The 72,089-nt window shown below is 35.3% G+C and overlaps 2 protein-coding genes across 3 annotated transcripts; one reads left to right on the plus strand and one right to left on the minus strand.

Moving 5' to 3' along the window:
• Positions 1-30,193: 30,193 nt before the first annotated feature.
• Positions 30,194-38,468, plus strand: LOC113722799 (uncharacterized). 2 transcript variants are annotated; one of them, XM_072066967.1, is made up of 10 exons: positions 30,194-31,006; positions 31,492-31,622; positions 31,754-31,816; positions 31,935-32,024; positions 32,156-32,321; positions 32,855-33,044; positions 35,509-36,347; positions 36,896-37,510; positions 37,594-37,659; positions 38,077-38,468. In XM_072066967.1, exons 1-10 carry the CDS (start codon positions 30,398-30,400, stop codon positions 38,182-38,184), a joined length of 2,877 nt encoding a protein of 958 aa, XP_071923068.1. In that variant the 5' UTR covers positions 30,194-30,397; the 3' UTR covers positions 38,185-38,468. The 2 variants fall into 2 exon arrangements, with proteins under 2 accessions (XP_071923068.1, XP_071923093.1); XM_072066992.1 differs by having other exon boundaries at positions 30,798-30,936.
• A 2,133-nt stretch (positions 38,469-40,601) lies between these two features.
• LOC113722926 (RNA-binding protein Y14-like) lies at positions 40,602-45,249 on the minus strand. The gene is made up of 4 exons (XM_027246195.2): positions 44,879-45,249; positions 42,359-42,495; positions 41,701-41,846; positions 40,602-41,013 (listed from the first exon to the last, which is right to left on the minus strand). Exons 1-4 carry the CDS (start codon positions 45,144-45,146, stop codon positions 40,968-40,970), a joined length of 597 nt encoding a protein of 198 aa, XP_027101996.1. The 5' UTR covers positions 45,147-45,249; the 3' UTR covers positions 40,602-40,967.
• Between the last annotated feature and the right edge of the window lie 26,840 nt (positions 45,250-72,089).

Raw genomic sequence — 72,089 nt, forward strand, 5'->3', positions numbered from 1 at the left:
GAAGCCTAATAAGGATCTGAAGGAGTAAGAAGTTCTTGATGCCTTCCATAAGGTGGAATTGAACATCCTATTGCTTGAGGCAATTAAGCAAGTCCTAAAGTATGCAAGGTTCCTTAAGGAGTTGCATACTACAAAGAGAGGGCTCAAGGATGATGGAAAGGTGACTGTTAACAAGAATGTCTCTGAACTAATTCAAAAGAAGTTACCTTCGAAGTAAAAGGACACAAGTATATTCACTATTTCTTGTGCTATTGATAAAGCTCGGATAAAACAAGTTATTCTAGATTTAAGAGCATCTATCAATATTATGCCTTTATCGATGTACTCTTCTTTGAATTTAGATCCTTTAGAAGGAACTGGAGTCATTATTCAACTGGTAGATGGGTCTAATGTTTACCCTGAAGGGGTATTAGAAGATGTTCTTGTGTAGATTGATGGATTAATTTTTTCAGTTGACTTTTATGTTCTGAATACGGAGGATGATAAGTTGCCAAATGTAGCACCTATTTTGCTTGGAAGATCCTTCTTGAAGACTGCTAAGACTAGCATTGATATGTCTAATGGTATATTAATCATGAAGTTTGATGGCGAGATCGTTAAATTTACTATTTTTTATGCTATGAAGTATCCAGTTGATGTCTATTCTATTTCTTCTATTGGTGTAGTTGATAATGCATCTCAAGAAATTATTGACTTTATGGATAAGAATACATTTGATAAGGTTGATGATTTGTCTCAACAAATTTTTAACTTTTATTAGAATAATAAATTTAATATGATTGTTGGTGTTAGTTTGAAGGGAATAGATAAATCTTTACAACTCGATGATAAGGCACCAATGCTAGAGTTTGAACATTTACCAAATTATCGCCAATATATTTTTTGGGCAATAAGGAAACGAAATTTGGATATTGAGCAAGCTGGTGAAGATTGAAAATTTCATGTTGCACCCAAGAATAATGACTGCATTTATGAAGGATATTAAGAACATATTCTGGAACTAGTGAAACGAGTTAAAATATTTTATCCTCCTTGAACATATTTGGCTGCATTGAGCCAACAACATTAACCAAAGGCGCTTGTTGGGAGGCAACCTAACACTTTCATATTTTAATTACTTTATTTTATACTTAGTTTTAAATTTGTGCTTAGTAGTTTTTCTTAGATTTTTGGTAGGTAATAATGAAAGTAGTGGTGCAGGTAAATGCGCAGAACATGTTGGGCTCTATGTTTGGCTCTTTGAATGGCACCGGACATAATCGTTGAAAGAAGAAATCTTGCATGGATAAGATATATCTGGTTGTGTGCCTGGCTTCACACTTAACACCAGACATGGGCATGAAAAAGAAGAGAAGGATGAATTTTAGATTTCTTTTACTTGCGTTTCATCTTTTCTTTTCTTGGTTTCTATGTTGCCTAGTACTTTCACTCAGACCCTTTCTAAGTCTTCATTTGCTCTCCACACTTTGCATTATTACTTTCTCTAATTCTTTCCTAGTTTCAAACCCCACTCTCATGACTTTTATGTTATCATATATTTCTTTTGTCTTTCTTTTATTTTGTTTTGAGTAAAAAACTTGGGGAGCCATTAAACTATTGTCATTGTCAATTTTTGGCACCTCGTCTAAAATTTGTTTCCGATTGGCCCTTAAACAATTAAAAATGCATACCTTGAGGACTTCTAATGACTTTAAGTACAAATCTAACTTGATTTAAAGGGCATTTTTGTTCGTTCATGTTTGAACCTTGGGGACCAGCAACTAAAACCCTAAGAAGAGATTAAAAGATACAACTCTTCAATTTTAAGCAAACCAAACTCGAATCTTCGAAAATCCTTTCCAAAAATCGAGTTTGACCCATAACAAAAACCCATTTCTTGTTGAAATTTCATCTAAAGTATAAGAATGGCTAGATAATCATTCAATTACAGCTATTGAAGGTTGCATGGGAAAAATTCTGCATTGAAAGCTACGAATCGACAGAGAAATGGATTGGATAATCAGAAGAAGGGATGCATATTTTGATCCATATCTCGTATACAGTAATGTCCATCTCGATTTGTGAGCTTATATCATCGAGGTTTGCGTGTGTAATTGTTGTGTTATTATTGAAAGATTTAGAGGCTGTTAAAGAAATAGATGATGGTTGATAGGGGTTTAGATATAGTGGAACTTAATTAAATTAATTGGATGGAAACAAGATCTGAGAGTTTTGTCCTATTGGTAGGTTGCATGGAGTCCTACTATATTTGTGGTCCATTTTTAGTGAACTGAAAATAGTAAATTAATGAAATTGCTGGTATAGAGTTTGACAAAAAATAGTTGATGTTGCATGTGCAATTGTTTATTTAGCAATTTTGCTGCTTATTTTTACTACTCTATGAATACAATGAATTTATTTTTAATTTGATACATGATTGTGCAAAATATAGGAGTGAATATTTTACTATTAGATTGCACTATGGGCGTAGGTTTAGTTGTTCAGATTACAGATTTTATACTGGTGGTGAAGTTAATCATGTAGATTTGTGTAATGGTGATAGAATGTCAGTACTTGAGATTAATGAAATGTTAAAAAAATGGGGTATCGGGAAGAGGAAGCTGTGTTGTGCTATTGCCTTGAGCCGACAAGTGTTCTACCTGATGGATTGAGGCAATTGCAAATTGGTCAAGATGTTACTAGTTCTATAGTTGGGTAGAGGAATATAAGATGATGGAAGTTTATTGTGATCATTAGACCATTGAAGAGGTATTGAAAATACAACTCAATGAGCTTGTAGAGACATATGCTGCACCACAAAATCTGGTGTTTTGATAGAAGAAATAGATGATGAGGGCAGAGTTATAGAGGAGCCTTGTACTAATATGGTATTAACAAAAAAGCCTTTGAATGCTAGAACTCAAAACCAAAAAAAAAAAAAAAATGGTGCAAGTGCAAGTAAAAATTTAACAGAAAAACTGGTCTAGAAAGACATGCTTAAACAATGATGATGCTTATGACACGAGTAGCAGCTTAGATGATGAGCAGTTCAGTGCTGATGATAATTTCTATATAAATGACTTGATGTTTGGGGATGCAGGTAGTATAGATGAAATAGAAAATGGCTAGCAATTTGTGGGAAGCCAGCAACAAGAGCCTGAAGTGAAAAATACGACTGAAATTTCTAACATTCCTATCCAACAGTCACAAAAAGAAAGGTAGAAAAAATAGAGTAAGATAGCCTGCAACTTTTGGTTTAGAAACTATAGATGTTGGAGCTGCATTTGCTGGGGATAAAATAGATGATAAGCTAGATAGTGGTGAAGAGTCATCTGAGGAATGGGGAGGACATACCCCCAATTTCATTGACTTTATGCCAGAGAGGGACATGAAGAATCCAAGGTTCTTTAAAAGGCAAAGATTTGCTGATAGCAGGGAGTTCAAAGAAGCTTTGAAAAACTATGCAATTGTTAATGGTAAACCTATAAAGCCTTGCAAAAATGAGAGAAAAAGAGTTAAAGCAAAATGTAAGCCCCCCTGTAGGTGATTTGTTTTTACCTCAATAGTAAACTGTCTAGGCACAAACGACTTAGTGGTGAAGTCAATCTATGATAAGCATGAAAATTGTGGCCATGCTTGGAAAAATAGAGCTATTACCTCAAAGTGGTTGGCAAATAGGTTTGAAGAAATGATAGGTTGCAATTTTACCATTTATTTTATTATTAATTTCCCCTATTACCTGACTTGATGTGGATTAATTGCTGGATTCTACTCATTTTTCTTAATTTGCATTTATTTCAAGGAGTATATCAAAAACACCACAATTAATGCCACTTTGACAGTCATCGGGAAAGAAATTAAATAGAAGGCTTGCAAGGGCATTTTTGGAAAAAAGGGACACAAACCCTTTTCGGTCATTTTAGCCGAAGGGTTCATTTCTCTTGGTTGGCCGCACAGAGCTTGAAAAGAGGAGAAGGGGACTTTGATAGGGGGGGCAGAAGGAATATAGCATGAGCTTCTGAGCCGTAGTTGTTGACTTTTCTTCTTAGCTCTTTTAGTTAGCTTTTCCTGCGCATGGAGGATTGCGGAGGAGCTTAGCTTTTGCCTTTGATTTTTCCTATGTAACTTTTTGGTCTCCTGCTCCTTTCTTCGCCCGTGAATCTGATGAGCAAATTGAAAAGGCTTTTGACTTTAATTCCTTTCAATTCTTAGTCATTTTCCCTTCTTCGGATGTCGAACAAAAACAAACACACTCAGTTGACTCCTATAGCTTGTTTTTCCGATTGAATAGAACGAATTAATTTTACCCAATTTTCCAATCGATGGCCGCAGCTCCTGCTTCAATTTCTTGGGGATTTTGTTCATCAAATATGAACTAATTTCCTCACTCTAGTCAAGAGACAACGGATGCTTTGGGTTGCTTAAAATTATGAGATCGATCTAATTTTATCTTTTGCTCTTATTTATTGGTATTCGCATATTCCCTGGTTACAGTGCTTATGATTGTTTAATTAATTGATTATTTTGGATCCGGATAATTAGTTAATTTGATAATCTATTGTCAATTAGGGCATCAAATCCGTAATTGTTTAATTGTCTTAAATTAGTGACAACTGACATGATTAGGTTTGTGTCAGGGGGATACGCGGGCTAACCTGAAATAACCCTGGTAGTGCGTTATTTGGTTAGAATAGGGCTCCTCTAATACGTAAGGCAATTGGGGAATTAAATCTTATGGGCGTACTTAAGATTATTTTCTAATTAGAGCAGTGATTAACGGGCGTACCTTAATCACCGACACAGTAAAGAGGAGTTGACTGCCATCACTTATTTGGTAGTTATAACCTATTTATTGATAGATAATTGGAATTGCCTTTGTTTCGATGATCAATTAAGTGAACCATTGCTGAAGTTATTCCTTGGCTAGATCTTTAATTAATAATACCTTGATTTTAGTGAATTGTCTTTTGACTTTTAGTTGCCTACTTTATTTTACTTCTAATTGTTTCCTTGTTTAAATTGATTTACGCCTTTAATTATCGTTAGTCTAAGTTCAGTGAATCGTGGTTTAATTACTAGTTAGTTATTTATTTTTATTTTCTTATTTGAATTTATTTAATTGTCGTCGTTCCTACAAAATCACCCCATGTGTTACTTTGGATTTCTTAAGAAACAAATATACCCAGTCCCTGTGGATACGACCCTACTTGCCCTGTCTACAAATTCATAATTATTTGTGAAAAGAAATAACCATTCCATTCGGGTATATCGGATCAAGCAAACTCTTCGGAAACAGGGTGAATCAAGTAACCCATTGCACACCTAGAGTCCCTACTCCAGTACTTGGAATTGGGTTCTGGTCATTTTAACTGGCAATTAGGTTTGATTTTATTATTGTACAGGCTTCGACACCCTGTCAAGAGAGGTACAGATCTACCCTACAACTGCTTATGAAAGAGCTTATACAAATGGTTGATGAAGAATATAGGTCCAAAATCACTAGAGCAGTGGCATATAAAGCAAAAGCATTAGCTATTGAGACTGTGAAGGGTTCAGTTGAAGTTCAGTACAAACTTCTGGTTAGGTACTTTGAGGAGGTTAAAAAGACTTATTTAGGTACAACGACTGAAATTATGTTCAGTCCATCCAGAAAACCTGGTGGTAATCCAATATTCATGCAATTTTATTGCTATTTGGGGCCACTTAAGCAGGGATTTTCAGTGGCTACAGGCCACTAATAGGTCTTGATGCCTATCACATTAAAGGAACTCATTGTGGTCAATTACTAATAGCCATGGGTGCTGACCTTAACAATGGATGGTGGCCTATTGCATGGGTAGTTGTTGAAAAAGAAGTTGGAGAGCAATGGAAATGGTTCCTTCAACTCCTTGTTGATGATCTAGATATTGAGAATCAACATCATTACACCTTCATTTATGATCAACAAAAGGTAAGAATATCAATATAGTTTGAGTGTTAACAATTGTTCCAATAGAAATGATATTTTTCGTGTTTATCAGTTTGAGTGTGTGTTGACTCATGTTTTTTACCTTTGTAAAGGGACTGGACAGAGTTATGTCTAAAATAATTCTTGGGAGTGAGCATAGATATTGTGTACAACATATGTACAGAAATTTGAAAAAGAAACATCCGGGCAAAACTTTAAAGGCCAAGATGTGGAGTATAGCCACTAGCACAACTATGGAAGAGTTCAACAAAGCCATGGAAGACATGAAAGATTTTGACTGTGAGGCCTTTAAATGGGTGGAAAAAACACCTCATGCCAGGCACTGGTGCAAGGCATTTTTTCCATCCATACGAAATGTGATATGCTGGTAAACAATATTTGTGAATCATTCAATGCCTTTATTCTTGAAACTAGAGACAAACCAATAATATCAATGTTTGAACAAATAAGAGAGAAATTGATGCAGAGGATCCAACAAAGAAGGGGAAGGGGTGTCTAAATGGATTGAGCCAATAGGGCCCCTAATCAACGAATTGATTGAGGATAGAATTAAGTAGGCCTGCCTTTGGAAGCCAATCTGGAATGGTTTGTATGGCTACCAAGTCAAAGGTCGTCGAACAGTACAATATGCAGTAGATTCCAAGAAAAACACATGCACGTGCCAACTTTGGGAGATAAGTTGGATTCCATGTATTCATGCCATTTCTACAATGCTGGTGTCTAGTGGAAATCCAATGTAGTTCACAGCCCTGTCCTACTTAAGAGAGTTGTTTGCTAAAATTTATGAGAATGTCTTGGAGCCAATTAGTGGGGTCTCACTTTGGCCTAATTCTGAGGATTTGGAAATGGATCCTCCAATCACTTGTGTACAACTTGGAGACCAAAAAAGGCTAGAAGAAGGGATATAAGAAAGGAAAGGGGAAATGGTACCAAGCTACGCAAGATAGTTGTGATGCACTAGAGACTGGCCACAATGTTGCAACTTGTTCAAAAGATAGAAGGGCTGAGCAGCAACAGCAAAGCCAAAATTTAGAAAAGCAATAGTCCAAACGAGTATGAAATTTGAATTTTCACTAACATTCTTTGTACATTAATCCATGTATTGATCTGGCTGAATTTACACTTTCAGGGAAGGAGAGGAAATTCCAGTGCAAAGCAGGGTGTACCTGAATCTTCTCATGCAAATAGAGAGCAGGGACAGTAATCTAGACAGCTCACCGAATAATAGAATGAATCACAGAACATCCAACAACAGCAGCCATCTCAGGCTGGACAACAACACCAGCCACCACCCTCCAATCAGTCAACACAACAGCAGAGGCAGTGGCAATCACCCAAGAATCAAGCCTCCGGGACAAAGAAAAACAATACATTGACTGATGCTGAAAAGGGTTGGATAAACTCCAACTATACTTATCTTGGAAAGCAGCCATCTTTTATTGTAGGAAGATGGAAAGGAAGACGGGGCAAAGGTAGAGCCACAAGAAATAGTACTCAGAATCAAAGTGAGAGTGCTGGTGGAAGAGGAAGAGAAAGTGGGAATCGAAATCAAGATGAAGTTGCTGACACAGGAGGAAGAAGAAATGTCAATCAAACTCAAAGTGAGGGTGTTGGTGCAAGAGGAAAAGGAAGAGGTAGAGGACATGTGCCTTCATATTCAACTAACTAATAAATTTGTAGACTAGTCAATGGTATTGAATGCCCTTTTGCTTTTGCTTTCACTTTTGCTCCTAATTGGATGAGTAGAACATGACTTGTCTCTTGTTATGTCGAGCATGAAAATGACTTGTCTTTTTGGTTTATTCTTCAATGTCATGCAGTAGGACCACCTTTTGTTTGTTAGTTAAGTGGCTTGGCTCTTCGTACTAATGATGTAATTATACGTTGGCAGTTGATATTTAATCAAAAAGTGTGAGGACTCATGTTTTTATTTTTAAAATAGTCATTTTTATAATTATTTACCCTAGAGTAGTTAATTATATTATCGTTGCATGAATTGCTCTTAAATTTCGCTTTGTCGCGCGCGCGTCAAAAGTTTCTCGAAAATCATGCTGCGCGACTAATTGGAGAATTTTAGGAATTTATATTAGACTCGTAAGAGTGAGTAATTATAGTATTAAAGGAATTACATTGGAGGATTAGTGCACTAGTGCAACAAACAAGAGAGAAAAGTGGTGGTACGAAACACTATTCATCTACTATTCAAAGTTGACTTTGGCTAGCTTTTTGTTTCCTTTTTCCCTCCAATCTTCCAAGGTAAGCTTCACACAACCAAACACTCTCTATCTCCTGTCCTTGCTCGGTTGAACCTCAAGAGAAAAGAAGGGAAGAAAGCCCTCTTCATCTTGCACCAAATCTTGTTCCATTTCACTTGAAAATCTTCACCCAACTCACAAAACCTTTGGAGATTAGTTGTAGCTTGGAGAAAGACAACATCTTGTGGAATTTCTTGGAGAATTTGTGGTGGAAAAATCTGATTTTTCATCTAGGGTTAGAGGTAAACCTTTAACTCTTCTAGTCTTTCCATTTTCTTCAAGAATCATGGTTAGTTTTGCATGGGTTTGAAACCCTAAGCAAAAAATAGGCTAGGAGACTTGAGGAATTTCATTTCTCACTTTAATTTTTAGGCTAGCGGTCTTGACATGGATTATAGGTAGCTACCTTGAGGATTAAAATGCTTGATTGTTGTGTTTATGTGTTATATGAGAGGATTGCGGTTAGAAAAATGAGAGAAAGTTGGAAAATTTTGGTTAGTGTGCTGGCCGAAAAATCTATCCATTGTTGCTCAATTTTAATTCAAAATTTTGATGCTTGTTTGGCTGTGAAATTGATGGTTATATGTTATATACTGTGTGTAGAATGTGTCTTGCAATAATCGTTTGGTTGCTCAAAACTAAGGTTTTCGAAAAAGAAAGAAATCTGGAATAGGTGATCTGTGTGGCCAAATAGTAGTTATTTGTCTGAATATATCTCTTTGTACAAAAGTAAAAATTGAGTGCCGTTTACGGCATTTGAAACTAGATATTTATAGCTTTCTAACGGTATAAAAATCACTTACTAGTTCGAACTGAATGAACTGTAGTGATTCAGCAAAATTGACTGTCTTGTTGTGACTGTCTATCCGAAAGGAATGGAGAAGCTGCATCTTGTGGCTTAATTTTCTCTCACTTGTCAACTGATTTTGGGAATGACTCTTTCTAATGAAGCATTTTGAACCTAGTTTACAACACCGTAAACCATTCTTAATTTGAACTTATATTGAGTGAGATGTGGTCTAATTTTGAAAGTGCAACAAAGCTGGAAACTGGAAAGTTTTTCCCTTCTTGCTAGCCGAATGGTCAAGTTTGTTTTGGAATGATTTGTTTCGAAAGTTTTGATGCCAATTACCTATCAAATGCTTATTAAATGTTTCTAGAACCTTGGTTTCAAAAGTGGATCGATTTGGGGCTGATTTCATTGTACCAAACTTTTGGAAAGAAAGGAAGAGTGGGTTGGCAGATTTGCTTTGAAAATTTCATGAATTTTAGTCGTTGTGTTAACTGCCTTCCCACGTGATTTTTTGCCTATAATTTGATAGAGAGATAGTCCACATATGGAAGCTTAAGTGTACCAAATTTGGTATAATTTCAAGACCGTTTTAATACTCGAATAGTACACCAAAGATTGCTCTTCAAATCTGGAATTTCACTGTTTAAGTAGTGAAAATCAACCGACTTTAAACTGTTATATGTTGATGCTCAAAACTCCGAATTTGGTTCTGTTTGTCGTGTTTGAAATCTTGTTTGGAACTCTTATTGTGTTCCGAATTTCAAGAGCTGATTCACTTTCTGTGAATTACGCCGAATTTCCAAAGATTGCTGGAAAACCAAGACTGGTTCAAATCCGTCTTCATGGAATTGAAATTTTGAGCTGAAAAATGAGTGCTTTCCGTTTAGAGTCTTGGAAAAGTGTCTTTAGGAACTTTTAATACTCTGAACCTAGATTCCAATGGTATAAAGTTTTCCATTTTTAGACATGTTAAACTCAAGATTTGATTTTTTCAATTTTGTCGCTTAAACCTGAAATTTCCCGATTTCTCATGAAACGAGTTTTTAATAACTTGTCACTTTCTTTTGATATCGATAGGCCGTTTTAAACTCGATTTCATGAAAGAGGCAAGTCTCTCTTGGGACTTTAACTGCTCACTTTTCAAAAAATTAAGGTTCTCTTTTAAGACTTTGACTTAATCTAAACAACTGTACATTCTTTCTTGGTTAATGCATGGTTGTGAGTGAAAATTACTCGTTATTTGCTCAAGCGCTCAAGGGGATCCTCAAGAGAATCTCGGAACAGACGCCTAAAAGCTTACTTGCTCACTTACTTACCTTTTGACTTGGTAAGTGTCAAGTGCATGATTTGTTATTAAATACGTGAATTGCTTCTTGTGAATTATGTAAATTTGAATTGCCGAGACGAGTGCGTACTTTATCGCACTCATTCTCTTTTACATGAAATTATGATCGAAATTCGCTATGTGAATTGATATTCGACTCTTGTGAAGTGATGTGGTTGTAAATCATATTTGTGATCGTAGATTAGAGCGTTGTCTCATCAACTTATATTCGTATTCGGGGGACGCCCAAACTCATAGGCTAACCTTGTGACTCGAGCCGGTATGGGCTTGGTCGAGAAGCTTGGTGAACCATGAGATATTCGTAAAGCTTGATCTATTTGAGAGATCTCGTTCGGCATACTCAAGTAGTATCGCCTTCTAAATGATGAGTGGGCCCGGAACAGGGGGTGTAACGGTGAACGGCATTCGTGAAGTAAAGCAGTGTTCTACAGACTAAATATACCTATTCGATTGACGAAGTGTCATTACGTGGAGGTATATAATCGAGACTCGGCAAAGCAAGTGGATACTAGTTCATGAGAGCTCCTGTATCCTTATTGAATGTGTTTTATTTCAAATTGTGAATTACTTGAATGTTAAAACTTTATTTCTCGTATAAGTGCTATTGCTATTTGAACTATGTGGTTGCATGTTTTTCTTGACCTCACTGAGCATTAACTGATTCCATTAGCTTTGTTTTCCTTAACAGGAGCTGAAATGGAAAGAATTATGGAGAAGCCAACTTGATGAACTTTTGTTTAGGGTTTTGAATGTAAAATTTTAGACGACTTGTGGAGATTGTATATTTTGGGGAATGCTGATGTACTTTTGGTAGCTTGTGATGTAAGACTTGTATATTTTTAAGGAAGCGACCCTTTCTTTATATTTTCGACTTTTAGTATCGATTGATTATCCATAATTTGAATTCATCTCGTAGTGAGTCCTAGCGAGAGTTGGGCAGGCGTCCCGCTGATACCCTTTGGTTCGCCTTAGGGAGAAGTGGGGGCGTCACAAAAAGGTCTTTGGTTTCCCTGTGCTCTATCATTTTTATTTCCAATTTTACACTATTCTAGTTTTACATAAGAACACGTTAAACATGCCTTTCCACCAACTGTACATTGCTCACAAAAATAGAATAAACCAATATAATGCGACTATTAAATCTAACCAACAACACAATACGTTCTGTGTCCAATTAAAGCAAAATATGCTTTTCCATTCACTCCCGAACTATATTTGTACATTACATTCCAGTTCCACTTTCTTCATTCCTTTGCTTATAATACATCCTTCTAGGATAATTGCAATAGATCACTATTCCCTAAATTTCCAACCACCCAGGCTGCAAATCCTGCTAACACAAAGCTGTAGGTGATTGCAAGAGCTACAACAAACTTTCTTTCCCTTGATGCATGTCGTTGCACCATAATTTCCAACCTTTGAACCTTTGTCTGCAATTTTGCTGCTTTGCACTCCCACTTTTGTGCAAACTCTTTAGCATTTTTGAGCTGTTTCTCCATTTGATTGATTCGCCGAAGCAACTCAGGTATAATCTCCACTAAACACAGACACATTTCTTCATCTATCCATTTCCAATACTTGCATCCCTAACCCAATTTCATAACAAATAGCAATTATTGACAGCAATTACTAACAACTTCAATAAATTACTCCTATCCATTACTTGAGCAAGCAGGCATTCCGCATATCTTCGACCTGGATTCTGTAGAGTCCATGACGTTTTCACAATGGTGCTCAATCCGCAGCCACACATTGGAGGTATTGGATTTGATCTTGGCATCTTTCACCTCGTTGTTTCCAATGTTATACGTGTAACAAAACCTAATTTTTCTTTCTTTTACAGAAGAAGAAGATGCAGTTGGTGATAAAAGGATGCTCATATTGTTTTAGTTGCTGGTCCCGAGGATTCAAACATGAACGGACAAAAATGCCCTTTAAATCCAGTTAGATTTGTGCTTAAAGTCATCGGAAGTCCTCAAAGTATGTATTTTTAATTGTTTAAGGGCCAATCGGAAACAAATTTTAGATGAGTGGCCAAAAGTTCACAACGGCAATAGTTTAAGGGCTCACCAGGTTTTCACTCTTTTGTTTTTGGGATTTTTGGGGGTGTAGTTTTCTAACATCTGATTTGGTAGCTTATGATGTTATTTTGTTTTATTTTTTTTGGTTTTCCAGTTTGCATGTTCACATCGATGTTCACCATACCTATTTACGGTTTCTCAGGAGAGTTTTCTCATTCGTTAATTCCTTTACATCATTGAGGACAATGCTAAATTTAGGTATGGTGGGATGTTTGGTGATAGTTGTTACCTCATTTACTTTTTTGTCTGTAATATCAAAATTATGTAACAATCATTTCTAATGTCTTGTACACTGTTACCTTGATATTTGGCAATTTTGTATTAATTGATGCAATCGATGTTTCTAGTATGGAGTTGGCCTAATGTGAGAAATGATACCTTTGTGAGGTTTTTGGGCCTGAAGATTGAATTTCTTTGTCAATCTCTTCTTTCTTGTAGTGTGACCTCGTTTATAAATTTGTTATTTGAGAACTTGCTTAGCATCTTCCCAAAGTTGTCTTGGAACATGCATACATGAAGGTAAATAAGGCCATCTTTGTGTAGCCATTTGAATAAAACTTCTTATGAACTTTATTTGGTAAAAGTCAATTGTTGGTTATTTTAAAGTATTTGATTGCAAATGTTCTATTTTAAACATCAATGAATATCTTGGCAAATTTGATAAGAAAACAGATAAAAGTATTTCTTTTAGATTATTCTAGTGATAAAAGCATTTATAAAATTTGCAATAGAAGAACTCTTGTGATTGAAGAAACTATCCATGTTACATTTGATGAATCTAATGACGTTGTCACAAAGAATGTTTGTAAAGATGATAATGTAAATTTGCAATATGATCTTGAGAAGTTGACCATCCAAGATGAAGAAAATCCATTAAAAGGAAGCACTTCTCAAAGTGTGGAAGAATGAGAAGAGAAGAAAGATGATGAGGCCCCAAGGAACTTCCAAAACCTTGAAAATTTGTACAAAATCATCCAAAAGAGGTTATAATAGGTGATCCATTTGAGAGAGTAAAAACTTGTTCTACTACTAGAACTTTACTCGATAATTTAGTTTTGATTTCTTCATTTGAATCTAAAAATATGAATGAGATTTTAAAGGATAAAAATTGAATTCTAACCATGCAAGACAAATTGAACTAAATTTGAAAGAAATAATATTTGAATTTTAGTAGAAAGGCCTTTAGATCATCTGGTAATTGGAACTAAATAGATTTTTAGAAATAAATTGGATGATAAGAGTGAGATTGTGAGAAATAAGGCTAGATTAGTTGTTAAAGGGTATGCTTAAGAAAAAGGAATTGATTTTGATGAAACATTTGCTTCCACAACTAGATTGGAATTCATTAGAATATTTCTTACTTATACTTGCTTTAAAGGTCTTAACTTGTTTCAAATGAATGTTCAAAGTGCTTTTTAAATGGCTTTATTGATCAAAAAGTTTTTATTTAACAACTCCCCGATTTTGAAAATGAAAAATTTTCAAATCACGTTTTTAAACTTTCAAAGTTTTCATTTGGCTTGAAGCAAGCGTATAGAAGATTAAATGATTTTTTTCATTGAAAATGGTTTTAAAAGAGGAGATGTAGACACACTCTTTTTACAAAATTTTTCATGAATGATCTTCAAATTATTCAATTTTATCTGGATGATATTATCTTTGGTGCCACTAATGAGTATTTATACAAGGAGTTTTCTAACAATATGCAAAAGGAGTTTGAGATGAGCATGATAGAGGAGATGAACTTCTTCCTTGAGTTGCAAATTCACCAAACTCAAGAAAGGACTTTCATCAACCAAGCGAAGTACACAGAGGAACTTCTCAAGAGGTTTGGCATGGAAAACTCAAAGCAAGTAAGGATTCCAATGTGCACTTCAACCAAACTTGACAAGAATGGAAAAGGTACCAAAATAGATGAAAACTCCTATAGAGATATAATTGATAATTTACTTTATTTAATCACAAATAGACCGAATATTATGTTTGTAATTTACTTGTGTGTTAGATTTCAATCACACCCTAAAGAGTCTCAATTATGACTTGTGGTATTCTAAATTTAAGAATTTCAATTTGATTGATTTTTTAGTTCCTGACTTTGCCTGATATAGAATAGATAGAAAAAGTATTAGTAGAACATGTCATTTTCTTGGTGATTGTTTGATTTTTTGATTTAGTAAAAGTAAGGTGCTATTTTTTTTGTTTACAGTGGAAGTCAAATATATTGCCGCTGGTATATGTTGTGCTAGATTGTTATGGATCGAAACATACTTTGCTTGATTTTCATTTAAAATTTGAATATGTTCCCATATTTTGTGATAATACTAGGCCTGATGATGAGTTGAGCCGCTCGCAAATAGTTCTCAAACGACTCAGTCAAACACTCGGTTCGGATTTCGGTTGTCTGAGTTCGAACTCGAACTCAAGTTACTAGACAAAAAAAAATTAGTTCGAGCATTGTTTTGTGCTCGTCGAATAGCTTGAGTATTTATTATTATTTATATAATATATTAATTATAATTATGAAATGACCAATAAGGGTTTATAATTTAGATAATTTACACAATGTCTTGTATGCTTTGTAAAATTCTTAAATGGCAAAAAGGTATATTGTAATTATATAAGAATTACTTTGAAATGTATATTACTGTAAAAACTAAAAAAGTAATGTGCCAAAATTTAGTAAAAAAATCACAAAGAATCTCTTTCGTTTCCTTCCCTCACTGCTAGCGTCCATCTCCGGCTTCCACAATGACCTCTTCATCTCTGGCCACATTACTTTGATTTTTGTCTCTCTCTTCTTCATTCAAGATGTGCGCTCTAGTTTCCACCAGTCTCCTCATATGAAGACAATAATCATTGCCTCTATCGAAAAACCGTTTCATCGGTCCGCCTGTCTTCTCTTGCTTTCATCTTCGTTGAATCACGCCATTCGCAGGGTAAAACCCCAAATCCTTCTCTGTACTTTCAATTGACATGTAGTTTAACTAAAATTAGTTAAATTTTGGTGAATGGATAACAATATAGGAACCCCTAATTTTATCTGAAAAAAATTTGTAATTGAAGAAGAGCCGTTGAAGTAAAAGTGAAGACAATGCAAAGTACTAGTAGTGCTGTGCCACAGGGTCAAGCAATTGCAACCAGCGAGCATCACCATTTCTACCACAAACTTTTGTTTTTGGGTAAACTATAAGCTTCTTGATTTTTCTTTGCAATTTTGATTTTTCTAGACATGATAAGTATATGCTTCTAGGAGAATGTTTCTTTTTATTGTAAATGCTACAAGAGAGCCTTAAAATATGGAAAGTGTATGTAGCCATTGCAAATTTTAATTATTGTTGTCTTACAAAGGATATGCTTTTTGAGTTTGACAGGAGTTTTAATGTGGAATATGAAATATGTGGTAGGTGGGAAGAATTGTATATGTGATGGCCTAAGTTAGAACATGTAGACTAAAGCAGGAGTGTTTTGGACTGTATGTTTATTACAATTTTGAAATGTTTGAAAATGTAAATTGTAAGTTGGTGATTCATTGACCACATTGAGTGAACGAGTGCTCTTCTGGAGTGTTCTAATACCTATTTGCACTTAGGAATTAGGATTAAGATTAGTCTTTTAGAAGCTTATTTTTTTCTCCCTTTTTGGTTTTGGAAACTGAAAGCATGAGTCCACCTAAAATTTCTTTTATTCCATGGGCGTCCACTGGTGATTCATCGACCCCATTAATGTTAGACAGTCCAGCAAGCATTTCCAATCAGACAACATCAAATCCAGGAAACAAAAGGATTAATCAAACCACACAAACTACTCCTTCAAGAAATGTATATGAACTTGTTACTGTTAGTACAGACTAGCAACATGCACACGGAGATGAGAATTAGTAGAATGAAGAAGATGAATTCCATATTCCAAAATGAAGTAAAACATCCGAAGCTTGGGATGACTTCAATGAATTCGAGGAAAATGGCAAGTATTATGCCATTTGCACTCACTGCAGGAAAAAACTTTCCCTGGATAAATCAAAGCAAACTACTAGCATTCTAAGGCAATGAAACTCATGTCCATAGAGCAAAATAAATCTTAGGCTGTGCAAAATACACAATTGAATTCCCAGCCAATTGATAAGGCATTTCCAACTATTCCAGTTTTACATACCAACAAGTTTGATGTGGAGAAAATGAGAGAAGCAGTGCACATTGGTTTGTCATGCACAATCATCCTTTCACCATATTAGAGGAAGAAGATTTCAATATCACGCAAAGATGTGGTATGCCCGAATGGCAAAAGATCACTAGGGGAGTAGCCAAAAATGACTATCTGCAAGTATATAAGCTTGAGAAGAACAAGCTAAAGAACAAGTTGAGCAAAGTGAAAAAAGTAAGCATCACAACTGATCTTTGAAAATCGAAAAGTCAAAAGATTGAGTATATGGTCATCACCAGTCATTAGATCGATTCAGATTGGAAGCTGCAAAAAAAAAGTGCTCAATTTCATGAACATAAAACCACTTCATAGAGGGGTTGAGATTGTAGCTTCATTTTTCAAGTGTCTGAATGAGTGAGGTTTCGAGCATAAAATTCACAAAATTTTGGTTGAAAATGCATCAACGAATGATGTGGCAATTAGACTTTTGAGGGATGATTTCAACAAATCAAAGAAGCTATTATGTGAGGACCCGAATTTTCTTAATTTTATTTTATTTTTCTAGTTTAATTAATTATTTACTCACCCGTTTTCTCTGAATAATTTATTTCAATCATTTTAAACTTATTTACATGGAATAATGTCTCCATTATATTTTTAACATGTCTCGTTAGTAAAATTAATTTTTTTAGGCCTCGTTTAGCGAGAAATAAGGAGTACACGTTTTTTGAGGCTATGTTCGATCCGAGAGTACATTAGTCTTGGAGAATTAAGAATGATCAATAGTAGATTAAGAAAAGTTAATTGAAAGATTAGATGTGAGTAAGTTTAAATTAAGCTTATACCGTGCGCGCGTCGAAAGTTTTCCGAAAGACGCGCTGGTACAAATTAATTGGAGATTTGAGGAATTAATACTAGACTCATATGAGAACTCATATTTTTATTTCTAAAATAGTTATTTTCATGATTATTTACCCTAGTATTAGTTAGTTATATCATCGTTACAAAAATTCTTTAGATATTTCGCTTTATCGTTCACAAATCGGAAGTATGCGTTTTCGTGCGCGCGATTAATTGAGGGACTTTAAACCTTTATTTTAGACTATTAAGAGTGAATAATAATAATATCAATGGAAGTGCATTAGAGGTTTAGTGCACAAGTGAAACAAATCCGAGAGGAAACGAGCACGAATCGCGCAAGTACATGCACTATTCCTAGTTGATTTTTGGAGTAATTTTGGGCCACAAATTCATAAGCTTCTCAAGGAAGCATCACACCAGATCAAAACCCTTCTCTTCTCACCTCAAGTGCCGGCTGGAACTCTCTTTTCTCTCATCTCAAGTGCCAGCCAAAAACAAGAAAAAAAGAAAGGAAAGAAAACTGTTCATTTCTACCTCAAATCTTACTCCAAATCACCTCAAATTTTGCATCCAACTTGCAAATCACTTGGAGATTCACTTGGACTAGGAAAGGCGCACCATTTCCACGGTTTCTTGGAGCTTCTTAGTGGCCGAAATTCTGGTCTTGAACATCTAAGAAGGTAGCAAATGATCTAACCCTTGAATCTTAGCTTTTGTCAGTTAGATTACACTTAGAAGCTTGTAGCTTCATGTGGGTAGCTTTGGACTGTTGAAAACAATGTGAGTGGGCTCTATGAAATCTCACAATGGATTTGATGATCTGATTTAATGAGTTTGGATGTTATTTGTGTTGATTAAGTGTTAATCTAGTGGATTTAAGTTGAAAGAGTGAAAAGAAAATCAAAGGAAGTAATGCATGTTGAAGGGCCGAATCTGCCCTGTTTTTACCGAACCCTTGGTGCAATTTTTTTGTGGTTAAATTGCCTTGATTTTGATGTAGATATATTGTATAGGTTGTGTGCAAAGTTTTCACCAAAAATCACTTAATTTGGTTGGCTAAAAGTTGAATTTTGAAATGATTTCAAAGCTGGAAAACGTGTACAGAGGTGCTTTGGCAGCGAATTTTAAATGACCTATTATTTTGAAACTTTTGATGTCATCACCTACCAAATGTGTATTGGATGTTTCTTAGACCTTTCCTTTATAAATGGACCAGATTTGAAATGATTTCATTGGCCAAAAGTTGGAAAAACGGAAAATGGAAGTACAAGGCAGATTTGCCTTGGAAATTCTTGGAACTTTAGTGGCTTTGTTAACTGAATTTCTGTACGAATTTTTGCATGAAATTTGACAAAGGAATAAATCTTATGTGTTAGGGTAATGCTACCAAATTTGGTGCTATTCCAAATCTATTTCGATGCCCAACTGAAGTCTCAAAATTTATTTTTCAAATCTGGAAAATCCTTGTTCAGTGCGAAATTTTCAGCAACTTTGAGCTGCTATATCTTGGAGCTCAAAACTCCGATTCTTGTTCCGTTTGTTATATTTTAAACTTTGATTGTAACTCTAATTGACTTTAAAATTTTAGAGGTTAGTTCATATTCTGTGAATTTTGCCGAATTTTCAAAGTTTGCCAAAAATCAACCCGAATCTGTCTGGGAAGTCCAAATCAGCAAGTTTGAGCTGAATTTTGAGTGTCTTCCTTTTAGAATCATGGAAAAGTGTCTTCTAGAAACTTTTAGTACTTCTGAACTAATTCCAACGGTACCAAGTTTTTCATTTTTGGACTTATTGAGTGCAAGATATGATTTTTAAAAGTGTGACACATAAAGCTGAATTTTGACAATTTTTTAGAAAATGCAATTTCGAGAACTTGACTTCTTTTCTCGATATAGATTGAACGTTTTGAACTCGATTTCATGGAAGATGCTTGTCTTTCTTCGGACATTAAAACTTCACTCTTAAATCTCGAGTTGAGAGAATTGAACCTCTCTTTAAAGACTTTGATTTAGTCTAATTGAGTGTGCATCCTTTTTTGATAAATGCATGATTGTAAGTAAAGTTAATTATTATTTGCTTAGGCGCTCAAGGGGACTTTCAAGAGGAACTCGAAGCGAACACCTAAACATTTGTTTGAGCACTTACTCATTTGTTTTGAATAGGTAAGTGTTCCATAGAGGAGTACGTGACTTGAATAGTTTTATGACATGTTCACTCCATGGTCATTATGTGTTTAACAGTTAAGTGCTACCGATAATTGCTCCTATGAACTACTACCGTTTACCGATTATCGTTTACCGTTTACTGTGATTACTTACTGTTTACCGATTTACTTGATTACGTGCTTACTTAATTATTTAACTACTTGATTACTTGATTATCGTAACTTACATGTTCATATGAAATTACCGCATATTGCTTTCGTGTTTAAGTGTTAAGTGTTACTGATAATTGCTCATATGAAATTATCCACCGTTTTAAGGCGAGTATGTACTTTATCTCACTCGACCTACTAAAATAATAATTTTTACTGTTCACCGATTTACTTGATTATTTGTGCATGTTGTGAGATCTAAGCTGAATTGGGTCCTGCTCTTGGTTACTAACCTACTCGAGTCAGGACTAGAGTCGGTCGGGTAGGTTGGAACCCTGGGACACCGTTTCGGTATACTCGAGTACTACCACTAGAGGGATTAGGTGATGGCCAGACAAACCGAGAGGACCTGAAGTTATAAGGTGCAGTTGACCGAAATGGTTCCACTGGAATACCGTATCCTTCAATGTGTGTTTATTTTTGCATACTAATAACTGTATCATGCTATTGTGCCAAGATGCAACCTTGAATCATGCTTGTGTTATACTCAAATTACTCATACAATGATAACTATCTCATGTTAATGTGCCAAATATGCAACCTGGAACCATACATGTGGTATGTTTAAATTACTTGATTTATTAGAACTACTAGAGTGTCTTGAAACCTCACTGGGTTGTGTAGCTCATTCCACGTTTTTGTTTTCCTTAACAAGGTTCAAGACCGAGAGTGCTCGCAAATAGTACTAAGATTGTTTTCTTTTGAAGATCTTAAGTTGTATTATAACGGATGGTTGTGGTACATATTCTTTTGGATTGTATTAAGCTTGAAAGCAAACTAATTGTGAGCATGCAATATTTTGGAGTACTTTAATTATATGTTGAAGTTATTTGAAATATTTCGAACTTTTGAACTGTGGATTGTAGTGAGTCCTAACAAGAGTTGGGTAGGCGTCCCGCGGATACCCTCTAGTTCGCCTTAGGGAGAAGTAGGGGTGTTACATATTATGTGGAGGCAAACTATTCCATGTCCGATACTATGCACACATCTTGAACCTTTTCAAGATGGCCTTTTCTGAGATCATGGATATTGTTAATAGCATTAGGGAAAGCGTGGAGTTTTTTAATCGCTTAGAAAGTAGATTGTTGTTATTTGCCAAGATTGCAGAATAGCTCCAAATCTCGAGGAAGAAACTGCTATATGATTGTTGGACAAGATGGAATCCCACCTTTGAAATGCTAAGCCCTGCTCTCAAATTCAAAGACGTTTTTCCTTGTTTCCAGAATGGAGAGCCACAATATGATTTTTGTCCCTCTTCCAAGGATTGGGATAAAGCAAAAAAGTTGTGCTCTATCTTGGAGAAGTTTTGAATAGCCACAAATGTCATCTCTAGGAGTGAATATCCCACAAACAATTGTTTCTCCAAGAGGTTGTACATATTAAGAGCGTTTTAGATTCTTGAGTCGATGATGAAGATGGTTTTATCTGGGCCATGATGCGAAGGATGAAGGCCAAGTTTGAAAAATATTAGGGCAAATGCAATCTATTAATGGCTATTGCTGCTATTTTAGATCTGAGACAAAAAATGAGAGTTGTGGAGTTCACTTTCCCTTAGATGTATCCATTTTATCAGGTAGAAAAAAAAAACTTCAAGGTGAAGAGAGTCATATTTAAACTCTATGAAAAGTATGTGGCAACAAGTGGAGATGGAAAAACAAATGAAGTCTAAACCTGTGGTTTAGAAAATAAGGGAAAAATTCTACATCTTCTTCTAGATGGGCCAAGTTTGATGAGTATTGTGAAGAAATAGAGACTACGAGCTGCAAGAATCTGAATTGGCAAATTATTTAGAAAAACCTGGCCAAAAGGCTAGTCCCAAGCTAAATGAATATACCTCTTTGGAATGGTGGAAAAGCAATAGGATTACGTACCTAGTACTGTTTGAAATGGCGGCTGATATCTTGGCCGTTCCGATGACTATAGTTGCATCAAAGGCAACATTTAGTGTCGGAACTCAAGTTACTGGTTCCTATCAAGCTTTACTTCATCCAGATGCAATTCAAATGTTGTACTGAGAAGACTGGTGTAGAAATCTTCATGGAAACAAAAAAAAAATTGAAAGTAAGCTTTATTGTTTTACTATTGAACATATTGGTTGTTTTTTTCCAACTACAATTATTCAAGTTGGCTTTTATTTTCCCTTCTTTTACTGAGCATGCAGCATGCTAAAAAGATCAAAGAAATTGAATTTCCCCAGATTTGAAGATTTATCTAACAAGATTCAAACAGAGCAGGTTTAGTATTATGACATTTTCTAGTTCTCAATTGCATTTATCTTAATTAAATCACCTACCTTTTTTTTTAACTTTGTGCCTCAATTTGTCAAATTTCTGGTTTGCCTCAGAATCTGGATGCTATACTTTGGAGCTCTCAACTAGCCTATTGAATTGAACAATTACATCATAAGCTAAGCAGCTTGTGTGCTTATGTGCATTTGCAGTTTTAATTTCATGTCTAGATCTTCTTTGTGATTGGTTATGATATGTGGCTTGTGACCTTTTTTGTTAGTTTGCTGTTTTAGAACCTGGACAACATTTTAATTTCTTTTGGGAGGTTTCTTGGCTGGAATTTATTAAGTACCAAGCTTCCTTTAGCTGATTTATTACATTGGTACATTGGTACATTGGTTCATCTTCATGAATGTTGTTACAATGCTAACTGCCTGGGCATTTAGGATACGGGAACTTTCTTTGCTGTTTTCACTTTTCATATTACTTATTCTTTTGGTGCTTGTTGAACTTTTGATTGCTGAGTTTGTAAATGGAAATATGGAATGAAGCAATCTTGAATAGTTCATGTTTGATTCTTCTGATAACAGCAAATTCAGATTTGCAGTTGGAAACGAGTTGCTATTAAGCAGGGAAAATGTTTGACCTTAGACAAGCTTTAATTGAACATTTGAGCTCGTTAAGACTCGTTGCTTTTATCGAGTCGTGCTCGAGCAGTATAACAACTACATCAAGTCAATCTCGAGTATAGGTATCTTTGCACAATCGAGCTTGAGCTCGAGCTGAGTAGTACCATTATCCTTTGAGTTCGAGCTCGAGTTAGGTGCTACTCGAGTTCGACTCGACTTGAAAGCACCCCTAGATAATAGTAGTATTATCAATTTAATTAAGAATCCCATTCAACATTTTAGAACTATGCATATAGATGTTAAACATCATTTCATTCACAATTTGATTCAAAGAGGGAAAATTTGTATAAATATGTTTGTTCTAAGAATCAAATAGCAGACATCTTTACAAAAAGCCTTGCCATTAGATCAATTCCTATATTTGAGGTCAAAACTAGGCGTTGTAGAAAGAAATTTTTGAAAAAATTCTCTATCAACTAGTATCAAACATCCAATACTAAAGAACAGATGTCCGACAGTGTTCTAAATAAGTTTTCTATTTTGTGGTTCGGATGCAAGTGTCAGACAAACTCACTTCGCTGGGCGGTCTAACAATCAAAATTACTAGGTTTTAAAGTCTTTCAGACATTCATTCTACTCATTTTGCTCCAAATGTTTCGGACAAGAAGGATAAACCCTTACTTTCCCCATCTCAAATTCGTTCAAATTTCACCATTCTTCTTCAAAGTTGTACTCAAAATTCATCTCGTCTGTTTGGATTAGCTGTTTTTGGGGGTATTTTTGAAAAATTTTACTGTAGCAGAGTTTTTATAGTATATTTTAAAAAATATTTTGGGATATTTAAGAGTAGAAGAGTTTTTAGAATATATTTTGGGATATTTTTTAAATATTAAAAATAATTTAGATTACTTTTTAGAGTAATTTTTAAAAAATTTAAAACTAGTTTTTGAAAAACTCTTGAATCCAATTTTTCATCAAAATCCCAACAAAAATAGGTCTCCTTGGTAGTAGTCGAAAAATCCCAAAAATTCTCAAATCCTTCAAAACCCCTCTTGAAATTGATTCACGTGACTCTATCTATCTAGTATTATTTAGTTGTACATATTTAGGCTCTCCATAACTTTCTTTTTCAAGTAAACATAAGAGCCCGAGGAGGATCATCATTAACTACTGTCGTACGTACTGCTGGTAGAAATTCTTCTTCTACTGCTACACCAACGCAGCAATGATCTACAAGAGGTAAAGGAAGAACTTCTAGTAATGTTGAACACTTGAACAAACCAAAGCTGATAAAAAACAATAGTAGCAATTACCAAAATTGATTGATGAAGGGGCTAAGAAGCAATATGATTTTGGTCTCAAAAAAGGGTTCATCACTTAAAAATCCATAGATATTTCTGACTTTCGTAAATTTAAACTTCAGATTGTTTTAGATTACTTTAAATTTCAGAAATGGACTTATTTATTGGAAATTCCTCATATAGTTTACCCTGAAATGGTTTGTCAGTTTTATGCCAATGTTAGACAAGGTAGTAGACCTTCCGAAATCATATCTCATGTTAATTGTGTAGATATCATTCTCACTCCTAATTTAATTAATCAAATTTTCAACACCAAAATTGAAGAGGGATGTAGAAGCAAAATTGCAAATTTTTTCTCCTACGAAGAACTCCCTACTTCACTCAATCACTTTGATGGCTCTAAGTTGATGAAATACTTTAAAACTTCTTTTAAAACACCAAATGAAATTGGTTTGAGTGAATTTAATCCTTAACAACAATTCTCTTTACTATGGTTTTAAATTTATTGGTTCCAACTAATGGTCATCGTATGGATGCAAATAAAATGGAGATTTACTGATTTTACTATTTTACGGAGAAAATTAGGGTTGATTTTGGTTTTATCATGTGCCGTTTTAAGAACAAAATTAGAACCAACACTAGAAAAAGCTTTCTTATGCAAAGTTTCTCAACCCCATATTCAAGTATTTCAACATTCCTTTTCTTGGTGAGCCTTCAAAAGAAAAATCCACTTATTTTTTCACCAAAAGTTATTTTAATCGTAAAAATGTCAAGTTAATTTGATGGAGTTTTGGTCCACAAAGAGGCTTCCAAACATGTCCATGATATCATTTCTCTTTCATAGCCTCCTAGTAAACGTCGTAGGATTGGGTCCCAACCTTCCTCCTCACAAACCACTTTTCATCCTTCCTCATTCGACCAAGTGATGAACCTTTTGGTAGGGCTCAAACAACAATGCTTCTTTTTGAGAATGGAACAAACAAGTTTCTTGAATATGGATAGCTTGCTCTTTAGTACTTTTCAACAAGAAGGCCCTTCTCTGTCCATTCTAACTCAAGAGGAGCATCAAGAAACTACTAATGCTCAATCTACTCCTATTCAAGAAGAAGTCGGGACAAGATACTCCATTAAAATATCAAGAGGCTGCAATTACTTCTCATCAAGTTGAACAGGTTCAAGAGGAGTCCAAAACAATTGAAGAAGAAGCACCATTCCAACTGATTCATAGGAGGCCTAGATCATCTCACATGAAATTTTAGGACCATTTAGACTTTCTTAGATTCATGTAGGATGCATTGACTCATATTATTGACAATCTTTTTTTTTTTGTTTCTGTTTTCATGTGTATTTGAACTTATGACAGCTTGTTGTGGCTCTTGTTGTGTATTTACACTTGTGTTTCTATTTTCATGTTATGGTTCTTGCCCTTATTATGGATGTTTTACTTTTTGCAAAGATATTATGGTTCTTGTTGTGGCTATTCTTCTTGGAATGAACTTGCTGGCGGGTGATTTTATTGATTTTTAGGAGAAATTCTGCTCAAATTTCCTTAAATTTGTACTCATAAAATGTGTTTTGATTGATGACAAAAGAGGGAGAAAATTTGTATATGATGATTTTATATAAGCTAACTTTGAGGGGTTGTGTAATTTTTAAACACAACATTATTTTTTGTCATATATTGAGGAGGAGTAATATAATTACAAGTGCTCTTCGTATGTCAATGTTTCTTAGCTCTCTTTTATTTGAAAATTCATCATTTGGTTTGTCATCATAAAAAAGGGAGAGAATGTTGGATTTGATCCTTAAATTTGAAAACAACTAAACAAAATGATGATTTAGACTAATGATTTCACATAAGCAATTATTTAGAACAAGTGCCAAGTCCAACCAAAGAGAGAAAGAAATTGAACTATGTCAAGCAAAAAGGACTAGCATCTATCGGATGTTGAGTTCGGATGAAAGGTAGTGGATCAGATGTCCGATAAACAACGACAACACATCGAACGTAGTGCTTCGGACATAGAACAAATTGTAGGTTGTTCGATATCTAGGAGAATCTACCGAACGAAAGGATTGGACGTAGAATGCTACTACCGGCTGTCCGAAAAAATTCAAGGAAAGAAATCAAGGCCTTTGTTTCTATCGGACGAAGAAGCCTTCGAATGTAATGCAACTTTCGGCTGTCTGATAAAAATTGAGAAGAGCACACCACCTTAGTCTATCGGACGCAAGCATCAGACGCAATCTCTGCCACCAGACATCCGATACTCTTAAAGGTTAGTTTCTTCTACATTACATGCATGACCGTTGGAGGAGAAAATGTGGTCATTTTTGAAGACCTATATGTACCACGGAGTCTGTAGTTATTAGAGACTTTGCCTATATCAATTACAAACTCTTAAGAGTCATTTTAGTTAGAAAATAATCTTATTTTACACTTGTAATTGTTTGTGAGGTGAAATCATTTTAAAAGCTTTTTAAACTTGACTGACATTCAATTTGTAACTTTGAGAGGGTTAACTAGAGTTAATTGTAGAAGCCTTTGGGTCAGCCAAAAATTGTTTGGGGTGAACAATGGGTGATCCTTCCATCGTACAAGATTGGTTTGCTTTACCAAATTGAAATAGTTTCATTAGTGGAACAAAATTTCAAGTTTGATTAAACTCGGAAGTTGTTGGTTTGCGCTTTCTTATCCCTTTTCTTAATCTCTTATTTTACTTGATTATTTGTTCTTAATTACTTTATTCTACTTGATTATACTTGGTTGTTGTGTAAACAAGTGATTTGATCACTTAGATAACTTGGTAAATTTTAATTGTGCAAAATTACTTTTAATCCAACTAGATTTTTAGTTAACCTAATTCACCTCCCCCCGGCACCCAGGTTGTTTCAGCCTTTCAGGACCTTGCATATACAACTAGGATTAAGCCAATAGTTAGAGGAGAGTTGTTAAAGTTCTCCCCGATATCAAGTTTAGGGTCTAAATTCTAGACCTGTCATTTGAAGGTGAAAACAGTGTGGAGAGAGCAGAATTAAAAAAATTAAATTTTGACAAAGCCTAGTAAGGTACATTTACGATTGTATGTTTTCCTAATTTAAGGTTTACAAAATTACAATTTTGAGAAAACACCTAGGGTTTGCTTAGTTTTTTATTTTTCATTTTTTTAAAAATTCGCCCTCGGTGCTGTTTCATTTCCTTTTGGTTTGTGGTGCAAAACACTTTTCATCAAGTGGGTCCATAGCCCCTCAACAATCTTCTTAAAGAAGTCCCCTGAAAACTTTTGCTTTTCCTTATTGTACAGGCACGAGCCGCACGGCAACGGCCAGTTTAATGAAAAAATACACCTTTCAGTTTCAGTACGACGCTGGCTTGCCCTTGTGGGGTTTGCCATCCCACATCGGTTCTGGGGGGGGTTTGGGTTTGGTTTATAAGTCCCTGGAAGGACCTCAAGAGTTGCCGGCTTTTGAGGTTTCTTCTGGGATTAGGTTTATAAAAGCCGAATTTCTAGACTTCAGTTTAGAAAAGGTCAAGAGTTTCAGTACGACGGGCGAGAGAAAATGTCGTCCCATTGCCGTAATAAACAAGTCAGCATGTGTTGGCTTGTAAACTCGTGTGTTACACGCGAAATAATCTTGATAAGAATTTTATGTTTTACTTTTATTTGTGACGTATATATAATATATACACACAATTGAAATGGGGAGAGAATGAAGAAATTAACGAGTATACAGGGGCGTAAATGAATTTAATTAAATCGAACATCATAATATTTAAATTTATTTTATTATTTTAATGAATTTAAAATTATGTTTAAATTTAATTTATTTTTTTATTGAAATGAACTCAAGTGAGCATTTATGGAGTCAAACTCAAATGAGTTTATATCAACCTGAAATCGAGTCGAATTACAATAGCTTGAATTTTTAACCTATAAATTACAATTTTGTACATCTCGAGCCAAGTATTGATTGAATTTGAAAGTTTATCGAACATAAAGTAGTGTTCAACTTTAGATAAAGTAGTTGGTGGATCAAAATTGAATGAACTCTGGTTGAATTGAACTTAATTCGAATATTGAGTAACATGATTCTTCTTTCAACCCCACGAGCATGGCTGGAAAGGCTAAATCCACACCACTCTAAATTCAAAACTTTTATGTATTATGACTTGTATCACCAATGTTGAAATTTGCAAAAAGGCATGAAATTAATATCGATGGGCATGGATTTAACTCCCAAGAATGTTTATTTTAATTCCCAGAACGTATATTATTATCTACCGCTGAATTATATTTGATTATGAAATGGACTTTCATTCAGATGATGACTTTCCAATCTAGTATACAGCAGTATGCAATAGCATGAATTTTTTTTTTCTCTTAAAGATTGAGGAAATGAATATTCAAAAACTTCTTAATGACCTAAATAGTGCACAAGAAAATCAGGAAATTAAATAAGGTCGCTTGAGAATCAGATTGACTGTCAAATCCCATTCTACATTTTCACAATCATCAGAGATTATTTCTAGTGGTAATCAAACAAACTTCTCACACTAAGCTGCTTAATATAATCTTACCCCACCAATGAAAAAAAAAAAAAAAATCAATCTCCAAAAGTGTTTTCCGCAGCGTACATGCGGACAACAGACCATTAAATATGTAGCAGACACATGAATGAATATCTTGGGACCCAAAAAAAAAAAAAAGAAAAATTTTAAAGATGTCATAATAGTAGCACACATCTTTGGAAGTTCATTAAAATATCTACGAAGTCTGGTCACATTCAAGCCCCCACTTGTCTCGTGTCAATTGGGCTTCTCTTTCTCCTGATATGACTTTTTCGCAGAAAATTGGTTACATATTTCCTCAGCTGATAGCAACTCTTTCCTTCAAAACATTTTTTTAAAAAAAAACCCAGATGTCCAAGTTAGCTTCACTTTCACAATAATTAACCAAGAGGAAACAAATCTAATGGTTGCTTTTGTAACTCGGATTTTAGGGAATATGTACACCAAGTGGGAACATAAAATAATGAATCCTACCCTCTAATTTGATGCCAATTCCTGACTTTATATGGTGAATAACTTTACACAATGCAAGGCCACAATTGTGCTTGCTTTACCATTATATTCTTTTAACATTATATCGAAGGAAGGTTAAAGAGACCGTGTATAAGGGGTTAGTAGGATTTGATCGCGTGTCAGAACACCTTTTTTAGATTTTTTTTCACTGCTTGTGAGGTTTGAATCCCCAATCTACAGCAAAAAAAAAAAAAAACTTGGTGATCTAGTAGGATTTGATCGCGTGTCAGAACACCTCTTTTAGATTTTTTTCACTGCTGGTAAGGTTTGATTCCCCAACCTACAGCCCAAAAAAAAAACTTGGTGACTATTGTACCAAAGCTCAGTAACTTTTACCATTATATTCACAATTTCCTATTTAACTAAGAGCAGAACTTCTGCAGGGCTTGCAGCTAAAGTCATCAAATTAGGTGAGGAAAGCGTCGTAAGTCATAACAAGCTAAAAAGTATGAGACAATTTCAGAGAATCAAAAGACCCCGTCAAAGACTTCCAACCATATTGCACATAATTACTAGAGTTGACAAAGGTAGTTAATAGCTAAAACCTATTCTGGCTTGAACGGCTCCTTCAGTTCTTGGTTGGACCACAAAATACTACAACTTCACGTCTTTTTTTGACCACAAAAAAAAAAAAAAAACATACACACACATCCTTTGTCTTCCCCAGGTGGACGGACACCCACAACTCAAAGTCTCTGGATGAGTTTCTCAGCAAGTGTCATGCAATTTTAGGAGACAATTTAAGACCAAAATTCCCCATTTGAATTTTGTGTGATGGAGATTGAGATTCGAAGACATTTTGAAAATGTGGTATGTGTCGTGGATGAATAGTTAGCCATTGACTGTATTAATGTACAACACACTAGTTGCCAAAAGAAAATATGATCTTCACTTTTGCGAAGGTAATATTGAAAAATCAATAGATCGGCTCTAGATCCTCTGTCAGAGAATTATGTGTTACACGTATAAATTACACCCAAGATTGGTTAAACCAACCCAATGAAAAAATATACCTTTTATAATGCAAGTTTTACAGCGTAACAAAGGATCCGCAGCCCACAAGATAGACATAAAAATTTAACACTAAACCCCTCCGCATGCTTTATGAGGATATCCACATTTACCTCGTTCAACTAATACTGGCAATTATTGAGGTCCCGAATTCAAAGCATGTCTTCTTTCTCCACCCCTTAGTTATGTTTGTCAAACTGGGTATTACTACTGCAAAGTATCCCTTGAGCAGTTCACTGAAGTCTCTTCTGCTCTGGCCCATGTGGGACATCCAAAGGTACAAAACAACTGAAGTCTCCCCTGATGCTCTCTGCACATCAATGTCATGAGATGATTATGTCGTATCTGAATGGGATGTCCTACTGACCAGGATTCTAGTGGAACCATGTCTAAGTATTCTTCCATTATTTTCGCTTCGATCATCTTATCATTGAGCTGCTCTGCTGTTTCTGATTTGAGTTTCTGGCACCTGCAACAGTATGTCAGACAGTCTGATCGAAAATTTGAGCAGAAAACCAATCGGTTTTGGGAGTTCCATGAGCAATCCAATAGCTGGGTTGAAGTGGAACTCCCTTTTGATCTTGTTTCTTGTGTCAATGATACTTGTACAAGAGTTGGTTCAGTTGATCATCAGACGATGGACAAGATTGAAGACACAGAAGAACTTGATGTTCCTGAGTCGAAAAGGAGCTCTGAAAAGGAGGATTGTTTAAAAGCAGGGGTAGGGGAAAATTCTAATGCTGTTCTGCCTTTCAGAAAGAGAGTTTCTCTAACAAAAATGTCTGATACATCCATCTGGATTACTGGACCTAGTGGATCAATCTATGAGAGGTTTTGGAACGGTTTGCAGTGGGTAATAGCACCACATGATCTACCAGCAAGTGCAGGGTATGCGATTTCTGTCTTCATTGTTAATCAGATAATTCTTGCTCTCTCAGAGGCAGGGAATCTGTACCAGGTACTAATCTCCGAAGGAAAACACGTTTGCATCATCCAAATCTGTAGTCCAAACAGGAATAAATATGAAAGTCTACTGCATAGATGTCATGAAAGATGTCCAAAGATGGAACAAGAACAGATTAAAGAAAAGAACAACAACAGAATGAGTGCCACACACAATTTGCTTCAGAAATTTTAAGATTTTATATTGACTTCAAGAATCAGAATTCACAAAGCTATTGAATTTGGGTTACACAACTGTATAGTTATTGCAACATAGAGTCCACAACAACAGAATGAGTGCCACACACGATTTGCTTCAGAAATTTTAAGATTTTGTATTGACTTCAAGAATCAGTCTTGTTACTGCATTTCAATCAGTCCTCTATAGGTGTGAGACACTTTTAAGTATCACAAATTCACAAAGCTATTGAATTTAGATTATACAACTGTACAGTTTTTGCAGCATAGAGTCCACATTCCTTCTTTTGGATTTTATGACAGATGCAGCTGAATGAAAATGCACATCCAGTTTGGATTGATTTCACACCACTGATCAATAACAGTACAAGCCATGAAACAGGACAAAGATTTCCCGCTCGAGTAATTTCTGGAGTGACCTCAGAAGATAGGGAGTGAGTAAAATACTGATTTCAGAACATTCCAATTCAAAGCAGATTCATTTGCTGGAAAACAAAGTTCTGTTACAAGCAAAACTTGCCAATTCAGACTCAAGCTAACAATTTGTTTTCCACCTCACCATCAGGAGATTATATTTGTGCACAAAGAATCGATCATTAATAGAACTTATTGGGACTGAACCTACCAGGTGAGACCAGCCAAAAAGGCCGTTACTAGCTATTATACATGCACCTTAACATATCAATGCAAAAAAAATGAATTCATGAAACTTTTCCAAGTTATACACTGCTCTTTGCTGTGCACAGATGGAAAAATCATGGTCGACCACCTGGTGCCGATGTTGAAGCAATAGTCGATGCTACTTCTGTTAGACCAGAAGCAGTATTTACTGTAAGGTAAGTTCCCTCCTCCTTACTTTGTTTGGTATGAGGGATGAAAGTAAATATACTGAGGAGATACTACGTTGTCTATATTTATCAAATCTACGTTATTCGTTCATTGATTTGGAGGAGACATGGTGCAACAGTGCTGCAGGAGATCTCTACGAATATGACCAGAGTTCTAAGCCAGCATGGAAGAAACACATACAAAAAGAAGGATCAGAACTAGATCTCTCTTTGGCTCCATTGAAAGGTTGCAGCTTCCATGGACTGAATGGACCTACTTCAGTGTCAATCTTTCTTTTAACCAAGGTACTGGATGCTTCATCTTATCAGTCGGATGAGTGAATGATTATATATTGAGCAATCATTCATATGAAGCATGAATTATAATGAGATGAATACTTTAGAGTAAGTGTCAAGCAGATTCAAGAAGACATTGAGGATGACTTGAGGTTTCAAGGACTATGTGAAGCACACAAATGGTTAGTTGGCAAAACGTGTCAAAAACATTCAAGAAGCAGCTGAGGATAGTAAAAGACTTTCCAGAAACAATTAAATCACATCAATGTTTAAGAAAGCCACTGATTCTTGTTCCCACCATTTAACTGCATCAAAATGAAAAGAGAAAGATCTTCGGGTGCTAAAAACTACTCACACCAACTTCTTAAGTATCTAATATTCTGTTGACAGAGTTCCTATTCAATCAAAGGAGAGCCACTGCCTTTTTCCCATACCAAGAAGCAATTATTTTCTTCTTGCAATTAGGTACTTCAGTCTTGTCATCATTTGGCTGGATATGATGTATAGTTCCAATTTTCACCTGTGCTACATGATACGAACAGGGAGGAGACTTGGTTGAGAGGCAATTCCAACAGAGGAAGTGGAAATGGGTTCCCCATGGAAGTCCAGAGGATCATTTCTTGACATCCATCACATGCAATCCTCAAGATGAACCAAATGAGAACCTAAATACAATGTTTCTCACTACAGCAGCTGGATTAGTTTTTGAATATCGAATTCCAAAACAATCAGGTACATCACTTCTATGGATTGCCATTTTTCTGAAATAGTTGTTTGACTTTATTAACTAGCGCAGTCTTGGGGAAAGCCAGTTGCTAAGTAGAAATTGAAATGGAGGCCTAATAGGAAAATACAAATATTTTCTAGCTAGAAGGAAAACATGAATTGTCTTCCTACTTTTTAGCCAGCATTAAGGTTGAACGGATTTATCTTTGATGGCATGAATCATTTAGTATCCCAGGGAATTGATTTTGATACAATGCAAGATATGCAACATGAGATGGGATTCCTCTTTTATAGATTGCCTTCTATGTATCTTGTTGATTATTTACACCTTTCTTCCATCTACCTACACACATCTTGATATACTTCCAAAGCTCAACCACCCATGTAAGTATACGTGCTGAAAAAAAAAAAAATCCCATAAGTGTCTGCAGATAACTAAGTATCAGAAACCTGCTAAATGCTAATTTAAAGGAGAGCCTGACCTTTCTCTTGTTTTTTCATGGCTCATTTCCTTATTAGTGATTCTACAAAAATGATGAATATAACAATGAAACTTAGCAGTTGAAATTCCAAATACTACATGATAACATGTTATTTTGATTCCCTGTGACTCTTCATATATTCGCTGCTACGATATTATGATTTACCATAGAATGTTCACCTCTCAGAATTAGCTTCACGTCAAACTAGAGCATATAATTGTGACTCACAGAAACGATCTTCGTCAGCTTTTGCTGAATAAGAATAAGTTCATAAGATTGGAACAAGACATTTCCTTAGGGAGCACAATTAATTATCAAATATAAAGGATTCTAGGAAATTTATGTTGCTGCACACACATAATAACACAGGAAGACAAGCATATCAGCCACATGTACAGTACATGAATGTAATTCTGTCGCTCTGCCATTTGTAATTGAGTTTCCAGCCCGGTGGTGAAGACATTACAAGAAGCAGAAGTAATTCATTAGTACAAGAAGACCACAAGTGACCATGTTTCACTGGCAGAAGAAAATCTCGGCTTTTACTCACTTTCACTCTCTTTCCTCTTTTCCTAATAGTGGTGCATCTTCCCTCTCTTTCGACAACTATATTTACAAATAAGTGACAATGCACCTTATTGTATTAAAAGGGAAAGAACACCAGCTTTCGCTTAACAGCCCTTTAATGTTCAATTTGATTGTTCAATCCATGAAATCCTACGGTTCACAGAGGCAGTGTTGTGTTTCAACCGTACGTTAATAGCATCCAAATCAAATTCAATTACACAAGCCTAGTGAATCCTAATAATATAAAAACTTTAAATTTGTGTAATCCATACAAAGGTTCAACATGCACTTTACTCATATTGCCTCATTTCATTTCATTTCAAGATAACCATTTGTAATACCATACCTCCTCCATTTCGAGATAGCTGGCTCTATTATAACAATGCCCTAAGGTTTCAGTAATATGCAGATTTATCAGAATCCAATGACAAGTCTGATCAACAAGTTTACCTTATATGCGCCTAGGCTATTGAAAAAAGAGTTCCTTTTAATCTCTGATAGAGAACTAAAACTTTTGAGGTATCTACATTTAAGTAACTAGACAGACATTCCAAGCACTGTAATTAGCATGTATCAAGTGTCATCGACTGTTGAAGATGTCTGCATCTGTAAGATAAACTTCTGAAGTGAGGAAACTGTGTTGAGAAAATTCTTTGATCTTATTAGCATTCTTATGAAGATGTTCAAATCTTTTGGCAGGCCAAAATCTTTTGAACAGATACTAACTTCTTTATATCACAAATTAATAACTATAACACATGAAATGTCACAAAACACGCACTAGTCCTGAGATAAGAGATTCTTTCACAAGATCAGTAATGAGTTAAAGGAGGATTGATTTGAAGAAATTAAGCCAAGTTTGTTTAGTCTTTGATAACCCTTTGTCTCAGTCAAGCGAACATGAAAGCCAAGCATTTTTATTAGGCAGCCCGGATAAGGGCAGCTTTTCTCTTATTTTAATTAAAGGGGTGGTGAGAGTTTAACTTTCTGGCGGCGTACTTCTGTCTCAGAAAAAGTTTTCTTTAATCTACTTGTCAAACCATTCTCCATTTAGATAATGAACTGAGACCTCTTTCTTTGTATCCAACTTTATGATTAGACAGAGACCTAGCCAAAGTGTTCTATCCTATCGAAAAGGAAAAACTTTTGCAATATACAATGCATATTGGAAATCGCCACAGGATGCCAAGTTTCAAGGTCAACCAGATTGCTGCATCTATTTCCTGACCACTCCAGCCATCTAAGGAGGCAGGACTAAAGAACTTGTAACAAATCACATACCCATGTGCAGATTATCATACATGCACAATGCATGTCCATTTGTGTCTCTTATTGAGAAAATCAGTTATCAATTGCAATGGAAAACTCGAAAGATTAATTGAACTACAATCTTGATGTCAATATATTTTATGTGAAGACAGGTGCATCCCAGGAGAACCAAATTCTAGAGCATTGGGTGAATCACATTCATCCTTCAAATGCAAAAATAGCAAAACGAATTACAGGGCTCCAATTGCAAGTTGGCAGAATGATTTTTCCATTAGATGATGGAAGGCTTTCAGAATTGCATCTAGCAGGTATTGGTGGTGAAAGTTCAGGACCAAGTCAGCAGATTAATGCCCGGAGAAGAGTATCCCCCAAGTATGTATGGTCCATATTAGATGCTCCAGAAACTGAAGGATGGAATGCAGAATACTGTACTGAAGAATATGGACCTACAAATTGCATTTCAGGGATGAAAGAGGAAACCAATGATGAAGATCTTACAGGATTAATATCAAGAAGGAGAAAAGGAATTAGTTCACAACAAAACTACTTGTTACTTGGCATATCTGGCAGCAGCTCAACCAAGACCTTAGAAGATCTTAGTATAGCAGATCACTCGATTACCAAAAACTTCCGTCTCAGAGCAATGCATGGAGGAAAATCCTTCTTTCTGATAACAGATGAGGGCCTGACATTTGAATACCTAAGTGCCGAAAATGTGTGGTTCTGGTTGAGGCACGAGCATTCAACGGCCATCAGGGGCGCAGTCGGAAACTACAATGGAAGTTTGTATTTGATTGATGAGTATGGAAGTCTGTTTATTAGAGAAAGAAGTGGAAATGAACTAGCATGGATAAATTGCACTGCCATAAAGAAAGGAAGACAAGTGATTGGAGGTCCACCATGGGATGGCATTCCTGGAAAGACACAGAAAGTAACAGCAACTGATGCACTCTTTTTTGTCAGCAGAAGTGGAAGGTTATTACAGCTAACTGTAAGTTGCATTATGCTTTAAATTTGAATCTTATACTTTGACAAGGTGGTTTCAAACAATTGAGATACAATTGTCTACAACAAATTGTCCTTGGGATGAAATCCTCCAACAAGTTCTTTCAGTACTTATATGGAATCACTTATGGAAATAGTTTCAGAATGTCCATCAATTTTCGAGATGAAGAAATCAATCCAAATGTTGTTTTTTCTTTTCATCCATTCTTATGGAATCAATGCTCACTTAATCAGCCATATTGTTGCAACCCTGTATTTCTAATTATTTGAAATAGATCAGTAATCAAAATTTTAGGCCTCTGATCATCTGTCAACAAGTCAAAATTAGAACAATAATGAAGATTATCACAAGGTGAGCATGAAAAGAAAGATATATCAAGTGATTCAGTGGTCAATAAGCCTCGTGAAAGTAAAATTTTTCATTTCTAATAACTGGTTGATATTTTTTAGCGAAATCACAAAACAAAAAGTCTTGTTTTTCTGCTCAGACAAGTTCGCTGCTGATAACTGTAAAGTATAACTACTTCTGTATAGGTTGCATTGAGAAAGTTCAAATGGAAAGATTGTCGAAACCCACCAAATACTAAGATTGCTTGCATAGCTGATCAGGAGGCTCTCAGAGAAAAAATAGTGTTTGTTGTCGGGAGGAATGGTCGACTGTACCAGTACAACAAGGTTACAGAGCTTTGGCATGAGCATTACCAGTCTCAACACTTAGTTCTATCAAGATTGCCTGGAACAGCTATGAGGCCATCACCTTTATCATTAAAGGGTTCTCTTTTCATGCTTTCTGAAAATGGTGGACTAGTTGAATATCACTGGAATCAGTTAGACGGTTGGAATTGGGTGGAACATGGAACACCAAATAGTAATGTTACATTAGTTGGTTCACCAGGACCTTGCTTTGAAGGTGGCCAACTATTTCTGATTGGTTCAGATGGTAATGTTTATCTTAGGTTCCTGGACCAAGCAACATGGAAATGGAAGAACTGTGGCTTTCCATACACTGAAACTAAGGTGGATGCGGATCAAAAGCAGATTGGAGAAGGAAATGGAAACAAAGATATCTGTATCAACGAAGAAATTGAAACCAGCTTTGAGAAACTAGCAGAGAACTTGCAAGCTATTAACAAAAATTGTGATCCTAAGGTGAATGACTCTCATCAGTATCAACAAAACTTACACATACAAAATGTCTTATTTCCTCTGACTTCTTAGTGAACAATATGCAGGTGGAGTCTACACGTCCAATTTCATTTGCAGAAACCTCAGTCATATTTGAGCTAAGAGATGGCAGAGTAAGCAATCTAATTCATTGCCTACTCTAAGTTTCGTATCGTACCTAGTGCATCTAATTATCATCTGCTAACTATTACAACAGCCATACACTGGTGACGGTAAGACTGAAACTTCCAACATGCAACACAAGAACACTTGAATAATGAGAAATGTTATAATGATCTACCTCTTTTGTAAATGCAGTTTATGATAGGATTAATCTTCTTACAAGTAACACATTGTGAAAATTTAAGTGACAGCACACAGACTTCGGTTGGAATTCTTATGCTTCTCTAAGAAAATCATAATATTTCAACATTTTCATCTCCAAACAAAGTAAACATATTAAATCTTGGCTTTGAGTATTTTGAAAATGTACAAGTTTAAACTCAAGTCTTCTACTTGATACTGTTGCTGATGGAATTGATTCATGACAGTTGGCAGAGTTGCAGAAAACTGGAGATGCAAACTGGGCTTGGTCACGTTCCATTGGGACTCCCACAAGTTTATGCCTAGCTAACTATTGGACAACTTTGGCTTCATAAGATACAAATGCCTTATTCAATACAAAAAAGGCTAGAACAGTTCACAGCATAGCAAAATACACATTTCAATAGGTTGCAGTATGAAAATGTTGTACAGTCTCTAGAGAAGGATATTTACAGAAATATTATACTGAATGGAGTGTTTCTCTATTTCTTTTCTTACTTGTTCTTATGTATTCCTCCATCACAGAGAAGCACAGAACAAGAATGTAATCAGCTGTAAAGCAGTAATGCAAAGGAAAGGTACACAAAATGATGAATAAAATTTGGGTGTATTTATTGTATGAGCTTCAAGTTTATATCTCTTCCAGCATAGAGAATTTCTTTAATCTTTATGCTGAGGTCCTCAAACATTTTCGTTTCATTTGATAGTTGAGGTCTCTAAATGCATGACTGAAATTCTTGGATTCTGGTACTTGAGAAAAGAGAAAAATCAGTGTGTTGGAAATTAAGTTTCTGAATTTCTTAGCAGAAGCTACAAATGAATCCTGATGCAAGTCTGCATTACAGTATCAGCTCATCAAGATTAACATTAATCTGATGAAACAGAAAGACTAGAGTTAAACTGTGTTAAGATTGTAGTAACCATTGTCTGTGGCTGGGATAACAGGCTAACAGCCAATCCCAGTACAGACTCTTCACAGGACCGTTCTGACTTTCAGCTGTATAGTGATTCTACTTTATTGCTCTCTTTTCTGCAAGAACAAAGAGCTATGCTATGCTCAACAAGCATCTGATTGATAGAAACATTCAAGTATGAAGAACCATTACAAGGACAATGTCCTCCTCAAGGTATGTGTCCTCAAGTGTTTCCACAGTATAAGAAAATTCATACGAAGCTGCAGTTTTAGAGCAAGAAGTATCCCTTCAGGGCTTCACAATTCTTTATGGACATTTTTTTGTTCCATTATCAGAACCCTCTCAATTGCCGGAGTCATTGAGTCGGTTTTGAAGCAAAGGTTAAGTACATTGTGCATCATCTCACGGCCTAAATTGTGGCAGTGTTTCACATTTCTCTATTGCTAGGAAAGCCATGTGAATGGAGATTAAGTCAAGTCTTTGGATCAAGCAGAGTTAGGAGTTTGGATGGTATAACTTCATCTAATATCTTCAAAAACAATTGAATATTTTATAGTGAGATGGCTTCATAGCATGTTAAATATTTAGTATTTTCTTGTGGTTGTATAGTTTGTTACTTCTTATACAATTTGATATACAATCATATAACAGTATTATATGTATAAATTTTATTCATACACACCAACTTAATATATAAATTTAATTCACTAATTAATCGTACACCAAATTTTGAAGAAGTACTACAATAGTTTATAATTGCACTAAATCCAACCCTACCTATCCAAACATCTCGCAACATCATTTCACCATGACCACACAAATTGCCCCAATCCTTCCTAACACTGTTTCACTATGATACATACTTTGTCAATTAGCTGTTTTGAGCCCTAAAATTTTTTGCGACCAGAAGGAAATGCCCTTTTAACACTATTTATTCAATAGTAAGTGACGTAATGGATCTCACCAGAGACTAACAAAGATGTCTCCATGAGCTCTTTTTACTACAATACGGTAAACTAACAAGACGTCTACATGGGCTCCTTTTCCTACAATACAGTACATCACTTCTGCCTGGAAAATGCCAAATCATTGTGTCCAAAATAACCACGACATTAAGTTGAAGTTTAATTGGCATTTGTTAAGACGTTGGTTTGCCCGAAATAGACTGATCATGCCCACTTCCATACGATGGGAAAATTATCAACTTACGTTTTGAACTGTATATGTAATTTCTTGACGATTTCACTGCTGTTACATGAGGGTGATATACGGTTTGTTGGCCAAAAAGATCAAGAATGGGTTTGCTTAGAAATTAAACATTTGTCTGCATAATTTTGTAGAGAGACTTCATCTCAAGCCAAAAGCAACCCTTTTTTTTTTCTTTTTTTTTTTTGGGTCAAAGTGTTGCTACCACCAACAAAGAAATTTGAGGATACAGTCTCAAATTATAAGCCAAAGACAAATTAAACAGACTACAATAACAATACATCCTATCGCTTAAACATTCTTTTCGCATACTGATAGTTAATTCTTTTCAGAAATGAACAAATAGGGAGAGCAATTTGTCAACTAGACAGAGACCAACTCACGCAAACAACCCTAGGCCAAAATATCTACTAAGCTGCAAAACATCACACGATTAAATCAGCAGGCTCCAAAGCCTATGATCCTCAAATCATTCATGAGTGGCACCACCTTTCACTTGAAACAACCCAAGCACAATCATAAATCTCCCTTACATGAGCGCCAATCTTCCCATGAGATAAGAGCTTGGTTTTTTCTGGAAATTTCCCCAGCAATTCCAACTTGGAAGGAAATACGAGACACGAGAAGAGTCATCCGATGCAAGCATGAAAACATTTTACTAGCTAGGAGAAGATGAGAACAAGACAAGCAAAGCAGACAAGGTAAACAACCAAGCCCCATCTAATCTGACAGCATCAGCAAAAGCGACAGAAATCACTCATTTGTTCACATAGACTCCTGAATAAAATCAATCCTATGCCATCCTAAAATGGGTGGCCAAATAAAATTGCAGCACAATCAAGAGAATCTCAGAGGCCTCCACTGCAGCAATAAACAAAGAGCAGAAAGGAAATTAACAGTATCCTCCAGCTGTGATCATACAAAATTAGTTAACCAGCATACATAAGGGCTTCTTTCTCTTAACCCATATCGGAACCTCAAACATCAAATGGAAGTGATTAAAATCTTCTCCTTGGGCTTCTAGAGCGATGACCACGTGGAGATCTGCAAAATTTAGACCCAAAAAGTTAAATCTTACAAGTAATTCCAATGCTCAACTCTTAGTATCCTACACTAATATGACATACACATGTTCAAGACCGAAAGCATTAATCACATCCCAATATCGCTTGTCATCCAAAGTGCAAAACATCCACCTCATAACTCATTTGTTGAAGAAACTAAAAAATTATGACTTCACACATCCAAGGTCAGAACAAATGGGAGACGAGAATATCCACCATAGCAGGAAAAGATGCTAATTCCCCCCAAAGATCATCCAGCCTGGAAAATTGCTAACTTGAAAACGAAATTGTGATTTGTACTTCTAAGTGGGAAAAGATGCAAACAATGTCAGGCAAAAGAAAAAATCCTAGAAAACTGATTCTCAAACCTAGTTTCCCAAAAAAAAAAAAAGGGTACCATAAACTGGCTTTGCAAAAAATACCAGTTGAATGAAAGAGAAAAGAAACAGCACTTTTGACAATAATAGAAACACCCAAAGACCACATAATTCTACAGTCATCATGATTTTCAAGTATTCATGTGACAGGAAATACACATACATACTGCTATATTTGTTCATTTTAATGTCATCTAACATATGCAGAATTACACACTAACAAAGCCTTATTGACCTGCAACGTTTATGGCATAAATTAATAAATCAAATTAGATGTTCTGCAAACATACCTCCTCCTCATATTCTTCCTTTTAAATGGACCTTTGCTGAATGCCCAATCAACATGTATAGTGTGGGTGTAGAATTCAGTTCCATCCATTTCGTGTATGGCTTTCTCTGCTTCTTCGCGGTCCTCGTACTCAATAAGTGCATAACCCTGCACAAACCAATTCAATCTCAATTCTTTTGCCACCCCAAAAAAAAAAAAAAAAAAAAAAGTCCAAGGAACAGCAAACAAGGTCACGTAAAAGACTCAAGGAAACCGCCAGCACAAAAATGAGAAGCAGAAGAAAATATATCTTTGTAAGTGAAGATAGAGTTCATTACACAAACACATGAGCCCTTAGTGAACAAAATATAATTTCAAGTAAAAACAACTTATATATTTAGTAGCAAGGCAAAAGATTCAGAGATGCACGACAGAAAAGCGTGTTCCAATTATGTGGTACATGTTAGGGCATATATAGTGCGATCTATGAGCAAACTCCCAGGCTTTTAGCTGCAAAGAACAAGACTGTATAATTCATTATCTTTTCCTCAGCTAGCTATTTTACTCTTCTGGGAGTTTGTAGGGGGTCCTGAAGTTCATGATTGACAGGAAATTCAATTCTATTTTAGAAGAGAAGCTAGACTAGAAAAATATTCTACACCTTACAAATTTTTGCTTACCTTGACAAATCCAGTCCTGCGATCAAGATTCAAATGCAAGTTTTTAATCTCTCCAAACTCACGAAATGCATTCAACAGCTCATCTTCTTGTAACTCTTCATGAACTCCAGTAACCAATATAATCCATCCTTCGATTGCTGCATAAATCATTACCAACAAAATTTTTATTAGCATTTTAAATTTCTCAAAGAATAACCCTAAATCCAGAGCATCAAACGTAAAGGCCACTACGTAATAAAGCAAAAGCCTCCAAGAGTTTGATAATGTGGTCATTCCATCTTTTTTTTTTTATTTCTTTTTGCAATACAATATAAGTAAATGCATTAATAGGCCAAGTATGTATTACAGTTTTCACCTTCTAGGAAAGTCATGCATAATTATTGTAAATTAACAAACTTTATATAAATAATTCAATTTCCCACAACATATGTTTCATATTTCATCCTTTCTCCATTTATTGCCCAACTTAGTGACCAATTAACCTGGGCAGCTAATTTGACTGATGCACATATAAGTTCATTATTTCATAAAAAAACTCAATACATTTGAGGCCATTCAATGCACATGAGAATAAAAGGGCTTTAAAAAGGCAGTCTCAACGGAAGGAAGGGCTACACTATGAGCAAAAACCATTTTCAGTTTTCCTTTGTCAAAGAATAGGATAGCAGCAGCTTTTTTAACCTTCAGAAAATTGAAACCCAAATCATAAATTTTGTAATTTCCTTGACAAGTATAAACAGCCTTATGATTAAAATCCTGAATGTGATTCTAAAGCAGAATAGGCAACAGGAGTAGTTAGATTTTGCAGGCTGGCTGCATGTTGTCAAGACCATTGAAATGTACTGGTCCAAAACATTTCATCACTCAAAGGGAAAGGAAGATTCCTTAGTATCTGCTCACACTGGTTGCGATCCTGAATGTGATTCTAGAGCAGAATAGGCAATAGGAGTAGTTAGATTTTGCAGGCCAGCTGCATGTTGTCAAGACCATTGAAATGTACTGGTCCAAAATATTTCATCACTCAAAGGGAAAGGAAGATTCCTTAGTATCTGCTCACACTGGTTGCAACACATTCCCCTTAAGCAAATGCCTCAGTAAGAAAAAACAGGGCTTTTGCTCATTATAGGACTTGATCAAACATATCACCACATTAAAGGGTCCTCTTGGATGGTGTATTCTATGGATGTTTGCCTGAAATTTTACTGTAGCTCACTATAGCCGTCTTAGGAATATATTGATGTTAGTCTGCATGATGTGGGAATGTTGGGGGAGGGTGGTGGTAGAAGAGGGAAAGGGGTGCGTGTCATTGGGTATTTTGGGGTGTTTTTTCTAGCGTTTCTGTTCTAACAGGTTTCTGTAGATATGTACACCTACTAAAGTATAAATGTCCATAATGGGACCACACTAACACAGTACATACTCTGTTCAAAACTTATTGTACCAGATTGAAGCTAGAGAAACTAATGACACAGCTTACTGCTCAAACTGGGTTATGATGAGAAGACAAATCCTAAGCTTCCCCTGCCAAAGCCTAGACCTCTTCATTGATTAAAACTGTGGCTGAACATAAAGTAAATGAAGCAACACCATCACATAACGCTACTTATAACTGGACTTTCCGGTTCTTTTTTATCTCAATCCTACAAACAACGCCAACATACGGCTTCCAAAAGATTCAACCAAAAACCTTGAAATATATATGAACCTGTGCATTTTCCCCATTGGTCCCATTGCCTTCATACATGGATAACAATGATGCCCAATCAGGACATATTAATTGCTACGAACACATTACCCATAGTACAGAAAACCAGTCACCAATGTTGAACAAGAAGTATTTACTAAAAGCTTGTCAAAACAAAAGGCCGAACTAACAACTAACAGCCAAAAAGAAGATGTTACTGTGTAAAACCAGTAAGAGACAAACGTCCATAATGTCCTCCCACAACTCCCAGAAAGACTTTCTCATAGCATCACGATCACTCAAAACCCCAGAAGAATACTACTCCCAGATCCTTTCTGTCTTCATACTTCCATGTGCTGCTCAAAACAGATCATTATAAATAAAATTATGATCCCAAATATTACCCGCTCACACATCATAGCACATGTACACGTATTACGCTTGTATTTTTGCCTATATGAAGAGAGGTGTATATATGGTACTTTTGCACCAAAACCACCAAGAAAGCCGGATTAAGACTTAATTCTCCAAATTCGTTTCTTCTATTCTCACAAAGTACTACGTTTTTCACAACTTTCAAGTAACCAAAAAAAACCAATTCTTAGCACCAATTGATAATGGAAAGAAAAAACGGAGGCGAACAAAAAAAAAATAACAAGTAAAAATTCAGAAATACAACACCTTTCTCCTCCCCACAAAAAAAGTCATAAAACCTAGCGACACAGCAGGACAAAAAAAAGCCAAAACAATTCCCAAAACAGCAAACCCCCCCCCCCCCCCCCCAAAAATGCGCCACTACTGGAAAAAATGTAAAGAACGCCGAAAATTGAACTAACATCGTTCAGGACCAGGGCCGCCTTCGGAGTCCAGCGAGTCAAAAGGAGCAGACATGCGAGCATTTCGGTCAGCGGTGGTGGCCTCCTCACGGAAGCCGCGGCCTTTAGTCTTCTTAGCGGCGGAGAAGGAGGAAGAGGAGCCGCCGGTGATGGCGGACTTGAGCTTAGGAATTGGTGCCCGAGGCGAAGCCGCCCCGTCGACGTCCTCGTCCATCAAATCGTCATCCTCCGGCTCGAAATCCACAGCTTCCACCTCCGGATTAGCCATTAAAGCTGGTCACGAAATAGTAGTATCACTCTCTCGAGAAGGAGACTTCTTTAGGGCAAGATTTTATTTTGGGGATTTTAAAGAAGAAAATAGGGGCGAAAAACTTCTAATTGATTAAAGGGCCTTTTTGGAACCTGAGTTTTTTGGGAGTTTGTCTAAAACTTTACTGTAATGCACTGAAGAAGTTTTTGAAAAAATTTTGTAGAAGTTTTTGTAAGGTGAAAAACTTTTTTGTAGAAGTTTTTGAAATGTTACTGTAGACGTTTTTTGGATTATTTTTAGAGGTATTTTTAAAACATATTTTTGAGTATTTTATAATTTATAATTTTTATATTTTTACATTTTTAAACATTTATGCATTTATAATACATTTATAAATATTTAGAAATAAATATATTTATATATTTATATAAAAATATATAAATGTAATATATTATATATAATACGTAATATACATATATTTATAAATGTATAAATATATAATTAATATAAATGTATAAATTATAAATGAATATTATATAAATGTATAAATTATAATTTATAAATTTATATGGTGATTATGTATAAATGTATTAATATAAATGTATAAATGTATTAATATTATGTATAAATGTATAATTAATATTGTTTATAATTTATAATTTTTATTGTTCAAATATTTATATGCATTTATAATACATTTATGAATAAATATATTTATATATTTATATAAAAATATATAAATGTATTATATTATATATAATACATAATATACATATATTTATAAATGTATAAATGTATAATTAATATAAATGTATATATTATAAATGAATCTTATATAAATGTATAAATTATAATTTATAAATATATGTGATGATTATGTATAACTGTATTAATATAATTAATATAAATGTATAAATGCATTAATATTATGTATAAATGTATAATTAATATTGTTTATAATTTATAATTTTTATTGTTTAAATATTTATATATATTTATGCATTTATAATACATTTATAAATAAATATATTTATATAGTTATATAAAAATATATAAATGTATTATATTATATATAATACATAATATAAATATATTTACAAATGTAATAATTGTATATTATTATAAATGAATATTATATAAATATATAAATTAATATATTATAAATATATAAATATATAATATTATGTATAAATGTATTAATATAATTAATATAAATGTATAAATGTATTAGTATTATGTATAAATGTATAATTAATATTGTGTGTTAATATTATGTATAATTGTATATAAATATACATAAATATATATGCATAAATGTGTAATATATATAATATGTCTTATATATATTAAATATATAATATTTATATAAATGTATAATTACATATTAATATTAATATTAATTTATATGGTATATATTATTTATATAAATATATAAAAATATATTTTAAATAAAATAAAATATTTATAGTAAAGCAGAGCTTTGTTACAGGAACGGATCCCTAAGTGCGGACCTTTGGTACTTGGAGCAGAGGAGAGAGTGTGCAGTGAAGCAGAGCTTCTTCCTCTCAATCTTGCTTAGTCCGATATACCACAGATCTTGTTACAGAAAATCTTTTTATTTTTGTAATTTTCTTGTTCTTCTAATTTTTGTCTTTCTATTAATTTTAATTCAGAGTATTTATGCCAAAGTAAATCTACTTTTGCTTGTCTTAAATTTTTTAGAAATGATGCGGGGTGGTGGTGTGCTACTTTAGATAATCTAGCTTTTTCTATTTGTATATGTGCCAAACACTGGTCTGTTGTTTCAATTTCTTCTAAAATTTTGTCAAAATAATAATAAGTATCTGGTTGTCTGAGAGTTTGTAATGCTAATCTGTATGCGTTTTCTGGAGAGGATGTAAACTGAAAAGGCGGTTCAAAATTCATATAAAATATCAGGATGATTAACTGGAATTTAAGAAATAAATGACTACTAGATACTTTAAGAAAGATAATTGAGATTTTACCTTCCTTGCTTTAAATCCAAATTTTCCTTCTGATGCTATGAAAATGGGAATCTTGTGATTAGGAGTTTTGCCTCACCGGATCTTCCCCTGGCGCCTGTTTTGTAACTGAAAGGCTTTGATGGGTACTACACCGTCTTTTGGTCTTTTAGAATCCTAAAAACAAGGTATCTTTTTCAAAGTTTCCGGTTGTTTGGATCTAATCTAGGGTTGGCTGCCTAAATCTCTACTTTCTTATTTCTCTTTCGTCTTATGCTAGCAATATGAGAGAGCTAAGAACTGCTAAGGAGCGTATGAAATTGGAGTTTTTATTGGATGCTTTAATTTACAGGATGTAAGTGCATCGTACCCAACATTGGTTTGGGACGTATGCCTTTATAGACTTCTTGTATAAACTGTGCGGACTTAAAAATTTTTGACTCGAAGTCCGTGGATATGACATGCTAACTTTACGGACTTAAAACCTACTGAAATCCGTAAAAACATCAAATCAATAATGCCTAACTATACAATGTAGCTGACAACTAATGAAAACTTTATGACCGGCCTATACATAGATTCTAAATAAATTTGGCCAAACTATACAATGTGGCCTGGTAACTAATAAAAGCTTTATGACCAACCTATACATTTTAGCTTTAGACAAGATGGCCGAAGAATTATCCTTCCATCATATTTTCGATGTTGCTTATTTCTTCTGGTCCCATTGTTTCCCAATAATGATCATCATTGTATTCTTCATCTACTTCGATATCCAAATGCCTTGCTCCTGTGCTCATATAATATCCTTCCAAATATTTTTCAAAGACTTCTGGATAATTGGTACTTATAGTGAAATCTTTTTCTAATTTAAACCTGTATGGGACATATATCTTTTGTATTTTATTTTCATATACTAACCTAATTCCATTTTCCCATTGATCTATGAAATGTCTGTAGGCTAATTGGATCATTTTAGCATTTATCAATTGTTCTTTTAATGCTAATGGACATTCCACAAGACTGCTGCTGATTTTCTCTAATTCTTCTGTCGTTCTCCTTGCTGGTGGTATATTGCTGACTGTAATCATCATTCTATGTATTGCTGGTTCTATGTCAAAAAGTCCTGTCCATTCTGCTGGTGCTGTTTTGATATGTACAGTTGCCCACTGTCCATAGTCTAACATTTTTCTGATGAAATATCCAAGATGAGTTCCAAGACAATGAGTATCCTCTGGATTTGTAACAATGATTTTTTCTAGAAATCCGGTATCCATGAGAAATTGTGGTGTTAAAATAACTCTTTCCCCATTTACTCTTAGTATCTTTGGGGATGAATATTTTGATAAGATAATAGTTGCTCTGAGGAAAAAATTGCTGAGTGTATGTATACAATGGCTATTTATTTTCTGGTGGTCACAGGCTTCTGGATTGTTTGGGCAATGTTTTTCTGGGTCGATGAAGAAAGATGGATGTAGTCTAATGGCTGCTGTATTTCTAATTGGGTCTTTTGCTATTTCATAAAAATATTGTTGGACTGCCATTAATTTTGAATAATATTGGGCTTGGGCTTTTTGGCTAATAATTTCTTGGATATGTAAAGGGAGGAAACCAAGTAGGTGATATGGTTTAAAGGATATTCTGGGTTTAAGAAATTCAAATGGTCTTTCTGAAATGGGCTTTTCTTGTATAAAAATTGGCTGTTTTATTGGGCCGGATGAAGAACTGGCCATTTGAGATGCTGTATGAGACAGCCTTCCTTTAAGCTCCCCAATCTCAGAAATTTGTGAGAGAATAGTATCTCCTTGTGAGCCTGAAATCTTATACATTTCTTTGAGTTGTTCAGTTAAAGACTTTATTTTTTCTTTTTGGGAAAAATCCTCTTCTTCAAAATTTCTACACTTTAAATTTAAACTTCTAATAGCTTGTTCCATACTTTTGCAATGTCTACAAAATTCTATTCTGTTTGTGTTATCTTTTTCTAATGCATATTGGTAATTTCTACTGCTACTAGGGGCATCTGTATGTTGATATACTGGCACCCTCATGCTATCCATGCTAGCTTTAGGATCTACATAAAATGTTGTTCCTATATTTTGCCTAGCAAATTCTAATGCTTCATGTATGCTATGAAATGCTTTCCATAAAGGATTATGAAAATGATTTATTTGTTCTATAACGGAAATCCATTTGGAATAAATTCCAGGTGTTTTTCCTTTAATTACTACGTAATATGAAAAACTTTGTTTTGGAAGATTACTAAAATAAAATGCTAAGATATTAAGATTTCTAACTTTATCAGCGCTATTTCTGCTATTCCAGAGGTTATTTAAGATATCCTGCTGGATGTCTTCTAAATTACCTTCCTCTTGGCTATGGAAATGTAGACTTGTACCTTTAGGGTACTTTGTAAGTTCCCACTGGCCAATTTTGACTTTCTGGAAGTTATATGCCATTTGCTAAGAGATCAGAAGAATTGTTAAAAAGTCGTGATAAAAAATCTGCTAAATTATTATCTTTACCTTTAATGTGTTCGAAAACTACTTTATATCCATTACCAATAATACTATCTACAAAATTTAACCACCTTCTAGTAGAACTTCTTTTTTCATTATGTTTATCAAAAAACTTTTTTATTGCTTCACAGTCTGTTCTAATAGTTATTTCAGATTTGTTTATTATAAAAAGTCTAAAATTATCCAAACTATATTTTACTGCTAATAATTCATTATCTATACTACTTCTATTGCCTTTTTCCTTATATTTACCACTAGCATATCTACAGATTTTTTCATTATTTTTATCACTATATTTATTTGGTTTTGCAAAAAGAACTGCTCCCCATCCGGTACTGCTGCCATCACATTCTATTATCAAGTAATCTGTGTCTAATGGTAATTTTAGATCATGTAAATTGCCTATTGTTTGTTTAATTTCTTGTATTAGTTTGACGTCTTCTCTATTAAAGAATTTTTGTCCTTTTAAAGAAGTTTTATTATACAATGGTGCTACTAGGTTATTTAGATTTTTAATAAAAGGTCTTGCATAATTTAATAATCCTAAGAATTGTTGAAGTTTCTTTGTTTCTTCTATCTTATCTGGAAATTCTAAAACCTTTTTACAAATATGTGGTTGTAATCTTATTTTTCCTTGTCCTATTTCTGTTCCTAAAAATTCTATATTTTTTCTAAAAAATTGTGCTTTTTTATTACTGATGATTATTCCGTGTTTAATAAATTCTGAGAAAACTAATTTTAGATGGCTTACATGTTCTTCTTTGGTTTTCGAAAATACTAATATATCATCTATATATACTATGACAAAATCTTTATATTTATTAAAAATATTATCCATTTTTCTTTAAAATATGGCTGGTGCATTTTTTAACCCAAAAGGCATTACTAACCACTCATAGTGTCCTAAAGGACATGTAAAAGCTGTCCATTCTGTACTTTCTTCATGCATTTTTACCTGCCAAAATCCTGACTTACAATCAAATTTACTAAAAATATACCTATATTGAATTCTATTTATTAACTCATTTTTATCTGGTATATCATAGCTATCTTCTTTAGTATTGTCATTTAATCTTTTATAATTTATTACCATTCTGCTTTTTCCTCTAACCATTTCACTATGTTTTTTAACTATGAATGCTGCACTTCTGTGTGGACTAGTACTTCTTCTAATTATTTTTAACTTATATAGATCAGCTATATGCATTTCGAATTCTTTTATATCATCATTACTAGCTTCTATTTTTGCTGTGCTAATTTTTAAATTTGGATTTAAAATATCTAACTTACATTCTGTTTTGTCCTTATCCCAATGAATAGTTGGATTTTCTCCAAAGATTTCTAATTTTTCTAATTCACTTATTAGTTGGTCTATATCTCTATGTCCTGTTTCTAGCAGATCATATAATTTTTCATTATTTAAAATAGTTTCTATTATATCATAATTTTCTATCTCTAAATATTCTTCAAATTCTTTGTCTTCTGAACAGTTTTGAATTTTTTGTGACGAATATAAAGGCCTTTCTCCAGTCATCTCCATATTGTCAAAAGAATTAGCTTTCTGATTCTTCCCCCTATATTCCTGGGTTGAATCATTCTTACAGCTACCTTTTATATCACATTTACAATTATCTTTTTCTTCTAGTCCTAAGAGTCTTGTAAATTTATTATCTTTATTTATTTTAGATTTATTGCTTGTTAAAAAAGTATTATATGGTAAAAAATGTTCTCTAAGGAATGTTAATCCTGTTCTAGTAAGAATCATGCCATGATATGCCTGTAATATAAATGATTTTTATATTTTATTTTGAGTATTTTATAATTTATAATTTTTATATTTTTACATTTTTAAACATTTATGCATTTATAATACATTTATAAATATTTAGAAATAAATATATTTATATATTTATATAAAAATATATAAATGTAATATATTATATATAATACGTAATATACATATATTTATAAATGTATAAATATATAATTAATATAAATGTATAAATTATAAATGAATATTATATAAATGTATAAATTATAATTTATAAATTTATATGGTGATTATGTATAAATGTATTAACATAAATGTATAAATGTATTAATATTATGTATAAATGTATAATTAATATTGTTTATAATTTATAATTTTTATTGTTCAAATATTTATATGCATTTATAATACATTTATGAATAAATATATTTATATATTTATATAAAAATATATAAATGTATTATATTATATATAATACATAATATACATATATTTATAAATGTATAAATGTATAATTAATATAAATGTATATATTATAAATGAATCTTATATAAATGTATAAATTATAATTTATAAATATATGTGATGATTATGTATAACTGTATTAATATAATTAATCTAAATGTATAAATGTATTAATATTATGTATAAATGTATAATTAATATTGTTTATAATTTATAATTTTTATTGTTTAAATATTTATATATATTTATGCATTTATAATACATTTATAAATAAATATATTTATATAGTTATATAAAAATATATAAATGTATTATATTATATATAATACATAATATAAATATATTTACAAATGTAATAATTGTATATTATTATAAATGAATATTATATAAATATATAAATTAATATATTATAAATATATAAATATATAATATTATGTATAAATGTATTAATATAATTAATATAAATGTATTAGTATTATGTATAAATGTATAATTAATATTGTGTGTTAATATTATGTATAATTGTATATAAATATACATAAATATATATGCATAAATGTGTAATATATATAATATGTCTTATATATATTAAATATATAATATTTATATAAATGTATAATTACATATTAATATTAATATTAATTTATATGGTATATATTATTTATATAAATATATAAAAATATATTTTAAATAAAATAAAATATTTATAGTATGTTTAAATAAATATATAAATATATAATATATATAATAAATTTTTGAGGGTGAGGGACTCAAAAATTCAAAAAAATTTTTTGAGATTACCGGCGGCGCCGAGATAGGTGGTGGAGGCGGTGTCTGGTGTGGTGGGTGGGGTGAGGGAGGAAGAAAAGTTTTTGAGAAATTTTTTGTGTATAGATTTTTGAAGTGTGTAGGTAAAAAACTTTGAAAAGTTTTTTGGGGTTCCTGTAGCAAAAGTTGTTAAAAAACTAGTAGGTAAAAAACTTGGTAAAAAACTAGGGTGCCAAACAGGCCCAAAGTTTTGCCGAATTTTTTTGAAGAGTGAATTGTAGATTAGGACGGTGGTTTCAAATCCATGATTACTATGTTGTTTTACTTTGTTACCCTTTCAAGATTTGTCCATAAGGAAAAATTGTAGTTTTGGTCCCAATCTATAACCCATGCGCGAATCTAGTCCCCAATCTATTTGTCAAAGCAAATACGGTCTCCAATCTATTCAATTTTGCGCGAAAGTGAGCAATTGACAGATTTCATCCAATTATTCAGGGAATAACGATGCGTGCAGTCACGTGCCTCCGTATAAAAGCCTTTTATCCTTTTTTAAACTCAGAAAAGGGTAAAAAAAGGTCAACTATCGTTATTTTTGTTTCTCTATTCGTTAGTTAAAAAGGAAAACATAGATTAACACTGGTAATAAACAAAATAAGAGTGATTTTGGAGTTAAGATTGGTTCATAAAGCCAAGGAAAGAGAATGAAACTACATTGTAGCCAAACTCTTCATGACTCAACCTAGCTTTCTACTGTATCTCAGAATAAAGCTCACAAGCCATGAAATAGAGATATAATTGATTCATGGAGAAAATCCAAAAGAAGATCCGGTTCCTTATTTAGGTTTGCAAAGAGATTTGTATGTTTCTCAATTAGGGCAAAAACCTTAAACCTTCTTCATCGAGTCTCTTTGTAATTAGTGATGGCACAAGAAAAATTTTGCAAGTGTGGTGAGCCAGCAAAGATATTTACCTCTTGGACAGACAACCACACTGGGAGAAGGTACTACTCTTGCAGCATTAGGAAGGTATGGGATTTTATCTATTTTACTGGTTATGAATGAAATTCTCCCTATTTTACTTTTTTTTCTTTGTTTCGTGGATTGAAAGGGTAGCAGAGATTGCAATGGTTGCAATTACTTTGAATGGCATGACCCAATCATGTGCCAAAGATCTACCGCACTAATCCCTGGTCTGCTAAGAAGCATGAACAATAAGGATATGATGATTGAAAGACTAAGAGCAAGGGAACAAAAGTTGGTGGTGGCAACTGTGGTGTTGTTGATATTACTATTGATTAGTGACACGAACCTACCTAGAAGGTTTGAAGTCGTATCCCACCAAAATATGGACCTAGACGAAGAATCAAGTTGGATTGCAGAAACTCTTGACCTTTCTAAGCCACGAAGCTATGAACTAAAAAAATTTTTAACCCACAACTTAATAACTTAGCGAATCAAAGTTGTTGGTAGAAAAATGCCACAACCAAGGGTGATTACTTAATTGATAAGTTCGAATTGAATACTCTCAAAGAACTCTCAAATATTCAAGAAAAGACTCTCTTGGACAAGAGCAAAGTGATAACTCATGTTAATTTCTGGAAAAATTCTGATTAGCATTAAACGTTAGAGAGATAGACTATTTATAGCCTTACCTAAGTAAAAACCTAACACGATTTGAACTCACTTATTTTACCTAAAACTAATGACTAGAATTCGGTTAAAACAAGGACAATGCTAGCCAAATTATTAAGCTGAAAATTAATGACTAAAATAGCAAGGTAAATGACAAATAAATCCTTGCTTAACAACCCTAAACAATCGACTTCAATAGTTAAGAAAATTACTAACAAAATTGCTTTTTATTTGAGACAACAAGTTGGAGCAAAGTAACACATGGAAACTCTTCAAATTGAAAGCCTTCAATGGTCCGCATATCTTCACCAATGCAATCTTGAATAGTACAAACAAGTGCATGTAATGACTCTCTAAGTTTTCTTGCACGAGACCTCGTGACCGGACCACTTGAAATTTGAACAACTTGCTCACTTGAAACACGATCAGCCTTGAACCCTTTGAAACTTTCATCACTCCCCTCCTCTTGAAGGCAATTTGTCCCCAAATCAAACTCATCCTCTGCATAAAGAGGGCTCTAGTCAGCAACATTAAAGGTAGCATGAACACCATACTCACCTGGAAGATCAAGTTTGTAGTCATTTTTGTAAATGTGCTCCACAACCTGGAATGGTCCATCGCTTCTTGGAAGAAGTTTATTGCATCTTTGAATTGGAAAACATTTCTTCCTCATATGGATCCAAACCCAATCTCTTGATTCGAAGATCACTTGGTGCCTACCTTTATTCACACTTTGAACATATTGAAGAGTTCTTTTCTCAATGTTAGCAGGAACCTTTGCATGCTAATCATGCACAAATTTTGCCTTCTTTTTACCATCTAAATTAACTCTTTCATGAACAAGTAAAGGAGATAAATCTAATGGTGTGAGAGAGTTAAAATCATAAACAATTTCAAAAGGAGAATATTGTGTAACACTGTGTACAGTGCGATTAAAAGCAAATTCAACATGTGATGAGCAATCTTCCCATGTTTTAATGTTCTTTTTGATGATTGCACGCAACAAAGTAGATAGAGTTCTATTAACTACCTTAATTTAACTATCAGTTTGTGGGTGACTAGAAATAGAAAATAACAATTTAGTACCTAGTTTACACCACAAGATTTTCCAAAAATAGCTAAAAAACTTAATATCCCTATCAGAAACTATTGTACGAGGTAGGCCTGCTGACGACCCGAGCTGCTCGTAAGCGGGTCAAAGCTCGGCTCGAGCTCGTGTTGACGGAGCTCAAGCCGCTCGACGAGCCGTTCGATAAACTCGAGTAAATGTGAAATTACAAAAATACCCTTATATCAATTAAAATTTACAACGTCTTCTGTTTGACTAGTTCTCACTTTCTCTATCACTTTACCTAATTCCTAAATCCTCATTTCCTCTGCCGACTCCCAACTCCCAAACTCCAAATTCCCACTTCCGCCAGCTCCACCTCCACTACTTCTGCCAGCTCCACTTCCGCAACCTCCTGAATTTCCACCAGCTGAAGCTACATGGGTCAAAACCACTGAGGTCACCTCCACCACTCCCTGCCGTATCCAACATCCTCAGATCAGTCCACTGCCGACACTTGACTGCTCCTAAGCCTCAGTTGAGGGAGCTTGAGAAGCCTGAGTCATTGGCCCGACTTCATTTCACCCAAGTTCCAACAGTCAAAACCCAACTTTTGCAGGTAAGTACTCAACTTCTCTTTCTTTTCCTTTTCCGTTTTCTTTCTTCCCCAGCTCGGCAGCTCCCTCTTTTCAAAGCTTTATCATTCAAAGCTTTAGATCTATGGATAAAAACTTACTCTAAATCATAAAGGTGTTGCAAGCCATCCCACCAATTGTCCTGCATCGTCTTACCTCTTCCTTCTTGTATCTCCTCATACTGTCATACACTTGCAGTAGGTGATATGGGTTTACCAGAAAAAAAAAAGAGAATGGTGAAGCCCTATTGCCCTATGCTCAGGGAATCCTCGTTTACAAAATGAGCAACCAGCTTCGTGATTTTTGGGCTAGATCATTTGCTGTTCTCCTTTTCTAATATTAAACCATGTGGCTTTAATAAAATGCCGACCCGTGATAATTGTTCCATACATCAGATTATTAAAAATAAGAATCCAAGGACCATTCATACAAAGGGCATTCTCATTGCATATGTTAAAGAACAAGCATTGTTTGTCTTGGTTGATATGGGCAATTTTTGGTTGTTATTTGGTCCCTTTTTATGACTAATTTTTAGCTATGTTTAAAGCTCTTTTTTGCTTATTTTTTGTGTTTAATTTCTCAATCAGTAGACTGATTTTTTTACATTTTTTTTGGCTACTGTTTTTCTTTCTTTCTTTTTTTTTGGGCAGCTCATTTGCTGGTTTCTTTTGCTTCTTAATTTAATTAGGGTTGAAGAGCATAATTACAGCCCGGCTTGATGGTGAAGTGCTGAAGACACTATTTATATTTGAAATTTGTTGGAGACTAAACATTTCAAGTGTTGAACATTTAGATTTTTATATATTATATGTTTATGATTGTATTAATGGATAATTTGTAGGCCTCAGGATCAAGAATATGTGAAAATTACTGTTATTATGCTCAAATTTTACCCAAAATATGCGGATAAAGATGCTATTTTCTTGCCTAAGTTTCCAGAAAGTCAAGCTGATTTCGAGCTTGAGCTCGAGCTCCAAACGAGCTTGAAATTTGAGCTGACTTCGAGCTCATCACGAGCCAAAAAATCGAGCAAAATTCGAGCTAATGTAGCGAGCTGCTCGCAGGCCAAAATCGAGCTAAGCTCGCGAGCTATAATCGAGTCAATCTCGAGTACTTCTTTTTCTATGTCGAGTCGAGCTTGAGTTTCATCTTTCGAGCTCGACGAACTCGAGCTTGCGTATAAACAAGTCTGACTCGACTCGATAAGTTCAAAACTCGATTCAACTTGGTTTGTTTGCACCCCTAGTACGAGGTACTCCATGTAATCGAACAATCAAATAAAAGAACAAATCAACTACATGTGTAACATCATCAGTTTTGTGATATGAAATAAAATGCACCATCTTAGAAAAATAGTCAACAACTACATATATGGAATCATGACCTTTCCTATTTCTAGACAAACCAAGCACAAAATCCATTGACTAATCAATCTAAGATTCAATTGGAATGGGTAATGAAGTATATAAACCATAAGGGTTTACCTTAGATTTTGCATAATGACATGTCACGCATCTTTCAATGTGACACTCAACATCTTGTCTCATCTTTGGCCAATAGAAGTGCTCTTGAAGAACCATCAATGATGAAAGGTGTAAAGGGTTCAAGACTAGTCGCGATTCAATGGATCAAGTTGTTCAAGTCCCAAGTGGTCTAATTACAAGAGTTCGTGCAAGAAAATTTAGAGAATCATTACAAGCGCTTGTTTGCACAATTCAAGATCGAGTTGGTGATAACACAAGGACCATTGTAGGTGTTCAGCTTGAAGAGCTTTCCTGTGTTACTTTGTTGGTTGTACATGAAGAGTTAGAAGCAAGCTCGCTTGACTAAATTATTTACTAGTTAGTTGTGTCGTTAATTAGTTTTGTTAAGCGAGAGCCTAACTGTCGTTTTTCCTTGCTAATTTAGTTGTTATTTTAGTACCATTAATTCGGCCAGAAATTGTCTTGGTAATTAGCCGAATTAATCTTAATTAGTTAGGGATTAATTAGACCAAGTTAGATTAGGGTTTGGAGTCATGTCAGGCTATAAATAGCCTAGCTATTTCAAACGTTTGGGGATAATCAGAATTTTTCAACAAAATATTGTGTGTTTTATCACATTCTCTTGCCAAGAGAGCCTTTCTTGAAAACTTGAAAGTTTCTTGAGCGTATTCATCGAACTTATCAATCAAGTATCCATCTTGGTTGTGGCGTTTTTCTACAAACAACTTTGGTTCGCTAAGTTATTAAGTTGTGGGTTAAGAAATATTCTTAGTTCATAGTTTCGTGATTTAGAGGGGTCAAGAGTTCTGCAAATCAACTCGATTCTTCGTCTAGGTCCAAGGTTTAGTAGAATACGAGTTCATACCTTCGGGCGGGTTCGTATCAGCTTAGTTATCAAAGCTAGTTGACGAATTCAAATATATCTTGTTCGTGTCAAAGTAAGCTTTTTCTTGTTGCAAATCTGGTCGTTTTGCTTTCCATAGAGTCATTAGGGTTTTAATTATTCCATTGTTGTCCGCATCTTTAATTTGTTGTCGTAACTTGCTCTTGCTATCCGTATTCCATTTAGTGGTCGTTAGGGTTTCTTGCTTTCTTGTAGTTGTTTTTGTGTCGTTTAATTGCTGCCCATACTTCAATCTTTGTTTGCATCATGTTTGTGGTCCTATTGGTGTCTTGTGATCTTGTTCTTGAGTCTTGAAATCGAACAGAGTTAAAAAAAAATACAATCTAGTTGTGTTTTTTTCTTGGAAATCCGAAGCTTGAATTGTGTGTTCTTGAAGTTCAAATTGTGGCTGATCATTCTTGTTCTTGGAAGTCTTGAATTTCTGGAATTTCTTGAATATATTCTTGACAAATCTTGAATGTTTGGGACTGTTATCTTGGGTTCTCGAATTCTTGAATCAAAGTTGATCAAATCTTGAACTTTGGACAAACCCTAGTTCTTGTTTCTTGAACAAAGTGGGGTGCGGCTGTTTCTTGTGCAAAACAAAACCCTAACCGTTTCTTGTAGGTTGGTCCAAATTGAAAAAAAGAAAGAAACAAATCTGTTTGCGTGGAAAAAAAAAAAGAAACGCAAGAAAAGAAAGAAACATATTCAGATCACCTTGGAATTGAAACAAGAAAGCAATTCTGGTTTGGGAATACAAGTTGACTTGAGATTGAAAACAAACCCTAGTCACACTCAACTATCAATACAGATTTGCTAGCTCTTGCACATGTGAAATATACAAGATAATCAACTGCTGACTTTTCAAAAAACAAACCCAAGAAACCTTGATTAAACTTCCAAAATTCAGCCAAGGTGCAAATCGGGAAGCACAAATTCTTGGGTTTTTGAAAATTTCATCCATTGTTTCTTGTTTTAGCCGAGTTTTGCAATCTGACCAGCAATATAAAGTCATATTTTTGGGTGTTTTTTCTGGCTTGTAAATCATGTCTAAGGGTCCAAAAAGAATCCAAATCAGTCTTGGTTCTTTGTTATTCCATTAGTTTCCTAAATTAAGTCCAAGTTAAAGACAAAGTTTTCAAATTCTTGAGTCATTTTTGTGCAGATATATCTGGTGTTTTCCAGCTTCTTTTAATACATTTTTGAGACATTATATCAATTCATTTCACTCTTTCAGCTTTTTATCGCTACATTCTTGAGTGAAACTGTGAGAGCTCATAAATTTTCCCATTTTCTAGGATTTTATCCTATTTAATGGCATGTTTTTCTGCATTTTCTTTATTAGAAAAAATTTTCTAGATAATTTTTATGAGTAAATATAGTTTTTAGATGATTTTTCTAGTATCGGTTGGTTTTTGAGAAATTAAGAGCGTATACCGGACGTGGGACCCGCTAGTGCGGAAAGTTCGAAAAAATTTGGCCAGTTAGATTAAGTTTTGGATACCGGGTTTATTTTACCAGGTGCTAAGAGATAATTAGAGGTTGTTATATGGATGAGAGTGGAGAGACAAAAGAATAACCATGTATTAATTGAAGTGACAAGTGTCACTTGTTGATTAATTCTTACATTTTGACCATAAGACCATCTTATCACCTTTACCAAATAAATACTAAAATTGACCAAAAATTTCTCATTTTCTTCATCTTCTTGGCCAGCCATCTTCAAGCAAAAAGGAAGAAAAACCTCTCCACTTTATTACCTCTAATCTTGCTCAATCTTTCAATTCAACCGTTTAATCTTCAAATTACTCCATAAAACTTCTTGCTAGAAAGGATTAAGAAGAATTGGTGGAGTTGTTTTGGAAAGGGAAGCACTAAGCTACCAACTTTCTTAGTGTTTTAAGGTATTTTGCCAAGAACATCCTCTTTACTTCAATTAATTGCTTATTAGTGATTTTTAGTTGTTTTAGATGTTGTTTTGGAGAAGATTAGCACTTGAATGCATGAATTCCAAGTTAGGATTTTGAATGACCCTGTTCTGTCCGGTTTTATTTGAGCATGTTAAAGGCCGAATCAGCTCTTGCCCAAAACATAAAAGTTGTAGAGAATAATGTTTTTTAGTATCTTACAAAATTTCAGCTCAATCGGAGCAACATAGCCTATGAAAAGACCGAAATACCCCTGCTGCTCTGTTTCTATCCGAACATGCTAATAAGCTTCTGTAATTGGTTGTTTTGACCAGGAATACTACTGATTTGGTTGTTTATGTCTTCTTAAGAATTCTACCCTTGTGTCTTATCTTTCTAATGGCTTTGGAATCACTTGAATTGGAGTTGTATATGTTGAGATATGACTGAATGAATCAGGACTGCTACAGTAAACTTTGAATTGGAAAATCTGGAGTTATTTTGGTATATTTGACCTAGTTATGGTGAGAACTGGACTGAGTGGTTTTCATGAAAGTTATAGCTCTCTATCTTAGCTTCGAAACGGTGTAAATTGTACCCAAATCTGATAAGTGTAGCTCCAGTTGTGTCCATTCTTCTAAATGACGTCAAAACTGTCTTTTGGTTTTAGGGTTTATAATTGGGGCTTTTCTAGGGTTTTTTTGTTGAGCTACCATTTGGTTGTTTTGAAGGGTATTGTGGCTCTAATTAAAGGTGTTTGATAGTTTGTGATTGGGTGTTGAGGTTTGGTTGGAAAAATAAAGAAAGACTAAGGGAAATGCTGTCAAGATTTTCGTGGAGCTTCTGCACAGTCTCGGGAAATTTGCTCTATCTGGATGTAAGAATGTCGGAACTGAGTTCCGTTTGTTGCGGTTTAAACTAGATTCGTAGGGCTATAAACCATGTAAATTTCAGACCTTTTTTCTGTATGTACAATTTCTGATGATTTTTTAAAGTTGACTGAAATATTGTACCTATTCTGTCTTTCACTGGATAAAGCAGCAACTTGAGGCTTGAATTTGATTGACTTGCGCTCTGAATCTTGTGAGGGTGTTCTCTGGAAAGTTGTAGGCCTTGGAATGTATTTTCCAACGGTATAAATTTTACTCATTTTGGACTTATAAAACTTGAAATATGATTTTTCATATAGGGTTGCGCGAAACTGGAAAATCCTGTTTTCCTAGTATCGATCTTACTTTTATTTTCTACTTCAAATTTGGAGTTGGTCAGTCATTGTAGGAAGGGTTTTGAGGATTGTTCACGCCATTAGGACTAATCGTTATCTTTTCACTCCAAAGTCACCTTTTCGCTTTACATTAATGGTTTATTTGGATAGGCACCTGACTGGTGATCAAGTTTTACTTGAGAATTCCACTTATTAGGTCTTGGAGTCCAGTCTTGAGTGTTTATCTTGATTGTTCTAGGAGGTGCCGACGAGTAAAGCCATACTTGGGAAGGAAACTTTTGAAATTATCCTTATTTAATCAGGTGAGTGTACCACTCCCCTCATTTGCTATTTAACCTGGTTTCTACCTCTGCAATCTGCGATTTAAATGACTGCACTATCTGTTTATTTTATTTGAGACGAGGGTGTACTTTATCACACTCGTTCTCTTGTCTGTTCATATGCCAATTTTTGGTGCGAATCTGAATCTGTTATCTGTATCTGTATCTGTTCGGACGTCATTTGGAAGCTTGTATCCAACGACCTTTTTGTGACCTCTGAGCTCAACACCTGTGGCTAGTTACTCGAGTCGGGCCAGCAAGAGCCTGGTCGATTAGATAACGAACCACGGTAGTCTGTTTTTGGATCTTTGGGTATTGAGACCCTTGATTCCGGTATACTCGAGTATTATCACTTCTGTTTCTATTTGGAGTTCGGGCCCGGTAGGGGTAAGTTTGGTGGACGGATTTTGGTGTAAAGCGGTGCTCTACTGGACGGGAATGGTTACTCTTTTTGGAAGTTGACGGAGTGTCAACTATTCTTTCGATCAAGTTTTGGTGAAGCAAGTGGGAATTTGGCTCCTGAGAGCCACCCGTATCCTTTCTATCTATGGTGTTTGTTCATTTCTTTATTTGATTTGCATATATGACTAATTGAATATGAAGTTCCATGATTCTTACTTGCTATTATTTTGGTACCTCATTGAGCGTAAGCTCACCCCTTTTCCATTATCTTTGTTTTTCTTACAGGGAACCACACTTTGAGCCGTGATTTTGCAAAAAGGGTTGAGCGGGTGTAAAACGTTTATTTGTTAGCTCTTGTGTAATCAAAACCCTAATTGTTTTTTTAATGAAGTATTCCGCTTTTAGTTGTACAGTTTTCCATGAATGTATATAAGTGTTTCATCATGTACATTAAGTGTATTTATTTGAGATGGTATCTTACGGTGTAGATCTCATGCTTCTCAACTTAGTAGTCTTTGATTGATTGTTTTCTTGGGGATTCGTTTGTGCGCTATATCGGGTTTGCGTGATTCGACTTCGTAGTTCTAGCGAGAATTGGGCAGGCGGTCCGCCGGCCCCTTTGGTTCGCCTTAGGGTGAGGTGGGGCTGTCACAGAAACTTGGTGAAAGTTTGGTTGATACTCATTGAGAAATTCTGATTTCTTCAAGGAGGCAATCCAGTGACTTAAGAAGTGATTGGTGAGATTATTAAAGTGATTAATACACGAGCACGAGTGAAACGCCTAAGGGAGTGAGTGAGGCATTTTCTACTAACGTTTGTTAAGTGTTGCATGTTTAAAACATGGCAAACGGCGATGAAATGATTATTGCTCAACTTGCTCTAAAATTGGACACCGTGTTTGCAGAGTCTCAAAGAAAGCTTGATCTTAAACTTGAGACAATCCATGAACACATTGATAATCTAGAAACGTCAAGGAATTCCTCTAAGAAATCTCGAGAGAAACAACCTTTGAGTGAGTCTAATGATTCAAATGTGGACACTGAACTTGAAAATTGGAAACAAAGGGCGAGAGAACACAAATATAAACCTAAGCGTGAGGATGATACTCTCAAAGGAATAAAACTGAAAATCCCTACAGTCCAAGACAAATCTGATCCTGAGGCATATTTGGAGTGGGAGAGGAAGATTGAGATGATCTTTGACTCTAACCACTACACGAAACTTCAAAAGGTAAAGTTGGCAACCATAGAATTCACAGATTATGTAGCAATTTGGTGGGATCAAATTCGCACAAAACAAAAGAGAAATGAAGAACCAACCATTCGGACATGGGATGAACTTAAACAAGTGATGAGGAAACGCTTTATACCTAGTTACTACCATAGAGATTTGCACCACAAATTGCAAACTTTCACATAAGGTAGTATGACAGTTGAATATTACTACAAGGAAATAGAGATGGCTATGATGAGAGCCGATGTCCATGAAGACTTGGAGGCTACAATGGCTTGATTTTAAGAGGCTTAAGGGTTGAAATTGCTGATGTTGTAGAGTTCCAATATTACCTTGACATGGGAGAATTATTGGACAAAACCATCAAGGTGGAAAGGAGGTTTAAGAGGAGGGGTATAGCTCGCCAAAACTCCAAATTTTAATCTGGGAATTGGAGAAATCGGGCCTTTAAAAAGGAGGTCAGTCCCTTGGGTTCTTCAAACTTGTCCAAACCGAATGGGAATTCAAGGGAAACAATGCAGCCGAACACACCATCTTCCAAATTGCACCAAAAGGGAGGCTTTAAGGCTAATAAAGAGTCACCTAAACATAGAAATAGAGACACCAAATGTTTTAACTGTCAAGGGTTTGGCCACATTGCATCACAATATTCAAATCAAAGGATCATGCTCATATTACCAAATGGTGAGGTGTTGATCGATGAAGAAGATGAGTATGAGGAGATGCCACTCTTGATTGAAGAAAAAGATGAGGAATTGGAAGAAATACGAACTAATGACAAAGTTGGATTGGTGGCGAGGAGAACACTAGCTACTCAAGCTAGTAAGGAGGAACAATAACAAGAAAACATCTTTTGTTCAAGATGTCATGTGAGCAATAAAGTTTGCAATTTGGTGATTGATCCAGGGAGTTGCATTAATGTTGCTAGTGCATTGATGGTGGAGAAACTCAACTTGCCAACTAGTGAACACCCCTGACCTTACAGTTTCAATGGTTGAACAATAGTGGTGAAGTATGTGTTCTTAAGCAAGTTTTAGTTTCTTTTCGCATTGGTAAATATGAAGATGATATTTATATGATGTAGTACCAATGCAAGATACACATATCATTCTAGGTCATCCATGGCATGGCAATTTGACAAGAAAGTTATTTTTGATAATTTTTTAAATAAATATTCTTTTGTGTATGGCAACAAAAAGATAATACTTGCACCACTTACACCTTAACAAGTGCATGGGAATCAACTTAACTTGCAAAAAGAGTATGAATATATGAAAGTAAAAAGAAAAATTTGAGAGTGCAAGAGGTAGAAATGGCCAAGAAAAATCGAAAGGAAAAGGGTAGTGAGCATTCGGCCATTGAAAGTAAAAAGGAGAGAAAAACCAACATGCTTGCAAGGGTTAAAGATGTGAGAAAAGTTTTATTTTCTAACCAGGTCTTGCTTGTTTTGGTTTGTAAAGAGACTTTACTCACTAATGAATTTGATACTTTCTTACATAGCGTTGTCACTAACCTTTTGCAGAAGTATCGAGATGTGTTTCCTAAAGACATATGTAACAGCCCCACTTTCCCCTAAGGCGAACCAAAGGGGTTAGCGGACTGCCTGCCCAACTCTCGCCAGAACTACGGATTAGTTCACGTCGATCTAATACGTTCCGGAACATACCTACGCGCGTAAACAAGTCAAAATTACAAAATAAAAAAAAATGAAAACGCGCCGATGATGATCAACGCCGGCCACGTCAGAATCCAGATACTAGGCCGAGAGTAGCCAAAATTTTCTTTTTGTCGTTTGAAATACGAGTTGATCCGAAATTCAACCAAACATACACACATTGAAATATAACATTTTCAAGCCAAAGCGGCATAACAAAACCATTCATTACAAATATACATGTTCGGTTTGCCAATCAAAAGAAAGTGAACCCAATACACATTAGGGTTTCATTCGAAGAGCTATCCAAAAGATACATTTACATGAGCTCAACTTGACAACCAACAAGTAGAATCTTTCCAAAAGTGGTCATTTTCCTGTAAGGAAAACAAATGGAACGGAATGAGTTTAACCCCAGTGAGTTACTACCACATAAACAACAAGGATCATATAAGCATAATCTTTCATTTTGAGTACACAATTAAGAATTAAAACAAGTCAGTAAAAGGATACGGATGGCTCTCAAGAGCCCATTTCCACGCGTACATTCTTGATCCAATTTCATTGACCCTCCGTCAATGTTTAAGAATACCCGACCGTAGACCTCACTTCACTCCATTCCTTCCACCAAACATACCCCAACCGGGCCCGCACTCCAATTCAGTAGCTTTTGGTAATACTCGAGTATACCGGAACCAAGAGTCTCATTACTACAAGGTTCCCCAGTACAGTCCCCGTGGCAAGTCAATTTTCACGATCAAGCCCTCGCCGGCTCGATTCAATTGACCACCAACGAGATTGAGCTCAGTAATATAGTAAGGCCGTTGGATATTCGTCCAAACGACACCAAATCAGTTTTCCATGACAGTAATTCAATGTCTCATATAGCATGTGCAGTATTTCAATAAAACAGTAAACAGTCATGAATGAGATCACAAGGGGTGAGGGCGGTTAAGTACACCCTCACCTCTATCAATTCCAATAGCCAAGTAAGCTTTCAAGGCATCAAATTCACATATAACAAAGCCACATTGTAACAATTAAGTGAGTAGTATACTCACCAATCAATTAAGTGCTATTTCATGCACTTCCGTCAGGAGAATGTCGTGAACCACCGTCACGCCCTAGAACACGTAAGCAAGTACAATGACACTCGATAACGAGTCATAAAGAAATGCCAATCACAACCCCCAATAGGGTTTATATGCATAAATAAGCATCACTGGTAACCAGAAATTAAGAAATGGCTTTAGCTTAAGCCTTAACAAAAAAATAGTTTTCGTCATAAATGGCACAAAATGCGCTACGCTTATCGGATGAGGGTGTAATACCCACCATCTCGAAGCTAAAAGACAGGGCTACAACAATGTAGAAGGCCACTCAGTCCAAATCCTAGCACAACTAGGTCAAAAATGCAGATTACCAAACCAGAACCGCAATTGCAGGTTCCCAAATTGCACTATGCTGTAATTAGTCTATTTCAGTCTACACAAGTCCAAATGTATTGATTCCAAAGGAATATGATAGCTAAGACATCCAGCTACATTTCATCAGAAGACACCAACATCCAAATCCAAAGCAATTCCAGTCAAAATGGCCAATTACAAGTGCAGTTTTCGCATTCTGATCAACCCAGAACAGCAACAGTAAAATCGACATATCTCACTCTACACTTATCCAAATGACCTGAAATTTTGTAGTCACTTCAAACTCATCAATACCTACAACTTTCATGTTTTGAACAAAGTCCAATTCAGCCTCTAACCCTTTGATCCAAAACCAGACAGAATTAGGGGTTTTGAAACCCTAACATTTCACATTTCAATCCAAATCCAAAATTGGTTGCAATTATCAACAATTCACATCCACTAGAGTCATAACCCCTCATTATCAACCATCATAAACAACCACAACACCATGATCACATTAAACCAGAAAATTCCTCAAAAAAATAAAAATTTTACTAAATCACTTCAAATCAAAAAATAAATCACAAAAGGCTTCACTATCACTACCATTAGGCACAATTTAAGCATCATTAGGTGTAAGGGAATAGTCAATCATCACTTACCTAAGAAACAAGAGAAGAGGAGTTGTAGACCACCTTAGCTCTTCCAAAAACTTCACCAAACTCACCACCAACACCAAATAGAAAAGTTGTATGGAATGGAAACTAGTTTATGTGATTGATTTAGATGATTTAAGCTAGTGGAAAGCTTGAAGTTGGAAGAGGTTTTTCTCCTTCTTTGTTAGAGAGAGAGGGCCGGCTATGGTGAAGAAAAAATGAGGGAATTTTAGTGAATTTTGGAGATATTTAACTAAATGGGTCAAAAGGTCAAAAAGTGGAATAGTAACTCTTAAACTTCAACCCATAAAATGGTGACACTTGTCACACCATTAATGCAATCTTATCACTTCTTTTCCCTCTCACATCAATCAAATCTCACTCTCTACTTATCTCTTAACACCCGATAAATTTTACACAGTATCCGAAACTTAACCTTATTGGCCGAATTTTTCTGAACTTTTCGCACTAGTGGGTCCCACGTCCATTATATATTCTTAATTTTTCAAAAACTCTCCAATACTAGAAAAATCATCTAAAAACTATAACTGCTCATAAAACCAGCAATAAAATATTCCTAAGCCAGAAAACGCAGAAAACATGTCATTAAAGGGTTTAAACCCTAGGAAAATTATTAGGGTTTTACGGGTTCTCACACTCTCTCCCCCTTAAAAGAATTTCGTCCTCGAAATTCCTTATCATTGATTACTCCGGGATTAAATTGAGCACTATACTTAGCTAACAGATCGGTACCCCTTCACTGGCCAGGTTCAGTAAATTATTACCTTCCACGTCCTCTAAGGGATCAAAGACTTGATGTTGTTCTAAGGAGTACACCCGAGAGGACACTTTCGATCCATCCTTGTCCCCCTTCGGCTGGGCAGGGTTGGTCGTAGTTGGTGGCAGAGTCCCTTGCCGCTCGCGCAGGCGAGCTGGACAGTTAGCAATTTGATGTTCGGCACTCCCACAGAGCAAGCATTTTCCTCATTTCCTCCAGCAATTGTCTTCCGAGTGGTTTAATTTTTTGCAATACCCGCAGGGTCCGCGTGCTACAGAAACCGAGCCTCCTCTTGACGGGCTCTCTTGTGACACTCCCGGCATCCTTACTCCTCCCGTTCCTCGTCCAAACTTGGGAGGGGTACTTTCATCCTCCTGCCCCGAACTACTTCCAGAAAATCCTCTCTTTTTCGCCTGGAAGTTTTTCACCTGGAGCCTAGCATTCTCTACTCGTTGTGCCTTCTCCACTGCTTTGCTGAAGGCGTTAATTTGGGCTGCCGCGAGGTCCTTCTGGATTTCTACGTTCAGCCCCTGGACAAATCGCCGTATTCTTCGTTGCTCGGTCATGATGAGTTCGGGCGCGAATTTAGATAGGCGGGTGAATTGGCTCTCATATTCCGCCACAGTTTGAGCTCCTTGGCGGAATCGAATGAACTCGTCTTCCTTCCTCTCCTGAACTAGAGGAGGGAAAAACTTCGCATTGAATTCTCTGATGAAGTTCACCCAAGTCCTAGGTGTCTGTTCTCGTTCCCACTTCTGCCGAATTACGTTCCACCAGGAACGGGTTACCCCCTCAAGCTGAAACACGGCAAAAGACACCTGCCGTTCGTCAGGGTAGTGTAAGGCTGCAAATATATCCACCATCTTTTCAAGCCATCTTTCGGCAACGTCTGGGTCGAGTCCCCCAACAAACTTTGGCGGAGCGAACTTTTGAAAGCGTTCAAGAGCTCTATCTTCGCTCTCGATATGGTTACCAGGGTTTCCGGGGTTAGGGTTTGGGTTTTGGCCCTGTTGCTGCACCACTTGTGCGAGCAAGTCTGTCATTTGCTGCATAGCAGCAGCTATTTGTACATTAGGGTTTACTTGCGGTTCCAAATTGGGTCCAGTAGAGGTTTCCCCCGTACCCCTAACCGGTGTGGGTTGCCTACCCCTGCGTCCACGGCCTCGACCACTTCGGGTGCCTTCCATCAATCTAAGTCAATCTAGGTCACCAAATAAATACACTGTTAAAGGGCACCTAACCCTTCCTTCCATAGCACCAGACAGGAACAATGAAACAGGAATAAGTAACTCAAACAATTACCGCGAAGAGCATTTAAACACATAACACGTATACATAGATCACATAACCAGGTTAAGCAATTATACGGAACAGTCAGTCAAGTACATACGAAGTCATTCCATGAAACAAAAGGGTCTTCCAAAAGTACTATAGACACCTAGATCACAAATACAAAAGAACTCACGAAAAGCTTTTCCCCCTTCTAGGGTTTCGTCCAAATATTTATATCTTAATCAAGGTCGATCACGCTTAACCACACCCGAACAAACCACACGAAATTCCATAGAATCGCCTTTCTATTTCACCAAATCCTTTCTAACCTAGGCCCTCATATCTTTCGTATCCGGGCGCAAGAATCTCGTCTAAGATAATTCACATCTCGAGCCGGCCGGTCCCAAGAGTAAACCATCCTTATTAAAGATTCCTACCCGACATACATACCTAACTTTCTCGAGTCCCATGATAATGATTCGTACACTTACCACATGCCCGGTTCATAACTTATGCTCAAACGAGCACTTAGACATATTCATGAAATTAGAACCACAACACCACTTGACCCAGTCTCACTCCGCGCAGAGACCACGCGAAGTGGCTCTGATACCACTTGTAACAGCCCCACTTTCCCCTAAGGCGAACCAAAGGGGTTAGCGGACTGCCTGCCCAACTCTCGCCAGGACTACGGATTAGTTCACGTCGATCTAATACGTTCCGGAACATACCCAAGCGTGTAAACAAGTCAAAATTACAAAATAAAAAAAAATGAAAACGCGCCGATGATGATCAACGCCGGCCACATAAGAATCCAGATATTAGGCCGAGAGTAGTCAAAATTTTCTTTTTGTCGTTTGAAATACGAGTTGATTCGAAATTCAACCAAACATACACACATTGAAATATAACATTTTCAAGCCAAAGCGGTACATCAAAACCATTCATTACAAATATACATGTTCGGTTTGCCAATCAAAAGAAAGTGAACCCAATACACATTAGGGTTTCATTCGAAAAGCTATCCAAAAGATACATTTACATGAGTTCAACTTGACAACCAACAAGTATAATCTTTCCAAAAGTGGTCATTTTCCTGTAAGGAAAACAAATGGAACGGAATGAGGTTAAGCCCAATGAGTTACTACCACATAAGCAACAAGGATCATATAAGCATAATCTTTCATTTTGAGTACACAATTAAGAATTAAAACAAGTCAGTAAAAGGATACGGATGGCTCTCAAGAGCCCATTTCCACGCTTACACTCTTGATCCAATTTCATTGACCCTCCGTCAATGTTTAAGAATACCCGACCGTAGACCTCACTTCACTCCATTCCTTCCACCAAACATACCCCAACTGGGCCCGCACTCCAATTCAGTAGCTTTTGGTAATACTCGAGTATACCGGAACCAAGAGTCTCATTACTACAAGGTTCCCCAGTACAGTCCCCGTGGCAAGTCAATTTTCACGATCAAGCCCTCGCCGGCTCGATTCAATTGACCACCAACGAGATTGAGCTCAGTAATACAGTAAGGCCGTTGGATATTCGTCCAAACGACACCAAATCAGTTTTCCATGACAGTAATTCAATGTCTCATATAGCATGTGCAGTATTTCAATAAAACAGTAAACAGTCATGAATGAGATCACAAGGGGTGAGGGCGGTTAAGTACACCCTCACCTCTATCAATTCCAATAGCCAAGTAAGCTTTCAAGGCATCAAATTCACATATAACAAAGCCACATTGTAACAATTAAGTGAGTAGTATACTCACCAATCAATTAAGTGCTATTTCATGCACTTCCGTCAGGAGAATGTCGTGAACCACCGTCACGCCCTAGAACACGTAAGCAAGTACAATGACACTCGATAACGAGTCATAAAGAAATGCCAATCACAACCCCCAATAGGGTTTATATGCATAAATAAGCATCACTGGTAACCAGAAATTAAGAAATGGCTTTAGCTTAAGCCTTAACAAAAAAATAGTTTTCGTCATAAATGGCACAAAATGCGCTACGCTTATCGGATGAGGGTGTAATACCCACCATCTCGAAGCTAAAAGACAGGGCTACAACAATGTAGAAGGCCACTCAGTCCAAATCCTAGCACAACTAGGTCAAAAATGCAGATTACCAAACCAGAACCGCAATTGCAGGTTCCCAAATTGCACTATGCTGTAATTAGTCTATTTCAGTCTACACAAGTCCAAATGTATTGATTCCAAAGGAATATGATAGCTAAGACATCCAGCTACATTTCATCAGAAGACACCAACATCCAAATCCAAAGCAATTCCAGTCAAAATGGCCAATTACAAGTGCAGTTTTCGCATTCTGATCAACCCAGAACAGCAACAGTAAAATCGACATATCTCACTCTACACTTATCCAAATGACCTGAAATTTTGTAGTCACTTCAAACTCATCAGTACCTACAACTTTCATGTTTTGAACAAAGTCCAATTCAGCCTCTAACCCTTTGATCCAAAACCAGACAGAATTAGGGGTTTTACGGGTTCTCACACTCTCTCCCCCTTAAAAGAATTTCGTCCTCGAAATTCCTTATCATTGATTACTCCGGGATTAAATTGAGCACTATACTTAGCTAACAGATCGGTACCCCTTCACTGGCCAGGTTCAGTAAATTATTACCTTCCACGTCCTCTAAGGGATCAAAGACTTGATGTTGTTCTAAGGAGTACACCCGAGAGGACACTTTCGATCCATCCTTGTCCCCCTTCGGCTGGGCAGGGTTGGTCGTAGTTGGTGGCAGAGTCCCTTGCCGCTCGCGCAGGCGAGCTGGACAGTTAGCAATTTGATGTTCGGCACTCCCACAGAGCAAGCATTTTCCTCATTTCCTCCAGCAATTGTCTTCCGAGTGGTTTAATTTTTTGCAATACCCGCAGGGTCC

This window comes from Coffea arabica, chromosome 1c (genome assembly GCF_036785885.1).
Source record: "Coffea arabica cultivar ET-39 chromosome 1c, Coffea Arabica ET-39 HiFi, whole genome shotgun sequence".
In the NCBI taxonomy this organism is placed as follows: domain Eukaryota; kingdom Viridiplantae; phylum Streptophyta; class Magnoliopsida; order Gentianales; family Rubiaceae; genus Coffea; species Coffea arabica.

Excerpts from the sequence above, each read along its gene's own strand:
- LOC113722799 (XM_072066967.1), top strand. The coding sequence starts at position 30,398 with ATGGGATGTCCTACTGACCAGGATTCTAGTGGAACCATGTCTAAGTAT. Across the intron at positions 31,817-31,934 it reads ATTGGGACTGAACCTACCAG|ATGGAAAAATCATGGTCGAC; the intron begins GTGAGACCAGCC and ends TGCTGTGCACAG. Across the intron at positions 32,025-32,155 it reads GAAGCAGTATTTACTGTAAG|TGCTGCAGGAGATCTCTACG; the intron begins GTAAGTTCCCTC and ends ATGGTGCAACAG.
- LOC113722926 (XM_027246195.2), bottom strand. The coding sequence starts at position 45,146 with ATGGCTAATCCGGAGGTGGAAGCTGTGGATTTCGAGCCGGAGGATGAC. Across the intron at positions 41,847-42,358 it reads GCAGGACTGGATTTGTCAAG|GGTTATGCACTTATTGAGTA; the intron begins GTAAGCAAAAAT and ends TGGTTTGTGCAG. Across the intron at positions 41,014-41,700 it reads AGGAAGAATATGAGGAGGAG|ATCTCCACGTGGTCATCGCT; the intron begins GTATGTTTGCAG and ends TAAATTTTGCAG.